Below are 72089 nucleotides of genomic sequence, written 5' to 3'. Positions count from 1 at the left end.
ACGTTTGCTGATGTTTGCTGGGGGGTGATGAACAATCTAACTGAAATAAATTGGAAAATTCAGTTTTGCATTGGAAATAGAAACTATTTTCAATAATATTCAATATATTTATAATGTATATAATAATATAATATATTATTAAATATATAGAGAAAAATATCCTTCAGTTGAAGGGAATAATTTTGAATTACTACAACAGTAGCTACATAACAGTAATATGTGCTCTTTTTTGCTGGTTTGATTTATTTGTTTATTTTCCCTACTTGACTGAGTTTGGATAGACTGAAAACCATCTGACCCACATCATTACCCCCCCAAAACTAGCTGGGGCACACTGACCAGTCAGTTCCCAGGTGACTTTTTGTTGTCATTTGAAGTTGTTGCTGTGTGTTTAAATGACCATGGCATAATTGTTAGGGTCATATGACAGATGTGGACGCAAAGTCAAAATTCCATGAAAATAGGACAGATGAATAATAACTGAAATACAAGGTAAGCGTCATTTATGGCAGCATTTTACCAGTGTTTTGTGGAGGAAATTAACACATACAGCTAAAAATTACAGGTTCCTAGCTTCATTTTGATGTATAGGTTGTGGGGGTTTGAAAAAAATCCAGCTGCCACAGCATTTGCGATTCGAGACTTGCTCTGACTGATAGGAACAGTCAGCTCTCAGGTGGATGCCTGCTGTGCGCTGACTCGGCAGGGGCCACAACAGAATACTGCGATCACTTTTTAATAATATGTAGTAGATGACTGTAGTCCTTTATGCAGTGCAGTGTCTCAAAGTTTGTGTGTGTGTGTGTGTGTGTGTGTGTGTGTGCGCGCGCCTGTGTGTGAGTTCCAGATATAGCTATCAGACTGTGTAACTGGTGCCTCTCTCCCTCTCTCTCTAACTAAGAGAGGCTGTGAGAGCTGGACATGATTTTTTTTTTTTTTTTTCACTGAATCTGAATACTAAGAAGCACCTTCAGTTAGAAGCAGTACCTGATTCATTGCATTATTTGTGCTCTCCTGAATTACAAATACAGATTCGAATACACCCCTATTTCCCATGCTCAGAATGTATATCAGTACATGCGCAACTCTTACTTTCAACCCCAAACATGGCCATCCCATTTTGTTTTTCCACCTTGATTCACTCCAGAGCCAGTGAGAATCTCTTTCTAATTTCTAATATCAATTCCAGATGTGCCCTCAAAGGCGCTTGACAAGATCCTTTATTCCGGGCATCACCAATTGGCGGACCATGGTCCGGGCATGGACCCAGTGACGGTTCTGTCTGGACCCGTGACATTTCTAATATTAATATTAATCATTCTTTGTTATTTTTTCTCTGATGGTTGTGGCTACAAACTGCATGCGCAGCTAATCTAGCTAATCCGACAGGAGCGTCATCAGTAGCCAATCAAAACGATTGTTTACCTTTCAGCACCAGAGAATGGCGGAAGAGAGGAGATGAGACAAGAAAATGGCTTGCTCCAGAATGAGAAAAGTAGAGAGTGAAAACCAAACTTTTAAAGATGAATGGACGGATCAATACATGTTCATTCTGCCTGCATCCACTTCTAAACCATTGTGTCTCATATGTTGTGAAACTGTGGCACTAATAAAAAAGTGGCAACGTTAAGCGTCACTATGAGACCAAACACGGATCGTTTGAGGAAACGTACTCGCAGAAGTCTGCGATGATATAGAAATGGACATACGCTGTTGATTTTATTGACATCAGGGTACACTATTTAGACCAGGGCCACTCAACTTAAGATGGCTCAGGGGCCACGCAGCAAAATTCAGCCGTGTCCAAAGGCCGCAAGCTAAACATGTCTGACTTATTTTGGACGTTTAAACAATAATTTTCTCACAGGCTCCACATAATTACTGAAACATACAGAAAACACCTACATTTCCATCCAAGACCAAACCTCACTGAATAAAAGATTGTCATGCAATGATTAATGATGAAATGATCAAGTTACAACAAAATGAGGCTTTATTCCCAAAATGTGGACAGAATGGGCAACTTGCTCAGAGGTTAATGCTGAAATTAGGCACATCACACTCCCTTGGAACATTATAAAATAAACAGGCTTCATTCACAACATGTTAGTGGTAGAAATGATTTGTCCACAGACTGAAACTCAGTAATTATATGACAGTGGTGGGCCACATAAAAATGACGCACGGGCCACATGCGGCCCTGGGCCACGGGTTGAGTAGGCATTTTAAGATTTGGACCTTTGCTGGGAGAAAATTTTAGTAACTGGACCTCTTTGAATTTTAATTGAAAACCCCTGCTTTATTCATTAGGCTACTGACTTTTTTTGCCTCACTTTTCATCACAATCTCCACCATGTTAAGTTATCCTTTATTTATCCCCATGGGGATAAATAAGCATTTAAGCATTCCCAAGTATAGGCAGTAGTGGCTAGTCACAGTGCTACACCTGCACAATGTCAAATCTCATATACAGCCACAAGAATTTCTGAACATGTTCCACAAATCATAGGTATAGGCTTTTTGAGTGTTGCTGAGGTTGTTGGTAATGTCCTATTTCTGTACTTTAAGGTCTTTTGAGGACATAATAGAGCCAGAGAGACACACTTCAACCACCCTATCTCAGCATCCCCGGGTTTCTCCAAACTGTCTCTCATCTGCTACAACTTTGCTTTACCCGATATCTGTTTGACCGCTTCGATCAAATCAAATCAAATCAAACTTTATTTATATAGCACTTTCCATACTTAAGAATGCAACACAAAGTGCTTTACAAAAATAAAATCCATTTAACAACAAAATGAGACACAAAAACAATTCAAACATTGAAGACCCCCCTCCCACCTCCCACATATATATATACACACCCACACACACGCACAAACACACACACCCACACAAACACACACACACACACACACACACAAACTCTTGGTATAGAGACATGGCAGGGCACCGAGGAACCTTGTGAGGAAGAGCCACCTTTGGGAGCCGTCCACACTGAAAGGCATATTTATATCTGTTCATTCACATTTGTTCATTCAGTTCCCAAAATAACCACATAAACAAAGTGGGTTATGCCAATATAAAAACAGGTCTTGGTACCCTTTTGTGTAAGTACAATTATTTGTGAAACTACTATCAGGTTGTTTCTTACTGTCAAAAGACTACAATGCAGAACACAGACCCAACCTGCCGGATCTACTTTTCAAATCAAATAAGACAACAGGAAAGTAGTCATTTAATCTCCTAAAAAAAACAGGTACTGGGACTTGGACTTTGATTTTATATCAGCATAATCTAATTTGTCTTTTGTTTATGTGCTAAAAGTGGTATTTTGGGAGCTGTTTTGCCACACTATGGAAGCGGAGAGACACAAATGCATGGCCAGTCCATTCAACATTTCTAAATATTTGCCCTGAGCAAAGATTCAGTAAATGCCTGGACATAGCTTTTCATTAACTTGCACCAGTAAAAACGTAGGAGGAATGACAGAGGCAGCCAGATGGATTGGCCTGTGCTTAGAGGTGGAATGAGGGCAGTATAATTTTGCACTTAAAGCGGAAGGGCTAAGATAATTCTGAGCAATGACAAATGAAGTGTACCATACTCACTGACAGTGAGCTGCGGTTGAATAAAGTTTAATTTAGTCTCCTTTTTGAACCTATTTTAAAAAGCCTATTTTATCCATTCTAAAAATTTCGGCCTATACTTACCTGTTGTATTACCCCAGGAAAACTGCAACATTGATCCATATCTATCTATCTATCTATCTATCTATCTATCTACTGTAGAGTCAGAACTTTGTGGATTACATCTGTTAATACCAACACAGACAGTGTGCACACATGTTGAAAAGCAGCACACAGCAGCATACAGCGTCTCTTGTTGTTTTGTTGTTAGATTCCATCGCTGAGTCAGTCGGTATCTGTGACGGCCAGGCATTAAAAGAATTCAACTCCACCCAGCCAGTACATCACTGTCGACACTGATGGTTATCATGTGTTTATCAAATTTACTAGGCTATTGCTTGAGGACACTGGGGCCTGACTTAGGGCCCTATCTTGCGCCAGACTCCCTAAACCCGTTATTTGCGGATTTAGGGTTGCGCAAGAGGCGTTCCCCCGTAAAAGTTGCTATCTTGCACACCTCCCGCTATCCGCAAAACACCTGCGCTACCCGCTATATTATGCATAGGCGTGTTTTGGGCGTTACGCCAGTTAAACCCATCAGTGTGCCAGGTGCCATTGCCTTTAAGGGCAGGATGCGCTATCCTAAATCCTAAATCCTAAACCCGCGATGGAGAGAGGGAGGTAGATTTTCCCAGGGGTTCTACTGAGGCTAAAGCAAGTTGGCTTTATACATATACATATTATATATTATATTATAGGCGAGTTAATTCGGGAGGTGGAGCCACATGTGTCCAAATGGACGTGTCACAAGGTTGTACTGATTGAGTAAAATCCCGAGTCACACCACACACACACAAGAGGCAGAGGTGGAACTATGTGTAAACTAATTTATTGACAAGGTAGATTGGGCAAATAAAATATTAAAAATAAAAATATAGCACAGCTGCTGGCTTATGATAAAACAATAAAACGTGCCGGCGTAAGTGTCCAATTAAAACAGTCTTTCCTCTAAACAGTCTATATGAGTAATATACTCAGTCCATTCCGGCGGCGTCCCGGTATCAGTCCGACCGTGTGCGTGGTGAGGCTCCGTCGGGGTGTGCATTGAAGCCGCCTGGGCGCGCTCTCCTAACAGCCCAAACTTTAGGGAAAGCGGATAGCGGGTGGTCAGGACCACCCGCTATCCGCTTTCCCTGAAGTGTGTGCGCAAGATAGCAATTTTAGGGATAGTGCATGAAACACGCCCACGGACACACCTTCAGGCGCAAATAACGGAGTCGGCATAAGGTATAGCGGGTAGCATGGGCGCAAGATACCGTTTAGGGATAGCGGAAGTTCCTAAATCCGCAATTTGCGGGTAGCGGGTAGTGGCAGCGGATAGCGGGTGGCACAAGATAGGGCCCATAGAGTCTCAAAGTCTTGGGTGATGGCAGACAAAGTAACTCTGAGTTTGTGTTTAATGTCCAGTCTGTTCCTCTGCTTTGTCTAAAGCTGGACCAGTGCTGAGAATCCACCTTCCAAAAGATAGGTAAAGCTGGTAGGCTGATTTTGATCACATGGGTGGTGAGGAATGGATAATAAGTCATCACAGCACCAGAGCTGGGGGAGGTTTTTCTCAGTGAATTTGCCTCAATGAAGACTGGGGTTTGTGTCTCTCTTTTGTCCTCAATCTAACAAAATCCATATTTGATGTAGTCCATGTCATATTTGTGTTTTGCCACAAATATTTTTTTTTTACATGGCTGTTATGAGGAATTCAGCAAGTTTGCTTGTGATTGTGTGACTCTGATCACCTCATTGAAATTGGGGATCACAGTAGACTAAGTGGGTGGTAGCAAGATGGGATTTGATGATTTATGCAAAATAGTGCCACTCTGAAAAAATGCATATTGGCCATTTGAGAGGTAGGTGAGAACGGAAAAAAGAGAGTGAGACATTCAAGAAAAAGATAAAGTAGTAAAAACACATCACTGATCTCAAACAGCTGCTGGATGTTTGGTTTCAACAGCAAGAACACACACACACACACACACACACACACACACACACACATGACAGTGTCACACAGGTATGCAAGTCCATATTCATGCACAGAAAAACACATATACACACATATGTGTACATGCAATGAGACACACAAACTCATACCCCCACACACACACCCACAGACACACAAACACACTGGTTCATCCCTGTAGACCTTCTCTCCTCCTCTTCAGTGGGGTTGACAGCCTTTAGATAAATCACTCGTCGGAGTTGCAAGCGAGTAAGCGAGTAAGCGAGCTGTTCTACCAATTATTTTAATGAGAACATAAGCTAGTCCAATTCATCTGAGCTCTGTTCAAAATACCCCCCCTCAGGGAAGACAAAATCCTGCTGTTTAAAGAGTTTTGTTGGCTCTTTTGTTTTGCTACGAGAAATCGGTCATGAAAAGAGAGCGCTTTGTTTACATGAAATGTCAGTTTTAGTGGGATGAGAACTGTTAGTGCTTTTCTTTTTCACAAAGATACATGCACATATTGATGCTGGTAGTGCTAAGATGCACAGAGGGCACAGCATGTTCACTTCCCAAGCTATTATGTAGATAAAACAAATAACAGATTTAAATGACACATATCGTCATGACTATATCATTCAGAGTTGTGTCGCTGTTGCCATGTGACAAACATGTAACTCCAGTTCTGGTGGTTTTCATGTTTTACCTTAAAAGAATAGTTCATCCATTCTGAGGGGAAAAAAAAGATGTTATTGCACTTTCTCCCAGCTGTTCTGTAGGACAGTAGTGGTGCTGTCTTCCTCTCATTGTTACTCAGGGCTGGATACTGGCTGGATGCTCCAAATGCTAACTGTTAGCCTCTGAGGAAGAAGACACAGTTTTCCTCAGTGTTTAGTGTTTATTGTGTACAGAAAAGACATTTAAAATGGAATTGTTAAAAAAGATAAAACTGCAATCAGTGCAAACTTCTTGCACAGCCACAGTTAGTCAGGTGCTGGAAGGCAGCAGGAACTTGCGACAAACTAAGACAAACAAATCCCCCGCACACTGACGCAGACTTTTACTTAATCACTTTATTTTGAGGGAACAACGCGTTTCGCCTCAGCGTCTTCAGGTTCACCTCAGGTCTGACCTGATCATTTCCAGGTGTGTTTTTTAAATGCTTGTTGGTCATCTGACCAATTTCACTCTTAAAGCCCGACTCAGGCAGAGAACACATCACATCACATCCCATGAAAAATACAAGGTATAATACAGTATACTGGAGCAACAAACAAGAAGCAACTTTATAATATGGTTACTATTTTTCTGCTTCTTGTTTGTTAAAAAAGATATTTGGTTGCATGGCTTAGACTAGAGAAGTCATAGCATGTCAGTGTGTATATTGCTGACAAACTGAGGATTTGTGTCGTAAAAATCTATGTGGAAGAAATACATAAATACAAGTATGTGTAAGTATACCGGTAAGTTTAATAAACATTGCATTCATAAAATAAAATAAAATCAGGATAAGAATATGTAGTAGATGGGCGCCCCGGTGGCTCACCGGTTAAGAGCGTGCACCATGTACCAGGGCTTAGTCCTGATCGCAGCAACCGGGGTTCGAATCCGACCTCAGGTCCTTTGCTGCATGTCATTCCCTCTCTCTCCCCTGCCCTTCTTGTCTTTCTCTACTGTGACTGTCAAATAAAGCAGACATGCCAAAAAAAATCTTTAAAAAAAAACTTTAGAGTTGCTTAAAAAAATAAGCAACTCTAAACAACTGTTTCACGTCACGTCACTGTGTGTATCACATTAGAGTATCATCTACAAAAACTCGCCAACACAGCGTTTGCTGTGTCAGCTTAGATAAATGGACGCTCTCTTTTTGGTTTTCCCTGTGGAGCACATATTCAGCGTCTTCTGCTGCAATCGAAGCAATTTGGCTTCTACTTTTTACATTATGACCTTTGAAAATGTGGCTCCGCCATGTAGAAGACAGGCTTTTCCAGCAGAAACTAGTTCAACACAGTTTTTTCTAGTAGGGACCACCTACAATCACCACTACCTGGTATTAACAAATAGTCATGTTAATATAAAATTAAACAAAGGTTTATCACAAAAAGCATACTGCACATATCTCAAATAGGAATTCAGAGTTCCTATATGCCGGTTGAACGGTGATGTGGAGGCTCTACAGCAGTTTGGGCAACTGCACATGTGCTGCTGAAACAATTCTGTCTGATCTATTGATCACTTGTTTTATTTCTGTAACGTCTTGATAGTCTGCCACAAAGTTCAATAGTTCATTAAAAATGCAGTATTTGAAAGCAGAGAGGCCTCAGCACAGTCAAAGGAGGGGATGTTGAGATTGTATAAAGTTTCTTAGTAATGTGTTGAGCTATAATGTGTAGGTAAAAGAGCTGTGATCGTTGCTTGTATCTATTTTTCAAGTGTCTGGAGAAGGAGAGTTGTATAAAGGTGATCACTCAGAATATTTTGTTTATTTGCAGTGAGTGCTCCCTCTAAGGGGACCAGTGGGAAATGCCCCCATTGCGTAACAGATCCAGCAGACCCCCTCACTGTGAGGGTCCAGCATTCAGGCCTGTAGAGTTCTCTTGGTGGACTCGCCCACCAGAATGGGGAAGGATGACTCACCAGATCACGTCATTTTTTTCCACGCCTCTGTAAACCAGTGCCACTCAACTCTCAAATGTGCATTTGTCTTTGCAATGAGGCTTCATGCTCTGCAGCCCGGCTATAACATCCATCTCCACGTACAGCATGTTTTGGAGGAAAGAAGCTCCATTGCAACAGTTATTGACTTGCTGATGATGCTGCACATAGGCCTATCTTTGAAAATGCCCTTGGTCAATAGAATTGTTATCAAGACAAAAGCCATGTTCATTTGAATGGGTAGTTGCTTATATGTAGTGTTCAGGTTATGTATTGTCATTTGCTTTATACATAGGGACACTGTTAAATTGTTACCAGTACTGAGCCTTTTTTTTTTTTTTCACCTATTCACCGATTCTTGTTTGCATGTGCTATCCCCACAGTTGCAGCAGCTTGTGTTTTTACCTTGTTAACTATAAATAGTCATATTAAAGATGGAGTTGAGGCCTGTATGTTTTGTCTTTACTTGTATTAATTCTGTGGTGCTGGGCAGTCTCGGCTGGGCTTGTTTACAACGTTGTAGGCTGTTAGAACTATCATAACTGCCAGTGTTGTCTAGCTATGCAAAGTCTGAAAGTGTGATTGTTGAATATAGTGTGTTATATTAATGTGAAACCATTTTTTAGCATTTCAGAATGATAAAGTGCAACATTTTCTTTTATAACTATAATCATATCCAACCTGAAGCTTATGTTGGTTTTGGCGTTCGAATATGATGTATTTTCATTTACACAATATATTGATATATATACTGTCTCTGTGGTAGTGTTTCTTTTAGAGACATCTGGATAGACAAAATCACATGCAAAGTGGAGCAAATGTTTCACCTTCAAAAGTGGTTTAACTCCATGATGTGGCTGCCAAAATGTGGACTGTTGCAGTTTGCAACAACACAGCAGCGATCAAATTCCAAATGAACAACAACCAAATCCATAAGGCACAAAAAGGTTTATTATACATTTGGACAGACCTCTCAACATGCAAGTACAAGAGTTAGGTACCTTTGACTGTGACCAGACAATCAACAATCACAACAACTGAGGACGTACCAATTCCAGCGGGTCATCAATCAGGAGACCTATCAGAAAGTGGACACACTGTGAAAGGCATGCAAAGTGCACAATGCACAATGCACCTTTGGTAAAAATGTGCAGCAAACCCCAGTGAATCTGTCTGACAAATTTCACAGATGTGACAACTGTGAAAGGAATACTGTAACAATCATAGAAAATCATTCAGTCAGGACAACACTGTCTCTCGTGATGCAGTGTTCAGCGACTTGAAACAGCATCAGAAAGGGGACACACTGGACAATAGAGAAATCACTGAGGAAATTCTCCTTGAAGGTTCATTGCAGTTCATTGTTTACCATCCACTGAGATGAGCAGATTGTCTGTGTTCACCAAGTGCCAACGTCAGCTGTGGCAGAGTGTGAAGATGAAGTCACTCTTTGTGCATCAATTAATGGCACTGAGGCTCAGAAAGGTTTGTCTGTAGAAAATATCCCAAGTTCCTTGACTGGTACATCCTAGAAATGGGACCTCTAAAGGATGTTTCATCAATCCTCCTCGAGTGACATATCAAAAACCTCCTAATTTTTGTAACATGTTGGGTGAGAGATAACGTGCCCCCCTCCTGCTCCCACAACCTTTCTCACTAATATTCCCCCAGGAATCTAGAGATTCGGTAATTGCCAACAATGTCAATTGCCTCAAAAAGTCTATACCTTGAACTTTCCTCACTCAGGAAAACTATTAGTGAATATTATTTAGAGAAAGGCGAAAACCTAACTGAGGGACATTGCCCTCAAAGTAGGCAGATTGTACCTCATATAATAATCTTTTAAGTTTCAAGTCTTGATTATGTTTTTGGAAGTGAATGCATGTAGCGTGAATGTAACCCTTTTATTGCTGCATGGCACTGCACTCTAGTTATTTCCTGTCTATTTCTGGATAAAGTTGTCTCCGACTGTGATATCTTTGAAATTTTCAAGTACTATTCCTTTTTTTGTAGTGCTGCTCAGCTGTAACTTCCACACGAACACACACACACACGCACCCACACGCACACACATAGAGCACATTCACAAGTTAACACATGGACATAAATACACGTGTACATGTGCAGAAACACACCTCAATCCAGTCTTCTGAGTGTCTTTGAGAGATGCAAAAGATCAAACCTGAGCAGAAGCAGGAGGCAGAAAAAAGCTGACTGTGAAATGTACAGTTCAGAAATGAAAGAATCCCTGAATATCTCTCTGCTTTCTAGCTCTCCCAGAAAAGTCTGATTCAACATCAGACAGAAACAGAGAGAGAAAGTGAGAGCAAGAGCAGAACCACAAAAGAAAGCATAGTTGAGATGATAGTGAAACATTCAGAAAAAACAAAAATAACCCCTCAAAAAAAAAAAAAAAAAAGCTCAGGGAGGAAGAGGTATGAAAGTAAGGAAATGAGAGAAAGATGAAATATCAAGGAACCAAGAGAAAACTAAGAGAGTCACAGGAGAAAAAGAGGGAAGCAGAATGCACCGTTTCCCATCCTGCCGCTCACAGCCACATAATTAAGAAGGCATCTGCAAGTGTTCTCAAGTTAATATCAAGACATTTTAATAGTGTATTACGTAATCTACGACTGCTGTGGAACCAGAGAAAAGTGAGAGAAGAGAAAGAGGAGAGCAACCCTTACCTTTCTTTCCCTCTTTCTCTCTTTTCTCTTTTAAGCTCCCTTCCTTTCTCTTATCCTCTCTTTCACTCTCCACTTCCTCTTTCCTTTTTCCTCGGCTTCATGGCGTCCTCACTTTCTTCCCCCCTCTTTTGCCCCCTCTCTCCCCTCATTGTAGTGGTCCATTAGGACTCTTATAGTGACAATGTGCAGATTCCAATGGCCTCGCAGGCTTCACGCTGAATTAACCAGTTAACCACACACACACACACACACACACACACACACACACACACACACACACAGATGTGATGCCAGCTAACGAGGGAAATACATCAGCTGCTAACAAGGAGCGGAGCATTGACAACACCTTGTAGTTTAATGATGTCTGCTAATCAGGGACGAATTCTGTGCACTAACACATACACACACACACGCACACACACACACACACTCTTACGCACACATTTATGCAAGGATGTGTGTGAGTGTGTGTTAGTGCACACAGAATCAGGTTCTGTGTGGTTATGAATTCTGTTTGATTTGTGATTGTCATTGAAGGAGGCACGTGGGTGTAACTTAAGAAGATTGGGAGTGACAGGAGGTGGTTTGGGAGAGAGAGAGGGAGGAAGGGAAAATGAAGAAAGAAAGAAATGAGGGAGCAAAAGGAGGAGAAAAGAGGGAGGGGGTGAACATACCTGTGTAAAAGAAAGACAGACCGACATAGAGATATGAGGGGTTTTTTCCTAAGCGCCATATATCTTTCTTGGAAGACTGCCTCTAAACTGTGATATGGATCCTGTCAGTGTTGGAATTTTTTAAGCCAAGGATTTAAAATTATAACCAGTGAGAGCTGTGCTTTTTTTTTTTTTCTTTTCTTTTCTTTTCCTCCAACATCTTTAGTGATAAGCTATCATATCTTTCTAGTTTTAGTGGTTCAACTATTGGCCATGATGAAACATCTATCTATCTATCTATCTATCTATCTATCTACGTATCTATCTATCTAGCTATCTATCTATAAGCATATCATTTGTAAGTGCTGTCAAAGGTAACACCTAACTTAAATTTTACAAACAAAACTTAACAAATGGATGCAATGTTGAACTTTGAGCCACTTTTGTAACCTCACATGATGTCACATGTGACATTGTGACTGAGCTACTGAATATGCATGAGAAACAAAATGAATGACGAGATGATATGTTTTCTGTCAACAAGCTTCCAGATGGATATCCGGACAGAAATGCAGTCATATGGACAAACTGCTACATCAAAATGTTGTTCTGTTCGAGCAAACCAAGTTTAAAATATCAGCTAAATGACAAGCGGTGGTGCTCGTCAAACGACACATGCTGAGTGCCAAATCTGTCAGCACAACAAAACTGAGCGATGCAGCTGCTAAATGGATTTCTATGGACTGTCAGCCTCACAGTGTTTTTGAAGACAACGTGCTGGAAAACAGACTGTGTCAGGGAGTCAAATCATATAAACCACCTTAAAGAGCAACAATTGTTTCCAAAATACATTATACAACAGTGAATGGGCATACAAGCAAATCATTTTATATATTTTAAATATGTGATTATGGAGACAAGCCATGCAAGTCAGCACTCTGTTCTCTTCCTTGGATTTCAAATAAGCTTGGCAGAGCTTCAAAACATGTTTCGGGTCATTGGATTCTCCTCCGCACAGCTTTAACCCAGAAGGGATGTCATGCGTCTGCGTAACAGAGTCCACAATATGTGAACCGTCCTCACAGCTGACTATTTCCAGCTCTGTGTTTGACTGTATGTTCTATGTGCTGTCACATTATCCTCTCATGCGGCTGTCTGCTCACATAAACGCCTCCAATTAAAAATCTAATTTAAAACTTTGCTTCATGTAGAAATCTGTAAAACTTTCAGACAGTTTGCATCAGTGAGATTTTGGTGGCCCATGTTAGACTTGCTGTGTTATTGAAGAGGTGGTTTGGACTGGGATAAAATCCACACGGCCCTCAGATAAAAATGACCAATTGCCAAACCTCGCTAAATGATATTAACATAATAACACTTTACTGTCATCCAGAAAGTGGCCAGATTTTGAACTTCTTCCCTGGCTTGCACAAAACTATAGTATAGTATAGTTTAGTATAGTATATATAGTATATAGTATATAAGACTATATAAGACCAGCTCCAGTAAGATAGCTCTTCAACACTGGAAAAAAAATTTTGCTGAGCCAATACTGATGAGCCCCAGAAACATTTTTGAACAAGTTTATATCATGACTGCTAACATTTTTAATGGATGATCAGGTGAAAACTTCAGTTTGCTTGTCAAATCCGATTCCATGCATCATTTTAGCTGTCGCAGCCCCCTTCCCATTCTTACCATAGACTATGTACATTGTACATTTGTATGTTGTAACTTTAACTATTTGAAATTATTTTGAATGGCATTTTTTTAAGTTTTGGGGAATTTCATTACATTTTTTTTGTCACATTTGTATGATAATTTTATGATAATTTAATGGGAATTGTCTAATTAAATTTTAAATATATATTTATAATAATTATACATAATTTTTCATGTATTTTTTTTTTTTGTTTTACTAATGGTTTGCTAATTTCCTAGTAATTTCTTTCACATTATTCTGGTAGCTCTTCTGTCATTTTTGGGGTTATTTTCTGATCAATTTCTTTAACTGTTTTCTAATTTCTTATAATTTCTTGGTAATTTGCTCATCACATTTTTCCCCATGTTTCTGAAAGAAAGTTTTTAAAGGGGAAGTACATAATCTATGAGTTTCATCAGCCTTTGTTAGTAGTTTCCAAAACTAACTACGGGCCAGAAGTCTCAGAAACTGGTGAGGTTGTTATTGTTGTTGGTGTAGATCAGGGATGTCAAACTCGTGCCATGGAGGGCCAAGAGGCTGCAGGTTTTCATTCCAACCAAAAACTCCACCAGGTGATTTCACTGATCACCCTACCTCCAAACAGAGAGGCGGGACTAATCAGTGAAATCACCTGGTGGAGTTGTTGGTTGGAATGAAAACCTGCAGCCTCTTGGCCCTCCATGGCACGAGTTTGACACCTGTGGTATAGATGAACAATCCCCTGATGTATTAAGGTTATTTTGTGCCACAGGGCAGTAAAAACCTCTCTTATTTCCTCATAAAGTAAGAACTCACATCACATATGTAGTGGAGAGTATTAATGTTAAAGGTTCAGGTTGTGGTTCGGAGTCAAAAAATTGTGAATGAATGATAAACCGTAATGTCTCTAGAACTGTCTTTGTACATTTGCTTCTCTTAGTGTTCACATTTCTTTGCATGACTTTCTAGGTGAATGTTTTTGTTTATGACGTGCGAGTGTGTGTGTTGTGTGTGTGAGTGTGTGTGTGTGTGTGTGTGTGTGTGTGTGTCTATGTGTTTGGGATATATCTCAGTATTGGAGCTGTGTGTTGTGTTTGAAGCTGCTATCTCTGCACTGCAGCTGGAAAGAACATGGATTGGACCATAGCTATAAATACTCTCTCAGTGACATGCGCACACATACACACATACAGACACACACACACACACACACACACACACACACACACACACACACACACACGCACACAAACACACATACACACCATAAATACACCTTGACGCCAAGCTCAAGCTCAGCCCGCTCTGCCAAACCTGATTAAACAGGAAATAAATCACTAACACACACACACACACACACACACACACACACACACACACACACAGATTCACACTTCAACACATGCACATATAGTCATGTGCATGAACATGTTCTCTCTCTCTCTCTCACACACACACACACACACACACACACACACACAGTACTAACAAGTGATAGCCTTTGCCATGACTTTGGATGTTTAGTAATTGAAACAATTTAAATACTGGCAGTTGAACTACATTTGAGATAAATTTAATTTACAGTTAACTAAATGTAAGTGCTAAATGAGGAGAGCGTTCTTCAGGAAACTTCAAGAGAATAAATTTCACCCAGGAATTGGGGAAGATTATCGTTGATGTAGCCCACAGGTTGAAGGTTCAGGAAAGCCAATCACATGTTGCACTGAAGGGACAATGTTTAACCTGAGCAATGTACAATGACAGTACAGTCCTAGATCACCAAAATTATAAGGAACCATTAGTAAGGAGGTCAAAGGTTAGAGGACACAGGACTCTGATGGCAATCAAGTGGCCCTTGAATGATCTTTTAATCAAGCACATTGACTGATGATTTATTTTGCAGTGATCCTGATCACAGAAAATGTCTCAGTGATCTAAAACATCAACAGTAAACATCATTGCCGTTTTGATATTCAGACAGGTAGAAATCCCAAAACCAATTCCTTCACCCACGATAGCCTTGATAAACCACAGTGGTGGTTCCAGCGGGAGGCTGAGTGTTGCATGAGGGTGCCAAGCGTGGCTGCTTTTCATGACTGTTTTAAGACGAAGTTAATGTAAGGAATTATCTTCTTTGGTGCATCTTCATAACTGCAAGTTAGTATATGAAATAACAATATTCATTCTTTCATTTGCCAAACCACTTATCCTCGTAAGGGTTGCGGGGGGTGCTGGAGCCTATCCCTGCACTCATTGGGCGGAGGGCAGGGGGACACTCTGGACAGGTTGCCAGTCCACATTCACCTGACCTGCATGTCTTTGGACTGTGGAAGGAAACCAGAGCTCCCAGCAAAAACCCATGCAGACACAGGGAGAAGATGCAAACTCCACTCAGAAAGGACCCAGGTTGGCCAACCAGGAATCAAACCCAGGACCCACTTGCTGTGAGATGACAGCACTAACCACTGTGCCACCATGCTGCCTGTAATAATAATAAGAAGAAGAGGATGAAGAAGAAGAAGAAGAAATTTTATATGCCACTTGATGGTAACTATGATTATTCTTAACCATGTTACTTCCAAGATTTACTATGGCACTTGATGGTCTCTCTTCATTAATGGTGATACTGTATTTTTTAAAAGGTGTTTTATGGTAACATTGTTATTGGTAGTAATACTACAGAAAAACTGTGGTTAAACGATAGGGTTTACTTTATGCCAAAAAATAATCGTTACCACAATTTTCACAGAAAACCATTGGTAATTAAAGCTAAACTAAGTGTAAATAGTGTTAATTAAGTGTAAATAGAATGCTGTTGCTCTGCACCTTGGCAGAAGCTGATGATGAGCCAAAATTTTGGAAGTGGAACATGGACCCTGCAGATCCAGTTGGGTAGCTGGGGCAGCTCATGTCATCCCTGAAAATTGATTGGTCACCCCAGCTGTCCTGCTGTGGGTGCTTTGGTTGACAGATCAGAATATAATGCAGAACAAAAGATTATACTTTAGGAAGTGGCACAACTCAACAACACACTCCCTCTTGCTGTTATTGTGTTATCATTATCACAATTGCACTCTCCAACTACCACGTAGGAAAGGTTGTCAGTGTAGGAAATTGCTTATGGTGAAGCAAAAAAAAAAAAAAAAAGGGGCATGTCGAGGGGGAAGAGGGTAAATTATGCTAATAACATCTAATAATTCTCAGAATATACTGAACATCACAGATGGGTGATACAGAGTAACAGTATCTGAGCATGGAATTTCCCTCAAGAGAAAAGTGTTGAGAAAAGATAAAAGTTAAGGAGCGAGGAAGAAAGGAAGTTATTTTTATTGAGCAAATTAGAGTGAGTTGAAGAAGATGTGTAACTTTTCAGTGGTCAATTAGAGCATCAAACATATAGCACTCTCCAAAAAAAAAAAAAAAAATCAGGCTGTGGTACTGGGTCTGAGGCCCCATAATTATCTTGAAAAAGAAAATCACACATCTTACAAAAATAACTCTTTCGAATCTTTCCTTTGACTACATTTCTCCAGTGTCTTGAGAAACGCAGGGTGACCAAAATGTTTATTTTTGTGATTGTGGGACCATTTTGATTTTCTTCTCTAGTGGTCACATATTCAAATCAGAGTGTAATAGTGTCAGGGAGGAAGAGGCAATAATTACAATTTGATTTGGTTTCTCCAACATAGTGGCATGACCGTTATCACTACAATTTAAAAGTTTGTGACAAACTTCATCACTCATACACCAACTTGTTTCAATTAGGTCTCTATTGTGTTATGGGGAGCATGTACCTTTAAATCAACACATTGTTTACTGGTGGGATTGTCTTAACCTCATTAGCCAGTGACTGACTGATTAGCACAAGGCTCCTGGGTGCAGAGAAACAACAATTACTGATCATTATCACCTTTTATTTAGATAATGAAGCATCCAGGGCTTTGTATTGGCAAACAAAAGGTCAGGAATTAGCAGGGAGAAGCGTGTGTGTGTTAGTGTTTGTGTATGTGTGTATGTCTGGGATTGTGTTGTGTGTGAATTCATTTGTTTGTGTGCGCATTGGAGTGGATATTTGCATCTGTGATTTCATGGGCAAACATACAGTATGGTATGCATGCATGTTTGTATGGGGGGTGTTTTTGGATGTTTGTGTGCGTGTGGACAAAAAAAAAAAAAAAAAACACAGTTGTCAGATGTGTTTCTGTGTGTTTCTGCATAGATGCACACCTTGCCATCTCTCCCTCTGGTCTCCCTGTTGCTTGAACGTATTGGAAAAAACAGCAATGATCTATACTGATTGTACACAAACAAAAACCCAAGGTGAGTTTATCTCCAGTCAGTTAAACATAAGAGAAATAATTAAACCCATCTGCATTAAGTAATCTTTATTTAAAGAAAAGGTAAAGCATAACCATTGATTAAACTTCTCCTTTGGCAGAACATGGCAACAGCGCATGCACAGCTGTGCACTGAAGGCATGAATGAACAATGTGGGATGAAAGCACTGTTCGACCATATTATATCTGGGTTGGTTGCTGCTACATATAGTTACTTTCATCAGCTAGCTATGTGTTACGAACGCAACAACAAACATTTTGCTCAAACATTTTGCTCAAATGGGCAAAAGGTCAACACATTTTAGACCAATCACAGACCCAATGGGTGTATCTTGCCCAGAACTCTGGGGTGATCCATAATAACAAACCCTTGTTAGGGGGGAAGGCCTTGAGACTGATGTTGCAATGTAATTTATGGCTTCTTGACATTCTACTGAACTCTTGCTTATGTCTATAGTCCCCTACAGACATTCTGTTAAATGTCTGCAGGAGGCTAGTCAAAGAAAGTGTTAACAGTAACTTTTACACTGGTAAGTTCCCAGATGGAAATTTGCAGCAGTGTTGTGTAGTATGTGAATGCAGAACTCTTTTTTAACAAGCAATGACAAAATCTTTCCTCATTCATGCAACTTCAGATGCCAGAGGCTGGCTAAGCTGTCAATTTACAACTAAGTGATGAAGGCAAGGGTTGGGATTGTCAAAGAAACTGGCTGAACAGAATATGAACGAACCGCTGACTAATTTGTGCTAATGAACTGTTTGCAATCAGTGCCAGTACAGCGGTGCACTGTGACTCACAAAGGAGTAACATGTAATAATTAGGCGAGGTATGATACCTCCAACTGTAATGCTTGGAACTGGAAAAACTGGAATGTTTCCACAAATTGTCAAATGATGCTAAATTAGGACTGAAGTGAAGTGGACATGCTGCTTGAATGCTGATGAGCTTGCAGGGCTTACTGAATCAGCGAAATAAACAATAGACCCTGAATGGAAGTGGAACCAACCACATCACCCCACCATTGATTGAAACCTTTGTAATGAAGGGAAAAAATTTAATCTACAAACTGATTTCATAATGACTATTACTAATGTGTGGAACTCATCAAGATCTACTGTACTTAGCAACCTTTCATAGACTAATGACAGAAGAACTCATAAACAAATGTGCAGTTTCAAAACACAACTAGTATTAATCAGCTATTTACCGTTTTCGTAGTCTTTTCTTTAAACAGTTAAAACAAGCCGAGGTCAGTTAATGCCAGCTTTAAATGGAATGGGAAGTGAATATGAATGAGAGTCATTACACTTTTAAAGTATCCCTTTAACAGAGTTATGATGACAAGGTCAGCACATGCTATGCTAACATAACAGACACCTCCAAGCTGCCTTGATTTTCCATTTAGCAAACTGCAACATTTAAAGCTGTTGAACTGAGTCAAATGCATGGCCTGAGAGCAGCATTTCAAGAGGTTATCAGGTCACCAAAGCTGACAGGGTGCATGATCTGGGTACCATGAATGTGCTCACCAAATTTAAAGGCAGTCTGCCCCGTGGATTTCAGTATGCTGAGATGGACTGAAGTGAATCAACATAGCAATGCTTAAAGGACCACACCAGAGATTTTGAGCGTTTGGCCCACTGACCACAACTTACCCACATTTTACATTGCAAATCAGGCAGGGGTACTGAAGATTTCACAAGATATAATCAAAATGCCTGCATTTTCAAATTTGAGATTTAGTTTCAAACACGCACCATATTATGTTCTGCTTCTGTGGATAACAAAGTCATCACCATTCAGTGTTTCCCCTAGGATTCTAGCTTTGGTGAGGGGGATGCACGTGTGCAAAGCATGCCCCCGAAAAATTTTGGGGGTACACAAACATTTTGGAGGGTGGGGACAATATTAATAAGTTGCTCAATATTCTTCAGATTTGTACTGATTGACTCATCTATATTAATAGAAAATTGAACAAACTAAGGAGTCGTATTTATCAATTATTATTATGACTCAGGCTGTCGTACCGTGCGTTTAAAAAACGCTGACATTTTCGCCTGTTTTTCAGACGGCTGGAGCCGACGTGACATAAATTATTTATTTCACTTATGGGGGTACAAGTGTGATTCTCTGTTCTCCTCCTCTCTCTGTCTGCGTGTGGATGGGTGCGCAGGTGTGTGACTGTTGTGTGATTTTTCCTACAAGCAACAGTGCTGTTGCTTGTAGGAAAACTAATGTGGACGACTTTATCACAGTGATGGAATACTGGTGTGAAGAAAGTTTGAAGTCTCTGCAAGTTCATTTTCATATTTCATATTCAAAGTGGATTGACTGGAAACAGTGGCTGGATGAAAGGTAAGAAGAATGATACTGGAGTTAAAATAGCAGAAACATGAGGTGTATACATTTTGTAGTACACACTTTAGTAGAATTATTTATTTAAGTAGTTATCATTATCTGTTTTTTTTTTTTTATTTGACTGCTGGTCAAACCCATGGAAGCCTAATTATTTTATAAGCAAAGCAGCATTAGGACAAACAAAACAGCAGAGAAAATATTAAGAGCAAGTAAAATAAATAAATAAAACAAAAGAGCAGTGCATATTTGTAAAAATGACTCTGGCAAACTGGCTTCAAATGCTCCCTCTAACAGTTTAAGAATAGAAACATGTCTCCAATGTCAGGTTTAGTGTTTCAGTAATGGGGCTTCACTTTTGTTTCAGCGTGCTATTGATTGGGCCTTTAGCGGCTGCTCGCTGCTGTTGTTGTGGTGAATCACAGTGTTTGAGTGCGATAAGGAAACAGCAGCAGCTGAATGCTAACAGGCCGACTGAAGATGGGGGTAATTACTGTTTGGCCTTCGCCTCGCAAAGATATCTGTTAGCATGACACGCATGATTGTTTTCTGCTTGTGTGTGTGTGTGTGTGTGTTTGAAGTTTGAGTTTCTGGGTGTAGACTGTGTATGTACCCCTGTATGTGTCCTCTTCTGGGACAGACCATCTTTGTGAATGTGCGTGTTTGCCTGTGAATACATGGTGCTTGTGTATGTATGCTCACGACCATGTATGCTCAGTTATGCCTGTGTTTGTGTTTGTGTGTGTGTGTGTGTTTGCGAAGGAGACCTCTTTTGAGAGTTTGCGTGCTCTACTGAATTCAAGTATACAGTTAGTTATTGAGGAAAACAACTCAAGCTTAGTGCACATGGTCGGTAAGAATATACACTGTATAATTGTGTGTGTGTGTGTGTGTGTGTGTGTGTGTGCATGTGTGCATCTTACCTTTCTCTCTCTCACACATCTCTCTTTCTCTGCCCCCAGCATACACACTCATTTCTCTTTCCATTAAGACACACACCAAGTTATGGTGCATGGAGCAGATCTCTGCTGTTGTGTGCCAACATTTAAATTAATCTCTGCATTCGGTGCTGTGCAGACATTCATCCAGTTGTCAGCATTCAATTGCTCTATCCTTGGAGAGAGAGGAGGAAATAAAATCAGAGTACACTTCATCTTGGTGTACTGAACCGCAATTTGAAATATACTTGTGATCAATGCACTCATTTGAACACACAAATTTTGCACTTTGTTTAATAAAGGTGCATTTTATTAACATAGTTCTGTTTAAGTTGGACCAGTAAGTTTTCACAGTATAAGGTCGCACTCACATTAGGTCCATTTGGCCCGTATCTAAAGCCAAAATTCCTCCCTCCCCAGTCCCCGGCTGGCCTGCACTCACATTACCTAAAGCCCAAACGCGCCCAAGCACGATTGCCCCTGGTATGTACGTCATCACATTGAAATACGATACAAGCATGGCCCGACGTCATCATAAATCGATGTAGTTCAGATACATTCATCATGTCTTCCTTTTAACTAAAAGACGTTTTTGTTCCTTTTAATCAAACATGGGATGTTTATTTACCTTGACAGTTTCGGAGCCGGGGTGGTGCTGCAGCTGGTGCCGGCGCACCAGGTCTGCCGGATCTCCGCGCACACAGACTGCTGTACTTTCATTATAAACCAACTTTTGTTTATACGCGGTTGCAGCAGCACAACGGACAATGGCACAGACAACATGGTTGATTATTGGTTGCGCAACGTGGCCATTCGCCGGTAATCGCGCTGCGCGCTTTAAACAATTTTGCAGAGGCAGGAGGAAAGTTGCATGATTTATGTCCGCGCGCTGTGTGCGTGACCGTGCATGTGCTCGTGTATGCGCCCGTACCGCGCTGAAGCACACCCCTTCCAACCATGCCAGAGCGGGAGAAGTGTGCTGTATTCAAGCACGGAAGCGAGTGATCACACCGGTCAAATAATCCGGATTTTAGGGACAAACGTGCTTCGGCGTGGAACAAACTTGCCAATGTGAGTCGGCCCTAACTGCTTCAGTAGTTAATGATGGTTCATCAGGCTAAACATGGAAAATTACTGGTATGGTCCTTAAAGGTCTATTCACACCAAGCCTGATGTGAATAAGCAATAAAAAATCATAAAATATTGTCAAAAGGATTTTTTTGCAACAGCTCCACAGCCGTCTTGAATGCCGGTTCTAGACATGTGACACAAAAGCTACTCTGATTGGTCAGTGAATTTTCTTTGGGTGTCTATCAGACAAACAACCAAAAAACAAAAAAGCACCCAACCTTGTCATTTATTGATGGATTGATTGATTTACCTAAATTGTCTTTGCTTATTTTTTTTCCTTACATTGAGGGGAGTCCCTTGTATAAACACAGGGCTTCTTGACCTCCCCTGATCCATTGTTTATTTTTTCATTATGTAGATTTTATGCAGGCATATGTATATAAATAAATAAATCATGGATCGTCACTCAGATATTTTGGACTTAAGAGTGAAAGAGTTCATAGACATGCATTTTTTTTGTTTCTTTTTTTTTCTCATGTTGTGGAGGAGTTTTTGTGCTGAAAAATCTCTATTTGAATAGACCTTTAGGCATCACCTGCCAGCAGGGCAATAATGTACATACTTTACACCAAGTTATGGTGCATGGAGCAGATCTCTGCTGTTGTGTGCCAGCATTTAAATTAAGCTCCACATTCGGTGCTGTGCAGACATTCATCCAGTTGTCAGCATTCAATTGCTCTATCCTTGGAGAGAGAGGAGGAAATAAAATCAAAGTACACTTTGTGTTAGTGTACTGTACTGCAATTTGAAATATACTTGTGATTAATGGATTCATTTGATTGCACTAATTTTGCTCTTAGTTGAATAAATTTGCCCTTTATTCCCATAGTTCTGTTGAAGTTGGACCAATTAAGTTTTCACAGTAGAGATGGATGTTTAAATTTTGTTTTTGTGAAAACAATATAATGCAAGATGCACCTGACTTTATTCCCTTTATTTACATAATTGTTGGATGCTTCAGTCATTTCCAAGGTGATGTTGATTCAGATTTCAAGTATGCCTTCTTCTTTAAGTCTTCATTCCAGACTTTCAAAATTTCTGGCTGAACCATTAATATAAGTTGAAGATAGTTACACTCATTTGTCAGGACAGGCATGTGGTGACGTTCTTCTCCATCCAAGGACCAACACCTTCAAATCCACAGCATGCTAAAGAGCCACATGGAACTGGAATAAGTTACCAGTTAGAGTGTAGATACCTGACCTGAACCTGTCGAGTCCCGATTGGCTGGGTTTGGACAAATATTTAGAAATTATGCTTGGATTCAGGTCGGGTTTGGTCATGTCGACGTTATTTCCTGTCTGTTCTGGGCAACTTCCTTTGTAGTGCTGGAGTTTATATGACGACACTGAAGGCAACATGCAGGCTATTTCAGGCAGAAAATGTGACCTAGCAGTGGAGAACAAGCAAAATCTGTGGCTCGGGTCAGGTTCAGACAAAAATACGCGGCCCCATCCGCACTCTATTACAAGTACTCAATAGGCCATGTTTAGTTTTAAACGTGTTAAAGAATCAACTGATGAAAATGGCTGTGAGATCACCTTGATCTTAAGTGACTAGTGGACATGCAATTAGAGCTTGAATTGTAATACAGTATACAGCATGCTTTAATGTATTTCTGAATAGTGGTAGGATTATTTTGTATTTTTTTTTTAATTTAATATATATTTGTATTTTTACATATCCGTGACTGTTGATGGTTGATGGTTTATGTTAGGACCCCAATGCAAACAAAACAAACAACATGAAAAAAAAAATATTAAAATTAGAAATTATTAAAAAAGCTTCATAATTAATTTTGAACCCAAAGTTATAATTTGTAGTCTATTGAAAACCTTAAACTTGTGATCTTTTGAAGACACACACACACACACACACACACACACACACACACACACACACACTGTCCCCATGCTGATCCATTGTTTTAATTTCCCACTATTGGTAGCAGTGCTGTAGTTAAGACAAACTCAGACCTTTGTGCTGTTGTTGTGTGTTCTTATTGGCTGTTGCTTCTATTGAAGACTCTCTCTCTCTCTCTCTCTCTCTCTCTCTCTCTCTCTCTCTCTCTCTCTATCTCTCTCTCTCTGACCTCACTTTCACTAGGCTATCTTACTCTCTCTCTTTCAAACACACAAACACACCTCCCCATGCTAATCCATTGTTTTAATTGCTCCTCCAGGGTAGCAGAGCTTTAACCTTAATGTCATGTTGTAACAAACTGCAAGCTTCATTCTGCTGCTTATTGTCATTATAATAATTGGTAGGAAAACTCCTCCTCACTCTCCTGAAACACTTTGCCTGGCTCTCTCAAAGCTGTGTAGAGGTACAAAAGAATAAAACTCTTTTCCCCCCAACATTACATACATACATCTTTGTCATTCAATATCTGTATAATCTAAAGGATCCAGACAGTCCAAATATTAACAGCATGTCAACAAAGGCCTTGAGTTATCTACTCTCATTTAAAAAGTGCAATATTCTGTTTGAATATTGTGATATCAATCTTGTAAGAGCATAAGTTATGTTTTTCATCTCATAATAACAAGGAAACTTAGACCCAAAGTTTCTGAGTGCAGGAACGTCAGAATGAGAGGAACGTGAATGAAATATCAGTGGTAAAGCAGAAATTGATTATTGGTCAAGTGTTGGGTTGCATAATTACCTGGGGGTGATCATTAGCTGCTCTGTGCTCCCCTGGGCTGCTAATCCACAATAATGTATTTCTATCTCTTAATTCACTTCTCTAGTGCAGCTGCAACAGCCTCCAAATAACAATTTTAGCACATAAACAGACACTAACAAAACAGAATATCCCATCATAAAAAGTTCCAATACCCATTTTGTTCTTGTAATAACAATTATTTGTGAAAGTACTATCAGGTTATTTCTTCCTGCCACAAAGTTAAAATGCAAAAGTTTTCTGCAGATGATACCTGCCGGATCTATTTTACAATTCAAATAGCAAAAAATAAGAGAAGAGCCATTAATTTTTTATTTATTTATTTGTTTTTATTTTCATTGGCATAATCTGTCTTGAGTGTGTTCAGTTATGTGCTTAAATTGTTATTTTGGCATTGGTTTTGCTGCACTATCTAAGTGAACTGAGCAATAGAAATTCAGTATTGATTAGCAGCCCAGGGGAGCACAGAGCAGGTAATTTCACCACCATATAATGCCCAGGTAAGTGTACAGCCCAACACCCAACCCAAGTTCAATTTTGCTTTAAAAAAAAATAATAAAGAAGCTATTCCTTCCCTATGTTAGTATCTGCAGGCATTTCTGCAGATGCTAAACCAATGTAGGAGCAACCCCCAACCCTCACCCACATTAGAATAATGAGCCCATCGCCCATGGCCATGCCTTATTTTGTTTGCAGAGCTCATAGTCTGTGTTTTAACTTATGATCTGTACGTATTGATCACTGTGTGTGCAACCTGACCGAGCTTGAGCAGCTGGCTACACAGTTGACGCTGTTTGTTAGGTGGAAAGCTATATGCAAGCTAATTAAAGGCTGGGTAATATGTTGGATAATAACACCCACATACTAGAACTTAATCAGTGATTTCAGAAACAAACAACACATGAGAGAGCTCCACTACACAAAGATTCTCAACTTTAGGAAAACACAGAAAAAGTGACACCTACGCAGACAAAGTTGTTGTTGGTGAAAAAGTGAAACTGTGGATGCTGTTTTGGCACAAAATGAATTCTGACTGAATGTGACCGCTTTTGCATTAGATCTTCTTTGCATAGGTTAATTGTGCTAATAGCTTTTAAAGTGTACTAACTACAATATTACTTAATGTTTTTCATATTCTCTCTCATGTTGCTGTTACGTTAACTGCCTAATTGTCAAAACCACTCGCCCCGATGTTTTGTAGCTGGCTGCTGTTATTCCATGACATATTGCCTTTTTTCACAGCAGTCATTTAGACATGAAACAGCAGTCAAACACAGGTGTAAGTAATGATACTAAGGTTCTGTTCCATTTAGGTCTATGGACCAGAAAGTTTAATGTGTATACAGCATGCATATACGACACTCCTATATACAAGAAGATTACACATAGATTTGAAACATAGCTAAGACAAGAACAGCCTACCTTTATTTCCCATTGTAATAAAATCAAAGCTTCTCCACATATGACTCACTCATTTATAATGAAGGAACATTTTTATATAACATGTAAGGCAACTCTGGTGATGTTTCTATTTTCTATTTTTCTTCAATTAAGCCCAGTGATTTGTTGCAGACCCTGGAGCTAGCAGTGTCGAAATACAGCTCCAATAAAGATGCTGAGGTGTATGTCAATCACCTTTGATTTGACAGCTGCTTCTCAGTCTAGAGCCAAGTATAACTGATGAAGGATGGCTTCTTTGAAATGGTCAACCAAGACCAAAAGTGTGTGTGTCATGTGCGTCACTTGTCAGTGTTGGCATCATGTTGTCATACCTGAAGACAAGACTAGTCTAACATTACATAATAGTATACATTATAATTTAAAATTAAGGATGAATTCCAATGGAGCAAAGGCATTTTTTATCGCCTTCCTACACAAGATTGCAGGATACATATGGCTGGGAATGATACCGATGCCATCTTTCCCATTCTTGGAAAACCACTGGATGAAGGCTGCATGTCTTGGCTGTATTCAAAGGATCCTTCCCAACTGAACAGCCACTGATGACACAGAGGCTGAGAAATGTCGCCTACCTCGGATGCAATTACTTGGTACATTGGAGAGGTAGCGCATGTCAGTGTGGTAAAAGTAGACAAGTGAAGGACTATGTACATCTGTTTGGTTCAGTTACGTTTTTTGTTTTTTGCTGGACCATGCTGAATTTAGGGCCCTGGATCAGGGCTAGCTCTCTACATGGCTCACCTGTGGTCCAAATGGAGTACAGAGGAGAGATGTCAGGTGATGAAGACAAGATAAAGAAGGGTTTTTAAGCCCCAGGATAACTGAGATGTGAGTTGTGCACAAAAGGGGAGCAACTCAATATGAGAAAAGCATTGGTAATGTTTTGTACACTGACTGTAAGTCTCCAGTGAGTTTATTGGGCCAAGGTGCAGAGCAGAGTTTGGTTATGTGTTTACTCTGAAAATCTCATCTCCTCTGAATCAATACTCCATTTACCACTGCCTCACAAGACTTGAGACAGGTAAAGAGTACTTTGCTTCTCTCTCCTGGCTCCCTTCCCTCCTCTCACTTCTTCCTTTATGTCCCATTCCCTTACATTGTACACTGTATGCATAAAAAGTGGTCACAACGTTGTGAAGTGCAATTTCTTTTATGTTGGAATTACTGTCTGTGGCAGCCCAGATGAAAGCCGACCCAGTGATCATCCATGTCCATGTGCAAGCACAATGGATCTCAAACTAGATACGTCTCCAAGACAAAGAAAACTGATGTTCTCATCTGCCAAACTCTTTAAAGGTTGTATCTCTCAATGCAAAATAGTTATGAAGAGATGTGATAACCCACTGACATACAATGACCAAACATACTTTTCAGAGACATTTTTCTCCTCTCTGCTCCAATCTCTTTCCAGCTCTTTCTTCCTGTCTCCTCTCCTCCCTTCTTGTTTCATTTCCTCTCCTCACGTTTTCTTTCCTGCTCTCCTCTTCCTTTTTTTCTCCGTCCCATCTTCCACCTGCTTTCTTTTATCTTTGCCACTCCGTCTGTATCCCCTCCTCCTCTCATTAATTCTTTCATCTTTTGTCATCTCCAATTTCTTGTGCCTTCCTCTTGACCCTTTGCTCCTCTCCTCTCCCTCCATTTTCTGTCTTTTTTGCTCTCCTCCCTGCTCCTTCCATCCTCTACTCTCCTAAAACCAATTTCCCCATGGGTCATGTGGGGTCTTTCAATGTTTTTTGTTTATGCGCGTCAAGCAGCAGTTGTATTAAACACTTAGCCCTTTTCCTCTCCTGAGCCGAGACAATTTATCCATCGCTCAGGGCAAGAGGAGCAAAATGGCTAAATCACATTGTGCCATTAATTTAATTAGCTTGTAATTGACATTTTAAATGCCTCACATTTAAATTAGCTGGCCTAGCATTGCAGTTGAAGTCACTGCCGCTGAGGAATTGATTAAATCTCAGCTAAGCAGTGGGGAAAAAAAAGAAGACGGGGACAGAAAGAGTGAGTAAGAGAGGCACACAGAAAGAGAGAGGAAGAAAGTGAAGAAGAGAGATCATGAGGAAGATGGACAAAGACAGAGAGTGAGGGAAAACAGTAGAGCTGCAGCTATCAAGTATTTTAATAATCGAGTATTTGACCAAAAATTCTATCGAGTAATCGGATAAAATGCGTTTTTGCCAAGATAAATGCAATTATGAATATACAAGAGAAAACAAGACATTTAACTTCATAATGAATGACCAATTTATTTATTTTTTCAAAACATTGAACATTTATCTATCAAAATGCACATTGTGCATAGCAGCATGTATTGCACTAAAGGACATAATACATAATACAGTAGGTTCGTGGCTGTGCATTTATAAACTAAATGCAAGTGTGTCCATTGTGTGTGCGCGCATGTGTGTGTGTGTGCGTGCGCGTGTGTGTGTGTGTGTCACGGACATGTCTTGGCATGGCTGTTTGGAGGCACAGCGCGAGTCGCAGACTCGCTCACTTATACATACAGCTATAACTAAACCAATAACTTTAAAATGAACAGCACAACATCACATTGGAAATTAATATAACAGCAGTGGCCGTAATCGGATGTCTGTAGCAATGCGACAAATCTATCTCCACGTGTGGCATGCCACGCGGTTTTTGGAATGAAATACCGTATTCATCTGAATATAAGACAATATTTTTTTCCATTGAAAATGCCCTGAAAAAACGCCTTCGTCTAATATTGGGGGTCTAAGCAAATACACATGTATTGTGCTTGCATAAACCGGTAGGTAGGCTCGCCTGATGCCGCGATTAACGGCGAATGGCCACATTGCGCAGTCAATAATCAACCATGTTTCATTGTCCGTTGTGCTGCTGCAGCTGCGTATGAACAAAAGTTAATTTATAATGAAAGGTATATATGGCAGTATGTGTGCGCCGCTCACCTGTCAGATCCGGCAGACCTGACTGGGTGGGCGCGGCACCGGTCGGCATCAGGCGAGCCGGCCGTGGTACCGGCTTTTTATATGACAAAATCTTATTTGAATAAAAAAGCCACCGGCCAGCTTGCTTGATGCCGGCCGGTGGCTTTTTTATTCAAACAAGATTTTGTCTATATAAAAAGCATGTTTACAAAAAAGGGTCTTGAAAAGTGCGGGTCAATACGGTAGTTCGTTTTAATATTTACCTGGTCTCCGACCCCGATCCCGGGTGTCTTCGGTGGAGGTGTTGGAGCATCGATGAAGTGCTATTGTGGTACATCAGGGCCATCTTACAGTGAACGCAGGTCACTGTATTCATCTTGGTGTTGAGATCAAAATGCTCCCATACTTTGGACATTTTCTGCCTTTTTCTTACACATTTCTCTTCGCTTTCCTCATCCCCATTTCGGTTCCCTTCTGACATTTTGCCGCTACTTCTCAAAACACACCCGCCGAAATTTCGACCAAAAGTCGACTAATCGGGGGGCAGCAGGAATAAAAAAAAAAAAAAAAAAAAAAAATTACTATTTTTAGATTAATTAACTGGACAGTAGCCTTCTCCGCCTAAATGAATTATAAATAAACATAAACAACAAGTATTGTAAGCACTGAATGATCATACTTGCCAACTCTCCCGATTCACGCGGGAGACTCCCGATTTTTAACCCTATCCCCCACAATGCTCCCGGTCAGTAATTTCTCCCGCTAATCTCCTGATTTTACAGTGAAGGAAACAAGTCAGATTGTGGGGGGTATTTGTCGCAGTATCTGGCCATAACTGCCAACACTCCCGTTTTCCCCAGGTTTCTCATCTCCTGCCGCCCTCCCGTTTTGTCTTTTCTCCCGGGAATCTCCTGTAATTTACAAGCCCCAATTTTGTTTGTTAATAATAATGAGAAACGCACAATAACAAAGGTTTTATTTTGAAAGCTGAGACTGAAAGCCGCCGCAGCTCCGTTAGTTTAACAGAAGCTGAAACACACAGCGAAATGTTTAACTGTAAATAAAAGTGCACATTTTCCAGCCTGTGTCATAAAATGCCGAGTTTACTGACTAATTATTAAAAACCTGGATGTGTTGTAAATCTTAACCGGCTCGGCAGGCACTAATATCCCCGCACATCTTTTGCTGCTCCCCACCACAAAAATCTCCCGGATTTTACTACTCAAATGTTTGCAGGTTTGTGAATGGCACACTGGAGTCAGTCGGCTCTGACAGCGTTGCATCACGTGCACCTACGCAATATCATAGCCTATGATTTCTGTTTATGTCAAGCTGCCGTCATCACGGGTGTGTGCGCCTGCAGTTATAAAACGATTAGAATAAAACTTTGAAATATGCCAATTCTGATATGTTTATACTCAAAACTGACGGAGCAACCTAACACAGACATGTTAGGTGATATGCCATGTTGGTTGTTGAGCTGTGATACACAAACTGTTGTTTGCAAAGTTTGCATTCGACTTTTTTTCCATCTATTTTGGTAAAATGCTGCCACACTGACGACGTCTTTGACATGGTTGGGCTAATCCAAAATTGTGAAAACAAGGGGGGTGTTCTGAAGACAGACTGTTACCTGTGAAACCGTTTGTTCTTAAAACACCCCCATTAGCACTTAGTGCTTTACTCCTGATAAAATTAACACAGCAAATAATCGACCAATCAGATTTTGGTCGACCAAGAACGTATCGACCAATAAATCGACCAGTCGACTAACAGACTACAGCCCTAGTTATTGACTCAGCTAACATGGGAAATGCAGACTACTCTCTAGACAAATGCTGGTAAACCCTTTCAAGTGTAAAGTAGGCCTTATACGTTACAACATTTTCATGTAAATGAATGTCGATTTTGTCACTCTCTGTTTCTGACTGATATAACTCACTGCTGATTTAACCTGAAGAGTACTTTACCCAAATGCATATTTTTTGTATCAAGTCCTCACCTTGTGTTGCCTTCATCCTCAGATGGAGAAACTTCTGCTCACAAGTAGTGTTACACAGTGTATCGATACTAGAGAAGTACTCAATACTCTGTTGTATCATGGTACATGTTCATGTTTTCATGTCCACGTTCTGTGACAAAATCTTTAGTTTATTTTTTGAACATGGCTATAAAGCTCAGCAGCAGAGCAGCTGCAACAGAATCATTTTGTTCATGTTAAACCATGTTCTATAGCTATATAGCTCAGCAGGTCTGGCAAAACATTTTATTTATTTTATTTTTTTTATGGTTAAACAGTTGCAGATAAACACTGAGAGATCAGTACACCTGACATTGTAAAATATATTTTGAAATTAATAATAAAAAAGCAAAACATTTAAAGTTCCATGTTCTGTCATCTATTATTCCATTACTTTTCCTACGTTTTAAATTTTCGCCGTGGTATCGTTTCAGTATCGGTATCGAGATATTTTAGGAAATCATAATTTTGGTATTGTGACAACACCACAAGCCTTCATGGTAAACTTGTGAGCATAAAAACGCCAGCCATCGCTGATCCAACAGAAAAAAATGGGTCTGTAACTATACTATTTTACATCAGCAAAACAGTATCAAACGTTTCATTTAAAAAGCTGACACTTAGCGTGCCCCGGTCGCTCACCATGTAGAGCACGCACCGTGTAATACCAAGGCTAAGCTGCAGCGGCCTGGGTTCAAATCTGGTCCAGACCCTGTGCTGCATGCCGTCCTCTCTCTCTGCCCTGCCTTTCCTGTCTCTCTCCCCTTTCACTGTCTAATAAAGCAGAACTGTCCCCAAAAGTGTAAAAGAATACAGAGACACATTTATTTGTCCACTGAGGGCAAATGACTCACTAACTAGACTTAATGACAATAGCTGGCCCTGTTTTGCAATTTCTGCGTTCTTCAGTAGTGACAGTTTAATATAATGCCAATGACAATAATGTTTATAGCGTGACACAGTCAGGAGAGACTATTTTTCTGGTGGACATTTTCTGTTTCACTTAGTTTAACAATTTGAAAAACATGATTTTGACAAAAGCATGTTCACTATGATGGATTACCTCATTCAAATGAATGGCAGTACAGAAGGTGGGTAAGTGATTGACATCTCAAACTGCACAAGACAGAATTTGTGTCTGTATGGCTGATAAAATATCAAATGTTGTGAACACACTCCAAGATCCACCAGGCACTGGTTAGTAAACATCTTTCCAGCCACTTCCCACTTCGATACTGTGAATCACAAAGGAGAAATGCTTCAAAAATTGTAAAAAGAGGACAAAAATGATAAAAGATCCCCCGCTCACATCGACACCTGCTCTGAATATGTTTAATATCCAAGCCCAAAGGGAGGAAGCCATTGATTTTCGCTATTGACTGAATTAATATGATTATCGTGGTTCGCCTCAACATCGCTGGTGAGGGAGATTGTGAGTTGTGAATTAATATGATTTGGCTCTTGCCAGGGTCTGTATGTGTGTGCATGACAGTGCAAGAGAGAGAGGCTCCTCCAATGTGTGTGTGCATGTGCTATGAAGAGCATAGAACTTTATGACTAGCCATGTCAGCACTTTTCATCTATTTTTAAAGGAGCCCTTCACGCACACACACTCACACACACGCACACACACACACACACACACACACACACACACACACACACACACACACACATACAAAGGCAGGTGTCAGGCTGGTGTCTGATCTCTCCTTCGTGGTCTTAGTATTCTTTCAGCTGCACTTTTTCAAAGGAAAGTCCGTCACTACTTCAAATGTTTGATCTGCCTGCTGTCATCAGTAGTCACTGGACACAGAGAGAGGCGGGGAACACGGGTAGGTGGGAAAGGGAAAAAGGGTCAGGTGGAGGTTCATCTTTATCTATATATCTGCAGATTTGCGATGGATGCATATTGTACGTTAATCTGTACTGACCTAAGACTGATCGTGTAAAGAAAACGTTGACTTGTGTGGTGAAACTGATACGATCTAAAAGCTGGATGCAAGGTGTTTTAATCCCTATAAAATACTTAATAAATTTACTTTTTCAGTTTTTTTGCAGGGACTGTCTCTTTAAGCACTCCATATAAGGATACACTGGTTATCTGTCTATCCCCAGAAATAAGATGAGTATTTCAGAAAGAAAAAAGGGAGGACCAGTAATCAAAAATAGATGATGGGATGAGAGAGGGCAGGGCAGAAATACCACTCTTTCTCTCTTTTTCAGAATTATCTATTTTATCTCTTTCGCTCTCCCTCACTCGTATTCTCTATAACTCATCATCTTTACCCCTTAGTCTCTCTCTTTCTCTCTCTTCCTTTTACCGCCCCCTCCTCCCCATTTCCCTCCATCTCCTTTTCTGTCTTCATTCCCCTCACCTCAGTGGAGATCTAAAAGGCCACTGACCCTCATCTCCAAATGCATTACAGACACTGGACACAAGGTGTGTTTGTGGGAGAAGGAGAGAATGAAGGTAGGGGAATGTGTGTGTGTGTGTACGCGTGTGTGTGTGAGAGAGAGAGAGAGAAGTAGCAATCCACCATAAGCTTATTTGCTGTGGGCAGAATGTGAATCGGCCATCTATAGAGGTAAAAACCTGTGTCTACCTTATACTGACATACAGTATGTTTTATTTTCTGTAACAGCAGGCACAGCCATAAAGAAAAATGAAATGAATTAGTTGATCAAATAATGAATAAATAAGACATCAAATTTAGTGGACATAATTGTAATGACTGGTGAATTGTTGGTGAGTTGGGTCATTAAATGCTTAACATTTTTAACCATAATGACAGAGACTGAGACTCAGCAGTATATCAGCAAGCTCCAATATGGTTGATGCCTTTTAGTAGGGGTGGGTAAAAATATCGATTCATCAATGCCTTGCAATATCTTTTTTCACAATTCAATATCGATTCACAAAAGCCTCTGAATCGATTCAACTCCTAACCAGTAGGGGGCGCGGTGAGCAACACCTCCGTGTGATTCGCGTTGTGCGGACGGAAGCCGCACTGTACACAACAACAACATGAAAGCAAGTAGCAGCAGCGTTAAGTCGGCGCCTGCGACTTTAAAATCTGACGTTGGGCTCACTTTGGATTTAAATGTAACCCCAGAACACAGGTAAGAGTCAAGTCGTGTGTAAACTGTGCTAGGCAGTATTAAAGTAGTGTAATAATACCACGAACCTGTGCAGCCACCTTAGCCGACACCATGCCGATGTTATGCAGCAACCTGTGGCTAAACCAAAACAGATGCAACTCGACACATCCTTTAAGTATTATTACACGAGAGGTTGTGCTTGATGCTAACGGGCGCATCACTGAAGTGACAATAATGACGGTCAAGCACACCCTCTCGTGTAATAATGCGATTATACAACTATTACCAACAAAATTAAATGTATAATCAAGATGTATTCATACTGTGAGCATTTCGCTCTCAGAATATCAATGTTTTTTGCCGGTATTCTCTCCGTTTCTGCGGAAAGATGAGATCTGACGTTAACTAGTCCTTGTCAGCCAGCCAACTGCTCTGCTAGCTCAGTGATGTTGTAACTGGAATATCCCCTGGAAAAAATATTTTTTTCATGGACTGATAGTTATACTTTAGCCGACTTCTCAGTCATTTTTAATCTAACAGGTGCCGTGACAGCGACTCACCAACACAGCTGATTTTTTTTTTTAATCTACAACTAACTTATATTAACAGTTATATTTAAATATAGGCTACTGCTTTCCAGTGCCGGCGCCATAAAAACATCTGTCTTTTAATAAACTCACTGGCAGATGTTTTATTTCAGCTGGGGGTGTGTCACTCCAAGTTAACGTCAACAGCAAAAATTATTTATGCATTTCGACTTATTACAGAATCAATAGCGAAGTGTTTAAATCAATATCGAATCGAATCGAAATCGAATCGAATTGTTACACAAAGAATTGAAATCGAATCGTGAGGTTCTTAACAATACCCAGCCCTACCTTTTAGTCATAGTTTTTGTTATAAAGCATCAAGAAAATGTTTCTGGTAAAGTAGTCTTAGATTGTGGACCTCAAATCTTTGCCTAAATATGGAATTCCAGATCCAGTGCATTTTCTCCAGGGCGACAGTCCATGGGATTATCATCTAATCATCCCTGTCACAGTCTGTGATTTAAACTTGTGTGTAAAACTGGGATGTTTTTATCAGCATGAGTCTCTCTTAAATGGGACTGGATCCACAGAATTCTGCTGCTGCTTTCTATCCCAAATTGTTATTTTATCAATAATAGTTAATACATAGCTTGTTGTTTGTTGAGTAGCTTTGTCTAATAAATTTACAACTGGAATCATTCTAGCTCACTGCTGAGCCATAAAAAATACCCTTTTGTTCAAGAATGACAACAGAAGCATTAAGAGGAGAATCATTACAGCTCCAGTCATGTGGAATGCTAACAACTTTGCCATTAAAAAAACATGTACTATTTGTTTCAGGTACATACAAATGTCCAAATGTCATGAAGTATTTTGAAGGAATAAGGGAAAACATCATTCGTTTCTTCCACAGACTGAATTTTTGATCTGAAAGTCTTGGAAATGCTAACACAGAGACAAATGACTTCTGAGGCTTCAGCCAGGAGTTTGGCCAGGAGCACTCTGCCAAAGTAGAATACTTTACAACAAACGGTTGTACAGTTTTATTCAACAATACAGGCGCTGCCCAGACGAATCCAAGTTACGTGTGACAGATTCAGCACAAAGTTCAATCAAAAGACCAGAGCCCAGCTGACACATATCTTTGAGATATGGACTATAAATAACTTCAGCAGACAAGCATACAGAAACATATCATGGCAAGCCTAGTGATTATTAAGGAAGCAGGAGCAATAACAGGAAGAAGCTCGAGTGTTGGAGAGAGAATGCATCACGGCCATTCAGCAGCAGCATAGAGGATGTAGATATAGATCAACATAGATAGAACAAGAGGTGTGGCCCAGGTCAAGATGAATGAGAGGCGATATGTCCTCAACAAGTTAGCTGCTAGACCTCTGTTACTTAATATGCATTAAGTAAGCAGAAATCTTACATGTATTGTTATTATGACAAGGAAATCCATCACTTTCATACAGAAAAATTTTGAACCAAAGCTTTACTTAGACAGCTGTCAAAACACCACAGGCCTACACCATGAAAGCACACCCAGAAGATGTACAAAAGCATTTTTAAAAAAAAAAAAAAAAAGATCAACAGAATAACAGTCTGAATTAAATACCACAGTGTTGCTTAGTTGAGACATTATTTCAAATATGTTGATCAGTCAAGTAAGCCTCAGGTACTTTAACTGGTAGTGGAAAATAATACATCCTATCCAATTAAGTTTGGGCACTGAGGCATCTTTATTTTTTCTGAAACACTAATAGAAGTATTCTGTGAGTCGACCTTGCCTCGTCATGGTCTCAGATGTGTTGTCTGGTCTACAGCAGGCAGACTGTAGGATGTGCTGACGGCTTCAGGCCCAGACACACTAGACTGGCATCACAGAACTAGCAGAGACTTAAGGCCGATTTTTGTGCTGCATCACGTTGCCCCACTGGCTCCACCACAAATTCAACACGTTCAGTCGGCTGCTGACAGGAGTCTGACCAGTGCCAACCGCAACAACTAGGGCCAGAGACGCTCACCAGTGTCCAAACATTGGCTGACGACCGACCATCGGCCTGGTGTCTCATGGCCTAAAAGTGCACCATTTTGTTTCAAGTATTGAATGTGACTAGTGTTTGTTTGAATCAGCTGGCAATGTGGTGGCCATGTCTTATGAGTCCCCGCTGAACAAGTGGCTTGAGCTCTTTAAAGTGTTGGTCTGTATACCTTTGTGCAATCTTGAAAGATTTATCCAAGTCATTGTTTGGACATAAGAAATACTTAAATTTTTATCAGTCCATTTCAGAACCAGTGCACTGTCAGATGACAGATAGATCTGCAGTGGCCCACCCAAACATGCCATTTGTGCCACTGAGATGGCAGTAATTATGATCGCAGACAGAGTAAATACAGAGTATACAATAATCACCCAACTATCACTGAAGACAAGTTGTTAAAAAGAAAAGAAAAAAGCAAACACGTGGTGTCAGCAGCATCCTGGCTGAACTCACACTGCACTTTTACTCCAGCACAGAGAAATCTTACATGGAAGAATCAAGTTTTTTTTCCAAGCTGTTGAAATTTCCAAGTAATGGTTTGATTAGTCAAGAAACACTTTCAAGTCAAGTTTCAGTTATGGGTGCGGATTCAAGTCACAGTTATGGGTGCGGATTCAAGTCACATGATTTGGACTTGATTTGTATTCAAGTCACAAAACTGATGACTTTAGACCTGTCAAAGTAATGATAACAAAAGACTGACTAACACTAATGACTTGTGCTTTAACTTGGACTTGAGCTTTTTGACTCAGAAAGACGTGATACCTGACATTTCTGAAAGCCCCAAATAAAAATAATTAAATTAACCTATTCCTGCAGCCCTCTTATTGGTATAAGGAAGGCTGAGGAAGTTATCTTTGAACTCTCGTAGCAAACATGACATCATGACAGACAGCTGAATGACAGTTGAAACAGCTGTCTCTCTCATAGTTGCCCATGTACCAGAATTTATTTGGAAAATAATAAACACACACTGTAAAATGCATTCTCAACCGGTGTAAATACTAAAACTGACGATTTTTAAAAGGTTTTCTTGAACCATCTGAAGAAAATTCACTTTATTTCTTTTTATTTGAAATATTGGTGGTAATTTATTTGGTATTTTTTTGTTATTTTGTGGCATTTTTCTTGTAATTTAATTTTGAATAAATAACTAATGATTTTAGATACAGTTTTCTGATTTTTTTTGGCAAATTTTCTAATTTTTTTTGTTTGTTTTTTTAAGTCGTTAAGTTTTTAACTAGTTTTTTGCTTCGATTTTCAGGTCGTTTCTTACTAATTTACTCATTGCCTTTTACTCATTCGATGTTTTTGAAAGAAATCAGGTGAATTTGGTTAAATCTGAAAATTAAGAAGAAAATACATCAAATAGGATACAACTTAAGCCTTTGGCTGACATAATGATAATGCTGCTCCAGGCTGTATTTTGTTGTAAATTATGTCTTTGAAGAAAAAAAAAAACTGTTAGTGAAAGAGACTTTATTCCAAGTATTTAGAGAAGGCCTGTCATAACAAATGGAAACATAATGGTTCTTGTATGAATTCAAACAATCAGCAACTGTCCATCTTCACGAGCTGCCTGTGAAAGTGACAGTTTACTAGGGGAGGAGCAGTGAAACACAAGTGCTTGGCAATAGACCAGTCACCGCTGATGGTATTCATGGGTTGATGTTTATAGTTCATTTAGAGAAAATACTCCACAATGGGTATTTGTACGTGGCAATAAGGTGTTTTCTATGTCTACCCGTCTCTCACTGTAGTGCATCTCTACAGTTCTGATAACCATCCCTCCTATACCTCTCCTTCATCAATAAAAAATACCCTTCTCTAGACTGTATCTATAAATATATATGGGTGTGTGTGTGTGTGTGTGTGTGTGTGTGTGTGTGTGTGTGTTTAAGTATGTGTTAGGGAGCATTTGTCCCTATCTGCAAGTATATTTAAATAGAGCTCTGCATGTGTGGATGTGGTAATCTATTTGCAGTGGATGTATGAGTGTGCATGTGTATGTGCGTGTGTACACTTGCCTGAGCATGTGCTGATTGCAGCCCAATGGAAAAACAATTGGAAATGGCTCTCTAGCTGTTGGATCCGTGTAATCAGTGGTTACAAAGTGAGCTGCATTCAGAATAACAATGTTTTTGCTACACACAGCTAGTTACCATATAGATAAGATAGACATGATGCCTCCATTGTGGTATTTGGCTTTTACATTAGCACACAATCAGCCCCCCGTCTCTGCTCGACAACAGCCTTTTCAGAAGAATGGTTCTCGGATATTGAATGGCAACTGCACGTTAAAGACTGAATATGTAATCTGAAGGTGATCGAGAACTGAAAGCTGTTGTCACAGAACGTTGTGTGTCCATTTTAAGCAGAAACTTCACATCATAAAAAATGTTTTATGTTGTTTTAAAGCTGCACTGCACAAGATTTTGATATAAGAATATATCCATATTTCTAGCCCAAGTCACAAATATGGACTTCTGATGTCAATGTACCAACACATTATGCAATAATGCCACATTTTGCCTCCCAAAATGTGATGACTTTTTTGTTCATTTTCTAAAAACAGCTGCATTTTTAATAAACTGCCACATTTTGTAATAAAAACCCTGACTGCAAAAGGCAATACACTTTCCAGCACTGTGTAATGATAACATCCCGGGTTTATCTATGGCCAAGGTTTTTATTACAAATGTGGTATGTTACTACAAAATTTGGGTGTGTGTACAAAATGAAGTGAAAATATATTACATTTTGGAATATTGGTACAAAATGCAGCGTTATTTCATAATGTCTTGTTACAATCCATAATCTGAACCCCACAGATATGGATATTGCTTTGGAAGCGTTCTTCATGCACTCCAATGGAAGAAGCACAATTAAGACCACATAAAAAGCACTAATTCCTTATGCAGAAATCATGCCATGTGATTAAAAGTTGCTTCTCCTGCTTGTCACATACGATCTGTCATGACAACGTGTCACATCCAACAGCCATTAAACCAACCAACCACCTCCAAATTGCAACATACATGAAAACAAACCTGAAATGATAAGCAAATGAACTAGATACCATCTGTGGAAGCTCGCAAGAGACTTTCAACCACCCTCAAGAAAACAGCAACATCACAAAACATACCTGGTAGATTCATTCCAGCTGAAATTTTCATCTAAACATCCCTCTCTAGTTGGTCTTTAAAATACCAACATGAACAGTCATACAAGAGTAGATCCCTGTCCTCTTCAGTGATCACTGTTTCCCCATCTGTTGTTTTGACTTTGCAGTGTTTCTTGGCAGGAGAAAGTCAGGACCTGCAGTGGGAATTCCCACAAACTCTGCATCTTGTCATTAAAATAGAACAGGCACGTCCATCAAACGCCAGGTCGAAGTAAGCGTCAAGTATTTGATGGACATGAGTAGCACGAACAGATGTGAAAGTGCAAAAGATAGAATTTACATCTTGATGCCCTGACATTGTGTTCATGTCGTCTGAACACAAACAGACGAATGATAAGATGGATGTGTTTTTACATTAAAACATGCCTAGCATAGTATTAAGATAATAAAAATATCAGTAATAATCCATCAAAAGTTTTTGAGATTCTGCTATGAAACTCGGTTATTGCCGTGTTACTGAGACAGAGGAGAGGAGTGTTACTGAGCTGATTCGAGAGGAGAAAAAAAAAAAAAGCATTCATTCAATTGCATTTTGTATTTCAGGCTAGCTGATGTAGCTGATGACATATTTTGTTTGCCATGTATTAACTGCCTGCTTATCTTCTGCTATGTGTTCATGCATGCAGTGATTTTGGATTCAAATGTGAAAGCCCAGGTGTGTGTTCATATATGCACAAGATGCAATCAACAGAATGCAGTCTATTCACAGCCCTGTGAGTGTAAAATATGCACACATCATCCTGTTCAGTTTAACTGCGTTGTCTCATGGTACACTGGAGCACATTTCCTGTACAGCTGCAACCATATATGCCACACTGGCTGAACGCACATCTTGAAACAGTGTTTGGTGGGTTTTGATGTACTCTCACGAACTCATACAAATATATTTCACCTAGCTGGTAGAAACAGCAGTGCCAGAAGACATCTTTCATGCTGTTGTGGTCACAGTTTACAGATTTAATCTCAGCAACCCTGATCAACTTGCCGGCCAATCTGAGCCACTCTGATAAGAGTTTTCTGACCTGACATCTACACAATCCCTAACAAAGCCTGCTGTGTGTGGGGAACCACAAACTGCCTTCAGTCACCAAATTTGATAGGAAGGAAGGCAGGTCATGGGTCAAACAACAAGTGCCTAACTTTTCGCACACATGGAACACCACAAAACTAACACTGCTTTCCAGTGGATTGTGTGACATATGGGTGGATGATATGGGAAAAATAAACATCAACATGTGTAGTGTTTTTGCTTTGGCTTCCCTCGTCTGCGGCCATTAGTTTGAGGGTTGTTTTTAACCCTAGCAAAGCCGATGGATTATGGGAGCCTAAAGGGCCACCAGGCTGACAGCTGAAGGGGGTAAATGTGACGAGAAGGGTCTAGGGATAAACAGAGAAAACCCAGACATATAATGGGAATACTTAACATTATATTTGTTAAATGCTTACATAATGCTAAACTAGTACCTAAGCATTAATTACTTTTGTACTGATAAACATCGAACTCTCAATCTTGATAATACACTGATAACTATGTCTACTAATAAGAAATAAATTATAATCCTAAATCTGTAGATTAAATAACGCTTCACTAATAAGCACCTAAGAATTAATGTATTTATGTAACTAAACATACCATTAATAATATGCTGAAGCCAAGTTGAGTAATCCTTACTCAACAAGTAACAGAGCAATAATTCATCATGGTAGTTAATGAAAAAGTCATTAGTAATATGCAAAGAAATCTCCACTACTACTGTATTCTGTGCACCCATGGGTAAAATGGCAACACAGTTTAGTTATACATGGGGCCAGTTAATAATAGCCTATAATTTGCAAGGACATAATCATACTAATTATGTAAGCATTACTTACTTTGGCAGCTGGAATGTTACAGTGTCGCCTTTTTGAATTATAAAATTCAAGTTGACTATGATTGATTTGTAGTGCTAAAAGTCTTCCGGTGTGTCTTTAATGTGGCCCACTCATGTAGTTTCAGACACTTTCAGCCTCATGACTTGACCAAAGTTTCTTATCCAATAAAAGTCGTTACAGCTTGCAATCAACAGTAGTTTGCTAACTAGATTCAACCTCACAACCTTAGGAATACACGGAATGTACCATAGTTCATCCACCAGGAAGCCTACGTGGTCTGTTGTCCATCTGTGTTATTTTCCTATTACCAGGAGCTACAGGGAGCCACAGCATGGAGAACAGAGGGTCAACATGGTGGCAAACCGTGTGAGTGTGTATGTGTATGTGCGCCTGTGCATGTCCATGTGTGTGCATGTGAGAGGAAAACTGTGAGAAAGGATGTATGAGTGTGTGTGTGTGAACATGTGTATGCCTGTCTGTGTATATATATCTATATATCTGTCTATACACACACACACACACACGTATATGTGTGTGCGTGTGTGTGCTTGTGCGTGTGCTTGTGGGTATGTGTGCAACTTACCACCAAGTGACAGGCCAATGAAAACAGTGCCGAGAGATTGCTGCCCTCCTACAAAAACATCACCACAGCAGTACAGGTCAAAAGTCATTCCATGTGCGTGTGTGTGTATGTGTGTGTGGTGACTGTTTGTGTATGCCTTTGTACAACTGAGTAATCATCTGTGTAGTGGCATGTATGCATATGTGAAGGATTAAGCATAATATTAGCATATTTGTGTACCGTCTGTGTGTTGCGATTCACACAGAGGGACCAGGGGTCGTGTTTGCACCCAGCGGGGTGATACTGAATGTTAGTGTGTGTGAGTGTGTGTGTGTGTGTGTGTGTGTATAAGTATGGGCCACTGAATGCACACTAGGGGACCAAGAGGTGATAAGTCAGGGTCCTACCTAGCATTATAATGATATCTGAGGCTCTGCTTCTTTTTTCCTGCCGGAAAAGTTTCCATCCTTCTACAGCTACAACCTTAACTGTACTATACACGACGCTACCAGCATACTCATGCACCTGTAGTCCCACTTTTTACTTTTTACCCACTCTTGTTGAACTACTGCTGCACTCTGGCTCTAAGCCCAAGAGGAATTGTTGAAAAATCAGCTGTTCAAAGTTGTAAGAAAGACAAAACTTGGGAAGCGGAGTTACAGATGCAGACAAGTCATGATAGTTTAACGGACTGCCCAAAGACAAAAATGATAACACAGAAATTAAGCATGCCTTGTTTAACCGGGCCATGCCTGATGCATGAAGGGACTCCTGTCTGCTAGGACCTACACAGCCATAATACCTAGACCAACACCTAAACAGCGATAGCTCCAGGTAGGCTACTAGGTAATGGTGTGGTCAGATGTAAATCCAGGTAACATCACATGCAGACTCACGTTTGAGTTGCAGCAGCAGCATTAGCAGCAGTACTATCAGCACATTCATTAGAAATTATTCAGCCAAATACACAAAGTGTTTCTATTGGTTGTATGTGATAATTTGCATTATGCATGTGGTCGGTGTGAAGTTTGTCTGCCACTGCAACCAGTGTTTCGTTGGCAACAAATTTCTGTATGGGATTAGTGTTATTAGAACCCCCCAGCTTATTTTTCTGCTTTGCTTTCCTATTTTCACTCGCCTCCTTTTTTTTGCCTCACTTGCCCTCTCCTCCTCTACTATCCTCTCACGTCCACTGCACTTCACTCCTCTCCTGTCTCCTTTCTCCTCTCCTCACCTGCTTTTGTCATCTCCTTTCTCTTCTTTCTCCCTCAACACTCCCGACCTCTCCTCCTCCTCTTCCTCCGCACAAAACGAGGAATAATCTCCATGGCATTTTAGTGAACCGATGCTTTCAGATGACCTAGTCGTGGCACCGTGTTCCTCCTGAGGCGAGGAGGTAAATTACAGCAACCTTCACATCAAGCAAAGAGAATCAGAGAGAAAATTGTCTCTCTTTCGAGGTGGAAAAAAACTGTATCTCTATTTAGTCCTGCAATAACACTGGAAGGAAGCCCCGAGGGAAGATTCAGCTCCTCTATTCCACCTAAACATAGTTTTATCAAGGGGGCCTTTTTGATATCCCATTGTACCTCTCTGTTCCTCCTCTCTCTCTCCAGGGCTTCTATCACTTTCCTAATTCTATTTATTGCTCCCTTTTGGCCCAAGCTCAATGGAAATCTCTCCCTCTCTCTCTATCCCACTTCTCTCCTTATCTGCCTGTCTCTCTGTTTCCATAAGTCTTTCTTTCTTTTTCTTGGTCTATCAAACATATCAAATACCTATTTTTTTGTCTGTCCAGAACTTTTTGTCCCTCAACCTGAGATTATTTATCTGTAACACTGCCTTTGCTTTTCTCTTCTAAATAACATCTCTTTTTTCATGCAATTATTTGTGGACTTGGTAATGAATCTGGTCTTATCATAGATCAGACTCCTTCTCCTTCTACAAATAGGTTGGCACCACCAAAAACAACTACAGCTGGATTTGAAAATACAGCTTTTGCCACACTGGTGGTGAATATAAAGGAGCAATAGGTGAGACTTTGTGAGAGTTTCAATGTCTAATAGCCCCAGTGACCATAATACATCTGCAGGGAGATGATCAGTACCGATGACTCAAGCATTACTTCATGCACTGAATGGGCTTTCAGAAGTCACTCTCTGCCCTTTACTTTGTTTTTGAAGAAAATACTTCCCATCTATTGAAGTTACATTTCTCTCCCCCCACCCTACCACTCCCACCCCCGTGCGCGCACACACACACACACACACACACACACACACACACACACACACACACACACACACACACACACACACACACTCATACAGTGTTTCTGTCACTTCAGAGGACATTACACTGACTTACATTCATTTCCTGGTGACTTATCCTAACCTTAACCCTAACCACTACTTGCCTAATCCTAACCCTCACCCTAACATTAATCCCTTAACCCTAACCTAGCATCAACCCCTGTCACTTACCCTAACACCTACTCCTCACCTTAAACCCTGACCCTAACAACTACCAATATCCCAAAGGAGACCCTAACCCTCCTTAAACCCCAGTAGTGAACATAGCAGAATAAACCTACAATAATGGATTCCCAACATAGAGACTCCATAAGGCTGGACCAAGTCTGACAGCTCTTGCCACCCAGTCCCGGGCATCATGGGTTGCCAGTGGTTTCGTTAACTTGGAGTCGTTGCCGAGGTGGGTTGTTCTTCAGGGTTGTGGCAGATAAGTCACGTACATGGACCAGCACCTTATCTCTTAAAAGCTCACCTCGCAAGCTGCCAGTACCACCGAAATTGGAAATGGGGCAGGTGTGAGATATTGAAAGTATCAATCCTGACACTTAACCTAACATAACCCTACAGTTAGTTTACCTTTAAATCAAGTCTTCACCATAAAATTAATGATTTTCACTAAGGGGACTTCCTTTTTGTCCCCCTAAGGGAGGCGAGATCCCACTACATCACTGTGTAAACAGATTTAAATCCTCACAACATTAGTATTGCCTAGTACACACACATCAAAACGCACATAAAACTCTTCATCTCGTCATGCCATAAATACCTGAATGGGCTGTTATAGTTAATTTTCCCCCTGTGTAGAAGCCATTAATTGTACTAGACAATTATCCTCCAGCCAATGACAGAGCATTTAGGTAGCACACATACACACAGACATACATAACACGCACACAAAACCACATGTGCATGAAATGCAGAGAGACTATGCACTAAACTATACACAGAGACATACTAACAACACATGCACACACACACACACCCAGGGCAGGCTGATCTGACTGGAGAGGAGGTGATTTCGCCATATTCTCATTCTCCGTCTCCATGATTATGGCCATCGGTAGAAATGGCAAGTAATGGCAGCAGTGTGCTGTGAAATGAATCCTATTATATGTGTGTGTGCATGTATGTGTGTGTTTGTGTGAGGGAGTGAGAGACAGAAAAAAAAGAGTGATCTTGCACTGATCCAAAAGAAACGGGGTATAAGAGATGAGCAAGGCTACTGAGAGACAAACAGAGGAGATAAAGGGAGATGATGAACCTAGAGAAGGAGAGAACAGTATGAGCGTGTGTGTGTGTGTGTACGAGAGAGAGAGAGAAAGAGGGAGAGAGAAAGAGAGGGACCAACATCACCGTGATTGCCAGCAATCATCCTCTACAGTGTGATCAGGTCGTCCAGATGTCAAGCTACAACATCACAGCCAGGAACCCCACCCCCCCACCCCCCACCCTCCCAAACACACACACACAGAGAGAGAGAGAGAGAGAGAGTGAGAGAGAGAGAGAGAGAGAGAGAGAGGGAGAGAGAGAGAGAGAGCTAGTCATTAGTGTCAGCCAGGGGGTGTGACAGCCATGGTGACTATGTCATTGAGTCAGTGGACACACACTTCCCTCAAAGTCTCACTGATGCTGCCTCATTTATTACTATTACTTACATATGACAGTGTTGAATAGAAATGTGTTTGCTCTCTGAACTGCATTGATTTCTTTTCCCTTCAGCTCTGATTTCCACTAAAAAAATTCCCCCTTAAGTAGCTTCAAAGTTAGAAGAAACATATATTTCCATATTATACAACTATGTCACATCCATATTGTGTCCGCTGGTTGCAGCACTTCATTGAAGCTACGTCACACTTAAACTGAGTGATTTTTTTTTGTTTTATGGCGTTATTACATGAAATAAAAAATATCTCTTGTGCGTCATTTTAGACATATTTCTTTGTAATTCAGCTGGACATATTTGATATCCTTAGAAACATTGGGCTAACATCTGTTTTTGTTTTCTGAGTTTGTTTTTTGCTTTTTTTGTAAACTGTATAACATGCAGCTGATTTCAAGTGGTTAGCATTAGCAAGTATAATGGGTAAAACCTCACTTTGACACATAACTTACTAAACACTGTTTCCACTACTTTCATATTGCAATATTTCATTGGTAAGTGTCTCTCTCAAATGACTGAATTGAAATATTTTTTTTTTTTTTATTTGCATTGTCCTGCCCACTAAGTTTAGTGAGAAAAAGGACATTTTCCCAGTTCCCACCCGTTTGTGTGTGTGTGTGTGTGTGTGTGTGTGTGTGTGTGTGTGTGTGTGTGTGTGTGTGTGTGTGCGCACGCACGTGTGTGCACATGTGTGCATGCATATATGTTTCTATCCAACCCAATGATCTGATTGGCTGACCTTCAGTAGTTTCACTGTCTGCCACCATCTGTAGGCCCTCAAGCTGTTTGACACACATTGACACACATGCACGCACACACACACACACACGCTCACACACACTTAGTCACCTTGGTGTGAAGGGTCCATGTGTGTCCTTGTGTTTCTGAGGACAGTACCACTAAGGACACTCTCCCTCGCTTTCTCACACACACACACACACACACACACACACACACACACACACTTGAATGCTACAAAGTACAAGCACACACATGCACAGATGCTCTCAAATACACACATACATTCACATACCTGCACAGAACACACATGGTCTTGCAGACATACACCAATTCAAACACTATTTCTCTCTTTCTCTCTCGCGTTTTCTGATTCTCTCTCTCTCTCTCTCTCTCTCTCTCTCTCTCTCTCTCTCTCTCTCTCTCTCTCTCTCTCTCTCTCTCTCTCTCTCTCTCTCACACACACACACACACACACGTAGTCACACAAAAAATCTTTGCTGTTTAGATGTGACTGCAAGTGAGGCCAGTCAGTTAGATTGAAGGCTGTAACATTAAAATATAAACATGCACACACACACACACACACACACACACACACACACACACGTGCGCACATACAGATCAAGGTCACAGCATGAGGTCAGGGGTTATGAAATATTGATATTATTAATAAATATGATTATTATTTTAAAGCCTTCAGTCCAGTGTGACAGTCAGGACCAAGGTTCAAATAACAGTGTGTGTATTTGTGTATGTGTGTGTGTGTGTGTGTGTGTGTATATGTGTGTGTGTGTGAAGGTGGGTTGTGTGGGTGTCAGTGGTGAGGGACGGCAAGATGAATTATTGCCTTTGTTTGGCCCATAATAACCCCCCTCCCCTTTTTACCCTAGGCATTATACCCATGTGTGGGTGCGTGTGTGTGTATGTGTGCATGTGTGTCTGCCTTTAGTTAGCAAAAGTGGGAGAAAAAGAGTAGAGGAAACCAAATGGAAACAAAATCCAAGATGATTAAAGACAGAGAGAGAGAGTGAGAGACACAAACTTTTCGGTATATCCTTGAACTTGGGAAGTTTCAACCACTTCATCAGCCCCAGTGCTCTACTGCAGTAATAAGAGCAGAAACCTTGAACACCAACATCTACCTACACACACATACACACACGCACACACACACACACACACAAAAGCATGGATACACATACAAGAATAGGCAGGCGGACACAGACACACCATTACCTAGACTGCTCGAGGCTCATAGAAGATGTAAAGAGCAATAAGTCATCTCTTGTCATTTTTATAGACGTCCTGAGAGAGTTAATGATCCACACACACTCTCTCTCAACTATATCAATGTGTGTATGTGTGTGTGCATGCATGTATGCATGCTAACAGCCCAACACCAAACTAAGAGAGTGAGAGTAAGTGGATTATGAATGGAGTAAAAAGTACAGACTTTTTAGAAGGACATATACAAAGTGAACATGGAGTGAATGCAGTTTTATTGACAGTCTATTGAATTTTTTTTTTTATTTATTTATTTATTTTTTTTCATTTTTATATGCCAAGCTACAGTTTGTACTAATGAGTCCTAGTACCAGCACCGCCTACCAACCACCTGTGTGTAAGAGAATTTGTTTGCACTGCTAGCACAATTCAGGTAACCTTGAGTTGAGCTAACTTTGGTTTGAGGCCATTTTTACAAATGAATAGAAATTAATAATGATCATGATGACCAGTCGGGCAAGAATAGGGGCAATGTACTGCAGCAAAATTGAATCTTGGTAGAGAGTTGGGTTGTATAGTTCCCTGGGTGTTACATGAATCCACATGGTGGTGAAATCTCCTTATTAGCTGCTCTGTGCTCCTCTGGGCTGCTAATTCACAATTCTGTATTTCTATCTCTCAATTCACTTGCACAGAGAAGCAAAGCAGCTCCTAAAATAACACTTTTAGCACCTAAATGAACAAAGTGATTATGCCAATATAAAAAAAAAAAACAAAAAAAAAAACAAGAAATCTTTGTACATTTTTTTCCCTTTTTCGTGTAATTTCAATTATTTGTATCTGGTCATTTCTTCCTGGTGTAAGGAAGATTCCTGCACATACTATCTGCTGGATCTACTTTCCAGTTCAAATAGGAAAACAACCAGAAACATGCTGATCAGTTTCCTCAAGAAAACTGGTACTGGGAGCTGTTTTTTTTTTTTTTTTTTTGGGACAATGGGTTAAAAAAAAAGAAAAAGGAATAAATACAGAGAAATAAATAAATAAGAGACATCATAAATCACTGCACCTATGATGTGGTCAGATAGTGTAATTACAAGCACTAGCATGCCAACATGTACTAGCTAGAGAAACAAAGACCAAAACATTGCCTAAACCTGATATTATTATTATTAGTAAAAGTAGTAGTAGTCATAGTAGGAGTAGGAGTAGTAGTGTTGTTATAAACATAATAATAATTATGGAATAGTTAGTTGATGTAGCAGTAACTTCAGAGCATTTAGCACCCGACAAACAAAGATCCTGAGCTTGAGAGATGAATTGTCAATAAAAATGCAGACAAATTACATCCTACATACTTCCTAACATATATCATTATTTGAATAGAAAGCAGTGGAATAAAGCATGTTCTTCCCACACAGCCTGTCCTCTGCTGCTAAATTGCAGAGATTACTGAACAGTATCAGCTCCTTGCTGAGAAAATAAACAATATGCATGATGTGCAGTGGAAGGGTGTTCCAACAACAAAAAAAAAAAGACAAAAAAGTTGATTTGATCAACTTTTAGTAGATAGTAATCTACCTGTTTGTCTGCCTATATCTCGTGTTCCTCATGTTCATCCAGTTATAGCTTTGTTCTCTCCACCACGATACATTGGGCTAGTTTGCGGCAGCCATGTTTGGAGCGTGTAATTGCCTCTCCACATCCGACAGAGTCATTACCAAGTCCTCTAAAACCGCTTGGCCTTGATTTGAGGAGCCTGGCTTGTTACACAGCAGTCTGTCACAGTTTTCTTCTACCTACTTTATTTCTCACTTTGTGCTTCTTTCTGTGTCTATCTCTGAGTGAGGGAAATGTGCGTTTTTTTGATGTCAAATTGTAAATTGGTGTTACTGTGTGTACCTTCTTTTCTCTCTTCTTTCTCTCCTTATCTAAGGCAGTGCCACTTATTCTTACATGTTTACTTTCTTGTAAAATTGCTGTTTTTGTGGGATGAATCCACCATGGCTTGATTGGAACAGGCCAGCTTATTATAGTGTTAGCTGCTGTGTTTCAACTCATTTTGCACAGTCAGTCTGTCAGTCTCTCGCTCGCTCTCTGCCTTTCTGTGTCTCTGTCTATCTATCAGTGTCATATGCTCTCATATGCCTTACATTGTCATTGCCCTTTGCCAGTATCTGAGATGAACATGACAATTATCACTTTATGTAAGGGGGAAAAACGTTGATCATACAGACAGCCTGCAGTCAGCCCCTCTGTTCAAATCATCAGTTATGGGCTTGCTAAATTGTTCAAGACAGTGATAAACTGTGATGTGAGTCTATAAATTCAAATTTGAACTGACTGAGAAACTGGTGATTTCAAATTTTCTTTTCATTGTTTGTCATTCTATACAACATATTATTAGATGTCTTTGTTTGTTTTGTTTTGTTTTTTTGTTTGATGATTTTGTCTCTAAGCTTCAATTCAAAAAGTCGCAGACTGCAGACTCAGCTACAAGGTAAGCTTTGATAAATGTATCCTGTCACTGCATTGCTAATTTACAAGGCACTTGCACGATTGATCTGAAACTTGGTTACATTTATCTGCACAATATGCAGTTCCAGAGAAGCTTTGAATGAAGTTGAAACAGTAAGGGGGTGAAGAGGAGGGCAGAGGAGGAGAGTGTCATCAGGCTGCTACAGAAACTTCAAAAGCTCAACCCAGCAGATAACAGACAGGCTCTAAACTGTAGGCCAGTGAAAGAGACCGACATTGACCACTCTCGTATTGCAACGGCTCATTTTGCTGTAAAAGGCAAGAGAGTGAAAGAAACAAAGATCATTCCCATTAAACAATAAGCCAGCAGAAATAACAATAACTGGCTGCAACAAACAAAGTGACCTGTAAAGCTGTTAAACTGTAAACAGAATGTTTGATGAATTGAAAGGAAAAAAAAAATGTATCACTCTCTTTGATGTAAATTCATCAGATTTTCAAATCACATTTGTTTCATCATCAGTCACTGGTTGTCTGCGGGTAACCTCATGCCACATAGAAAGAGCTTTGGACTACTCTCCCAATAATAGTGAATGAGTAATGCATTCATTGTTTGGTCTTCTTTGGTCTAGAAATACACTAAAAATGTACAGGCTAAGTGGGCAACCTTGCCTTAACCCCCAGAAAATAACTCATGTTGGTTTCTAGCAGTGGTTGTTCTGACCCTTAGCACCATCATTTCTCTAGTACATTGGCTTTATTATATGCTTGTAGAACTTGAAGTACCTCTGATGTATTTCCTTTTGAGTGGAAAGAAAATTGGCTCCAGAGTTACCCTTTGTACTTTATTTTTTTGTATTTATGTTTTCGTGGGTAGGAGGATGTGGAGACGCCAAGGTTATACATGAGGCAATTTGGAAATCTTAAACTATCAACCCAACTTTGTGACAGGTCAGAAATAAAGAGATCAGAATCCACTTTGGAAGCTACCTGTCTTTATGCCTGTATTATTCTGAAAAATGTAGGAGTTTGCTTGGCTGAAGAAAAACACCTGTCCGTCTGTTGAGATCATTATAGCCAACATCCAGGTAAACAAAAAAAGAAAACTTCTATGCAGGAATTAGATTCGCAAAAAAGTTACTGATGACAACGTACAGGGAACAGGGCAGCATTTAAGACGTGTACTTGCCTCATCATTACTCTCACAAAAGTAGATTCTCATGAACCTTGGATGTTAGTTGCCTTGAGAACACTCAGCTGAGCAGCAAGCCTGTGTGAAATTCTTTTATTTTCTGTCTCGTTTCCACGCTCTTCCTCAGATCCAGTCTCATCAGAGTGAATCGCCTTCAAGATTGAAGTTTTGAAACAAGAACAGAGTGTTAGATTAACTTTGTCTGATATAAAATTCTCTCTAAAGTGATGGCTGCGATGAGCATCGCCTCTCTCCTGCCGCGTTTGAGGGAGTCTGAGTCATTTTGTCTGGTGTTCTCTGTGTCGTTTGTGGAGACAAAATGCTCCTTGGCTCGCTAACAGGCCCTCTGATGTTTTGATCGCTGTACTGCAGTGACTGCTCTACATACACTGACGCTAAGTGAGCATACACTTAGTGTTTCCACTGTGTGTGTGTGTGTGTGTGTGTGTGTGAGAGAGAGACTGCTGTACATACACTGATAAAAAGTAAGCATACACAGTGCATCTGCTGTGTGTGTGTTGGTATGTGTGTGAGCGTGTGTTGTGTGTTGTCTTGCCTTCTCTGACATATATATGCAGAGGGCAACTTTATACTTGCTTTCTTCAGATTAAGTTGTAGTTAATAGTAGGAGTGTGTGTGTGTGTGTGTGTGTGTGTGTGTGTGTGTGTGTGTGCGCGTGTGCACTTGGAGAAATTCATACAGGCACACATTTACACACACACACCAGTAGACAGCCAACCAGAGGAGAGTTAGAGATTTCTGCTGAGGTCTCTACTTGTTTGGAGGCTTTTAGCTCCAATCAGACATATACTGACAACTGAGAGGGAGGGAGAGAGAGAGAGAGGGAGTTTTGTTTTTCATCCATTTTAGCTCTAGAACATCTCTCATCTTTCAGATCATTTTCTCTCTTTGACTAATGTATTCATTCTTCCACTTAAAAGTAAATCATTGCCAGAATCATTTTGTGATACAGGCTGCCAATTGCCTCCACCATGGTTTCATTTCTTTGAAATTATATCAAGGTATCAAAATCAATTTGACAGCGATGTATGATAGAAAATGCTGCATTTAGCCTCTTTAAATGCAGAGGATGTTGGTTGTGCTCACAAACACTGGGCTAGCTGTGCTGCGTCTCCCTCTCTCCTCCTGTTTCTTTTGTTTTTCTGTCTTTTTTTTTTTTAAGATTATTTTTTGGCATTTCTGCTTTATTATGCCAGTCACCGTAGAGAGAGACTGAAAAGGCAGGGGAGAGAGAGTGGATGGCATGCAGGCAAATGGCCTGAGGTTGGATTCAGACTCAGGATGCTGCGATCAGGACTCAGACTTAACAAGTGGTACACGCTTTTACCAGGTGTCCTACTGGGGCTTCCCCTTCTGTCTGTTTTCTTCCTCATTTTCTGTAATTGTCTCTCTCACATCCTCTCTGCCTCTACCCTTATCTCTATTCTCACTTTCTCAGACCCGCTCCAAAGTCAGTATCTTTCTTTTTTCCTCATTCTATTTCTTCCTCTTTTTCCCCTTGGCTCAATCTCACCATCTCTGTGCACCCACCCCGACACCCCAAACCAGCAGGGTGGCCAACACACTGTGGTAAGCTTGGAGATCATAAGTGAGCACACTTAAATTAACATTTGAGCACACATTTACAGCACACAAAGGTTTCGCTTTCAGTTCAGTTCTTGGACACTGAATAAGACTGGCTGCATGAGCTCTGTGATACCAAGCTTTATCAAACTCTGCCCAAAGCCAAGTTGAGATAGCTTGAATTTGAAGCAGCTTAAAAGTCATTACTACTATCAGCTGGAAAGAGTATGCATATTTATATAAAAACAAAATCATATTAGCATCAAAGTACATTGCACACTTAATTGCAAGAATGTAAAAGATTTTTTTATGTAAAAGAATGCCTTCCTTTCATGGATATGTGCCAAAAAGTAAGATTAACAGAGGCTCTGCTCCAGGATGTTGGTGTGGGTAGCATGTTGTTCGCCTAGCCCCATTAGTGCCGTGCCAGGGACAATGGAAAATGCCACTGCCCGAATTCTCACTGTCTGGACTTCAGTGACTGGATTTAAAATAGTTGAAGCACCAGTGGCTTTTTTTTTTTTTTTTTTACGACATTTTATATTGTAACATTTTGCAACTCGTGCGGGGGTACTAAAGATTTCACAATGTATATTCAAAATCCCTTGATTTTCAAATCTGAATTTACAGTTGAAACATCCACCATAAAATATTCTGCTTCTGTGGCTAATAAAGTCTTCACTGTTTGGCAACCATGGAATGATAGACAATACAGCTGCATAAAGCAAATGTTTCATAGGGACTATTTTCCGGTGGAGAGACAAAAAACGCAACAGTGCTGCTGCTTTCAGGAAAACTAATGTGGATGACTTTATTACGGTGATGGAGTACTGGTGTGAAGAAAGTTTGAAGTCTCTGAAAGTTCATTTTCATATCGTAGCGAATGAATGGAATTGTAGGAAAAATGATAGAGTTCTAAAGTACAACTGCTAGCTTGGGGAAAAGATGAAGAGAAACATTAAGTACATACTTTTGTAGATATTTGGCTAGAAAAAGGAGACTGTTAACAATTAAATACACACTATATGGGCAAAGTATTGAACCACCTACACATTACACCTACAGGAGCTTTAATGGTATCCCGTTCTAAATTCATAGGCATTAATATGGAGTTGGTCCCCCTTTGCAGCAGAACAGCTTCCACTCTTCTGGGAGGCTTTCTACAAGATTTTGGAGTGTGTCTGTGGGAGAGTCTGGCTCACAATCTCCGTTCTAGTTCATCCCAAAGGTGTCGAACGGGGTTGAGGTCAGGACTCTGTGCAGGCCAGTCAAGCTCTTCCACACCAAACTCAGCCAGCCACGGCTTTATGGAGTTGCTTTGTGCACTGGGGCTCAGTCATGCTGGAATAGAAAAGGGCCTTCCCCAAACTGTTCCCACAAAGCTGGAAGCAGAGAATTGTCCAAATTGTCTTGTTGAGCTGAAGCATTAAGATTTCCCTTCACTGGAACTAAGGGGCCGAGGCTCAGAAAAACAAGCCCATAGCGTTATCCCTCCTCCACCAAACTTTACAGTCGGCACAGTGCAGTCGGGCAGGAAATGTTCTCCTGACATTCACCAAACCCAGACTCGTCCATCAGACCGCCAGATAGAGAAGCGTGATTGGTCACTCCACAGAACATGTTTTCACCGCTCCGAGTCCAGTGGCTGCATGCTTTACACCGCTCCATCCAACGCTTTCCGTTGTGCTTGGTGATGTAAGGCTTGCATGCGGCATTGGTGACTTTTACGCACTATGCACCCCAGCGCTCAGTAGAGCTGTGTTGAAAAGATCGATCCTCCGATTTTGAATCGATCTTCATCTAAATTCCCATGGATCGATCTGTGCGCCGAAAGATCGATCTTTTAATATATATATAAATGCTGTTTTTGTGTGGAATATGAACGTATGTCTAGGGAAAATTACATGGAGGGAAACAAATCTGGGTGGCACAACCGCTCCAGTGGTTTCACCTGCACCACCAAGAAAAAACATTACAACACCTGCACCGGCACCGCACGAGTCCAAAACGCAGAGAAACTCTCCAGGCTACCGCAGCGCACTGACATAGATAGCGTACAAAGTGAAGAGTTCCCACTCTGTGCTATTTTTACTGGCTAACAGCAGCACACTGGCTTAGCTTGTCTATTCACAGAAGAGGTATCACTTTGGCTTATTTTTCAAACCATGTTATCACATGCATACTACAGCTCATTCATTGGTAGCTGAATTGTTAGCTCTGTTTGATAAGTAATTTACATTTTTAAAACAAATAATAATTTAACATATTGTTAAATTATTTGACTCACGCTTACTGGTAACCATCTACTCCTGCAAGATAATTTATTATGTTCTACAACTCATAAACATACACTAACACAACATACCAAGTCTGGGCAACAAAAGGTGGTCCTAGCCTTTTTTACCAGTCTTACAGCCATTTTAATTATCAATACCTGTATTAATCTGTTGTCAAATGACACAATATAATAATAGTATTAATGTCTTGCATAACTAGACAGGCATGTAACTCAGTAACAGCTCAAAATGCTTTTTAATAAAACTAACCAAATCAATATCGGATCGAATCGGATCGGCAATATCAGATCGAATCGAATCGAATCGAATCGGATCGAATCGTGATAATCGATTCTGAATCTTGTGAATCGGAATCGAATCGATTCTTGAAATCTGAAACGATACCCAGCACTAGCGCTCAGTGACCCCTGAGCCACTCAGTGGCTGAGTCGCTGTGGTTCCTAAACACTTCCACTTTGCAGTAATACCACTTACAGCTGATGCTGGAATAACCAGGAGGCAAGAAATTTCATGAACTGACTTGTTACAACAGTTGCATCCTATTACGTTACGATTACAGCACCACGCTGGAATTCAGTGAGCCCTTTAGAATGAGCCATTCTTTCACAAATGTTTGCAAAGGCAGACTGCATGACTTGGTGCTTGATTTGATACACCTGTGGCAATAGGACTGAATGAAACACCTGAATTCAGTTTTCAAGAGGTGTGCCCCAGTACTTTTGTCCATATAGTGTAACTGATTGTATCAATGCCTCTGCTGCACAAAACCTTGATATGCTGCTGTCATGACTGTGAGACTAACCCATGACCAACCTCCTAGCTAGGCTTCATGACCTTACATGGACGCATTTGCCAACTATCTGTTTGTGTTAAGCCCTACCCACTGCCCTGCCCCCCTGAGGCTGATTAGCCTGAAAACCAAATCACGTCTTTGCTGATGCATGACTAAAACCTGTCCAGTACTATTGAACAGACGGATGGATGGGGGAGATGAAGATGGAAGTAATGGAGTTACAAGGTTTACAGTTGATGGGGCCTCCTGTAGGGGGAGATAGTTGAAATAGTTTCTTATTTCACTAGATGAGTAAAGAGCATGGAATAAAAAACAGAAATGCAAATTCTACCTCAGATATATTAAAAATCCTTCACTGTTTTTGTGTGTGTGTATGTTTGTGTCTGAGATTAAGGATGTATGACGGGGTGCTTGTATGCATTGGTATGACAAGTGTGTGTGTGTGTGTGTGTGTGTGTTAAATGTATGAGCAAAAGAGCAAATGTGTGTGTGCATACAGTTTGTGACAGAAAGCAAAAGAGTGCATGTGCAGCAGGTATACAGCTTTGAAGAGAGGAGCCTGACAGAAAGGGGGGAGAATCAGTCTCTGGAAAAAATGGGGAGAGGCACACACACACACACATACACACACATGTGATGCACAGCAAGACGGGGTTGAATAGGGCAATGAACAATCAGGCTGGGAGCAGGGAAGGATCATATTTAATCATCTGTCTGCTGAGCCGCCTGCTGACTCTCCTCACATTAATAAAACTGACTGCTAACTCTGAGTACCCACAGTATTCTTTGCTTTGAAAGGCCAATTGACAAGCATTTAGAGCACTGCTGTAAGGCTCTGCTGTATCCAGCCTTTGTACACTTTACTTTTTTGTATTTTATTATATGAGCAATGTGAATGGAATTGTTTTATGAACTGCTTAGGCTGTTTCAAAGTCTTCATTAAATACCACCGGCAATTGAGTTATCTGCCATCATTCTTCTTAAACGACCCCCAGTGATTCAAGTGTATTATCTGTTATCTATGTATATCCTTCACATCTCTGCTAATCTTTTCCCATAATCAAGCAGCTGTATTTTAGAACTCTGATATCATGTTTCCTGCCTTTTATCCAGCAATTAGTTTCCCTTCACTCCACTACAATATGAAATGAACTTTCAGAGATTGAAACTTTCTTCCCAGCAGTATTCCATCACTAAAGTATCATCAATAAAGTCGTCCACATTAGTTTTCCTAAAAGCAGCAGCACTGTTTGGTTTTGATGACTTGAAACTTGGCAGTGTGAAACAGTCTGTCCACCAGAAAATAGTCCCCAGGGAAACATTTGCTTTACACAGCCAAATGTCAGTTCTGTGGTTTATGAATGGTGACCACCTTGTTAGCAGAAGCAGAACAGGGTGTTTCAACCAAAAATTCATATTTGAAAATTGAGGGATTTTGATTAATGATGTTGATGTTGTGGAATCTTTACTAAGCCTGCATGATTTGCAAGATTGTTTGTTGCGATGTAAAATGCAGTTGAAGTGTATCAAATGGGCCCAGCTTTTTTTTTTTTTAGTTGCCTCTAGCTATTATTGCTACCACTGCCATTACTGTCATTGTTCCTACTGATGCTATTATTTGTGCAGATACTGCTTATATTGCTACATTGCTACTGATATTGCTATTACAAGTTCCTCATATAGTAATAATAGCAGATTTGCTTTTGTTGCCTATAATGGAGTACAAATGAAATTTTATCTTTGAAAAGAAGTTGGCTCATTCAGATAGTATGAGCTTTGAAAAGGAATGACGCTCTCCCATGAATGATTTCCAGTGAATTTCCACAGAGACACAGAGAGAGAGAGGGGGAGAGGAAAAGAGAGGGATAAAGGTGGGACAAGGTGAACAAAAAGTAAAGGACAAAAGAGAGGGAGGGGAGATAAAGAAACAGAGTGACGGTAGAAGGATAGAAATTCAGAGAAGGAGACAGGGGGAAGTCATGTTAGAGACTTACTTTTGTATTCCAAAGTGTTTTCATCAGACAGAGAATAAAAGGCTGGAGGTACAGTCTGAATGTGACTCCATTATGCCCTGCAAGAACAATTCTCCCTGTTCCTCTACTTTTCCCTCTTCTTTGGGGCTTTGAGATACATGTAGACACAGTCACCTTGAATTAATAGAGTTAGATAGGTTTTATAACTCCTAATCAAGTTGAAAAAAGAGCTTGAAAGGAAAAGGAAACTGAGTATATGATCAGGCCACTGTAATACAGAACTTTGTTGGATATGTCTGCTTTCACAGGTCTTCTGCAGACTATAATGCTTGCTCAGGCATATTTTCAAGATGAAAAGTAGTCAGAATAATAGAGATATCACACAATTCCTCGACTTTATACAGCTCCAGATATTATTATTATTTTGGTACCCTTAACAGAAGTCCCCCTTCATGCATTTATCCTGTATCTGTCCTCCATTACAAGTGTTTACAGTGCCCATTGTCATAGACGGATTAACACAAACCCAGACCCTGGGCACGAACGCCGAGGGCCCTGTATAACTACTTTCACACATTCAACTCAACCCACAATAATATGTTATTATATTATATATTATTATTGTTATTAATTATCTTATTGTTGTAGGAATGACAGAAAGCTAGCAGACAAGCTAGTTAAGAGGAGCGTGGTTTACTTCTTGAAAGTCAGTGCCCAGTATGTTGACAATGCATTTTGCGTACCTGTGTCATGGCTTCTCCATGTTGTCAAACGCATGTCTAACGTTAACGACGTAAATTGTCTATCCAGGGGTCCATTTCCCAAAGCAGGTTTAGTGAAAACTTTGAGTCTGTTAACCCTGAAATGAGGGAAACACTGCAGTAACAGACACCTCGAGTTTCTCTCTGTGTCCGCCCTCTTTCAGCCACACAGTATTTAACTTCCTCATTCATTCAGTCAGCAGGCGAGTTTTGGCGTGGCATATTAGTTCTGCCATCTGTTAATTAAAAAAAAAAAAAAAAAACAGTCAGTAGGCCTTTATTAGAAGTCCATTAGTAGTTAGGTGGCGACTTTTTTTTTTCATGAACATGGCATGTCCTTTCGACAACGATCCTGTGGATGAAGGTGCAGTGTTACTGCGCACAGAATTAAATATCCGTCGGGAGATGGTTTTAAGACCGCGCATAGATGATGATATGGATGAGAAGTCGTGTGTGAAAAACAGCATTATGTTGGGGATAAAACAACTGCACATTCAAACAGCCGCTTAATATTTACAATGTAAAACATGATCAAAATGGGGTACCCCCATGAGCTTATGCCGAGGTCTTACCTGTTTGAACAATGTTTTTATATTTCATCTTAAGCCGCTGCCAAATGCGCTTCTCCCCCGTGGGATTGCCACTAAATGAAATAAATTAATAGGTTACCATCAAGCAGTTTTCCCCTGTAATATTATTGTGATTGCAACGGACTACATTTAAACTTACGCAATGACCTGAGCAGCAATGTTCTCCCACGCCATCTCCCTCTCCTTTGCCGCTGCAGTGGTGTTGCACTTAAAAAAAAAAAAAAAACGGGATATATTGCCTGGTTAGTGACCATCGGATGTCCACTACATTTTGCGGTGGATTGTGGGATACATCCAGTGGACTATATAGTGAATATAAATAATCACTAAACATTCGGACACCCCTACAAAATGGCGTAACCACTATATAGTGCACTATATAGTGGTTAGAGAGTGATTTCGGACACAGCCCTGGTCAAATGACGTGACCCACCACGTGATTGACGTGCGACCTTGGCTTGACTGAGAAACATTTTTACTAAAACATTTTTTTGTACAAAAAAGACGTAAATTATGAGGGATTGGTGTTTAGTGGGGGCCCACATTTATTTTCATGATTTAATAAAATTATTTAATAAAATTTAAAAAATAAAAAATACAATCTTGGCCAAAAACGGCCAAGGACCCTGATTGGCTGCCAGGACCCTGGGGCACGTGCCCAATGTGCCCGTGCAGGGATCCGTCATAGCCCATTGTACCTGGGGCATAACCATACATTCTCAGGGGGTTGTGTCCACCCCCCCCAGTACTGAGAAAAGACCAATCTGTCCTCGCAAATTATGTTAAAATATGTTTCTATCTTTGGAACGGAACGTTGTAGACACATGGGGTAAAGTCTGCTGAGATCAACGCCCCTGAAAAGCCCCCGACCCTCACAGTCACAAACACTTAATACTGAACACAAACTAAAATGTCTCTTAAAATGTCCCTAAAGGGCAAAACCTCTTCAAATGGAGATCTGCGACTCATTGAAAGTCAACTTGAGGTTCCAGAACATGAAAAAGTTTGAAAACCTGTGATGTAGAACATACATTTGAGGTTTTTACTCTACTACTACTCCATGCATTGTAGTGTGTGTGCTTACTGTGCTTACTGTGTCATTTTCTTGTCATGACACAGGGAGTTTATAGAATTACAATGTTTCTTGGGGTAATAAACCTGTGAATTCTGTCTAATTCCACTTTGATTTTTCTGTTTTGGTATTATCTGCATGCTCTGAAGGTCCCTCTTGTTTTCTCTTAGTCAAACTTGTTTTCCCCTAGCATCTGCCCCGCTTTAGCCACATCAGCCCTGTCACTTGTTTCATCTTCCCGTGGCCAGTCCTCTTGTTTCCCTTTAAAACTTGTTTCTCCTCTGTTCCTTTTTTCCTAATTAGGTTCTTGTGCTTTGTGCCCTGTGTGAGTGCCCCACCACTTCCTGTCATCTAGTATTGTTCACTCACCAGTTTGCTCCTGTTTTCAGTGCCAGCCAACACTTGCTCTCTGTTTGCTTGCTAATCCGTCTGTGGCCTGCCTCTGTCTACTCAGCCTACTGCCTGTAGCCTGCCTGCAGCCAAGCTCCAAGTTCAGTCTTTTTAACCTCAGCTTTGCCTCCTGGTTTGCATTTGGGTCCACTTGACTTCTCCTGTGTGACAGTCGGTACCATAGACGGAGCACATGTTCAGCTGATCCCACCAGCCGAATATGAGCATGTGTTGCCAGTGCAAAACAGACATTTATGTAGTGCCAGTTACATGGTAATTAGGGAATTTGTGGCTGTGGTTCATTTTCATACCAGTTCTTAGTAGACAAGGCACTAAATTGGCAACAACACAACGCGGAACAAAATTCAGCATCTCTTAGTAAATCTGTCCCCTAAGCCGTCTGCTCTGAAGAACAGCGCACTGTTCCTGTTTTGGGTTATGCAACAGTCCAGCAGATTTTCCTCCAAATGCAACCCAGTGGCATAAAATACATTATTTCCCATTTGGTCAGGCCAAATGGTGCTGAGCACAGTATGAGACAACCATGATAACCCTCCTGCCTGACTATAGAAATGAGGCTTCTGTAAAATGCAGTGCAGAGGCCAGCAGAGTTGTACAATCTTCTCTGCAGTGGTGTTGTTTGTAGTAATTATACTGATGGCTGATGTTTGATTGATTCTAAAATGCTACAGTTTTGCTGCATTTACCTCATATCAGAGGGAAGCTAAGGGTCAGAAATATTCTCATCAGTAAGACTAGCAAGTGTTCACCTCAGTTTTGAAAGAAAACGAAGTGAACAGATAAAGTAAGCCAACAATAAAATACTGTGTCTATATCAAAAAGTAACACTATTCAGCTGTTACTTTAACAAAATAGAGCTGGTTAAAAAGCATGCATGATGAAAATTGCATTTAATAATTAATTAATTTAACAAAGTTTCAGAACCATTTCTCCAGGATACAACAAAAAGTAGGAGGGCTTCAGCAAACATGCAGTAACAAGTGACACACAATGGCTATTTTGTGGCCCTATTGCTTTGCGTTCCTTTTGATTAGCTTTCAGTTTTTAATTAATTTGGTAATGCAAATGCCACCCTGGAAAAAAATAACTATACCCTTGAATTGATGGTCAGCACTTTTCCCTTTAAAGCCATTCTGTTCTCTCATATCTAATGCAATAAGAGCATGGAGTCAAAACATAAGTGTGTTTGCTGTTCAATTACTATTACTCATTTATCATGCTCACTGCAGTTTTGAATGGCTGGGGGCAGCGTAAAAATAAAGTTCAAGTCAAAGTCATGTGCAAAGTACTTCACACAAACAGGTTTATCATAATTTGCTTAACTAAATTAAACAAATAAATTGGAAAATAGATTTAGACAAATCCAAAAGCACTAAAGTGTTGAGACACGCAACAGTGTGTCCATCTACAGCCAAGTGTCCTAGAACAAGATATCAAACCCACACAGTTTAAGTGTTAAATGCCTATGTGACTGTTATGAAGACAGAAAAAGATCAACCTAACTTTTAAGGAACATTACTCTAGTGTATTTAAGTCTGAATTTTATTGACATGGATATGTCTTTGAAAACTATTTCTGTCCGTACGTTAAATGAAACAGACTTGATGGGATCGGCTCATTCTCCATGTAAAGATACAACTATCAAACAGATCAAGCAGGACCCTGGGAAAGTGGTGAGGATGAATTTAGAATTGAGTTCTTGAAATGTTTTCAGGATACACTGGTCCCTCTTCTTCCCTCATTATACAACACCTGTCAGTCAGTGGCCAGCGGCTTTGTGCTCTGCTGTTATTTCAGTGATACTAAAACCAGGCAGAGATCTCAGATGTGCAACTTTTGATCCTATCAGCTGAAGTGTTTGCCAAGGTCCTGGAAAAAGGGCTGGAAAAGCCTTTCCCCTCTTTGAATTCAGATCAAGTGTCGTCATTCCAAGATGCCTCTCAGCAGACAATATGAGAAGCTTGTATCATGACATGATTAGGGCTGCAACATGACAATCAGTAGATGCTGAAAAAAAAAACGTGACGGGATGAAATGGGCCCTGCCTACGTTTTTTCGCTCTCTAAATTCGGGTTTTTGTTCAGTATATGCCACGGATAAGGGCATTTTATTTTAATCTGACAGCATAAGTTAAAAACTAATACCATATACTCATTACACAATTAAATGTTGTAGGACTGGCCCATTCAATTGGCGGCCCATGGGCCACATCCGGCCCAGAAGCAACTTCCAAAAGACCCAATGAAGCTGAATTAAATAGGCTATTTTAAAATTTTAATTGTAATAATATTTCTTGAAAATATTTAATAGCAATGTTATTGTCTGAAATAGTTACAGCATCATGAGAATGGCCTTAAATCAGCATGAGAAAAACACCCTCTAAGTCAATATGTCCTTTCTCTGCTCCTCACCAGCTATGTTTGCCTGACCCTGACCAATGAGTGGGCTGACAGGTCCCACATGGCTTTTGCTGATGCATGCAAAAACCAAACCAAACAAAAACAAAAATAAAAAATTAAAATAAAAACAAAAATCAACTGTTCCACTGACTCAAACCACAGCAAACAGGCTACAATGGTCCTGAATTCCTGAATTTAAAGCCAGCCTGTATACAGATTGCATTTTATTATCATTATGAAAGCCTATTCTGTCTCACACTGGTTGGGATTCATTAAGGAGCTTGGCCAGTTCTTGGCCAGCCCACCAACCAATAACAGGTCACCAGTCACTAGAATATTTGAATGAAATGAACGGGACCTTCTGGAACTCCAGACCTCTGGTTATACTTTGTTGATATAACTCTGTAATAAAACGGAAATAAAAATGATTAATATTTAAAATGCAGGTTAAGAGTGTAATAGCAAAATGAGGCACTCTTTTGGATACAAATTTTGCATTTCACTCTGTAAACTGACCACTGATGTAAAAGTCAGCTTCACTGGAATAATAGTGTAGTGTGTAAAGCAATAGAGATTTTTCTCAGCAGCCATTTTGACATGAAATAGCAGGTAAACACAGATGTTACTAACAACATTAATTAAGATTCTGCTCCATTTCGATATAAAAAAAAGCCAAGTTCCTGCTCTTGTTCATGCTGGCTACCCTGCTATTTCATGTCAAAATGGCTGCTGTAAAAGAGTTTACTTAGCTAACTTGTTAATTTTAACTTAAGTCTTATTTATTTATTTATTTAGTTTTCTTTTTATTTAGCCTAGTCATAGACAAAAATGACCTTTTTAAACTGGAATAACTCTAATTCACTTTTTGGGTCATGGATCGAAACAGTCCTAGATTTATATTAATCTAGATTTAAATTACCTGGGCCAAAGTTTAATGTGCATTATAAACTAAAATGAAAATTAAAGCTCCAAGGCAGCAGCTTTAACCTCAGTTAACTGCTGTTTGTCAGAGGAGAAACCATCCCATCCGTCCTGTTTCTCCTTCAGCTCCACACAGTTCTGTACTTTTTTTTTTTAGAACCATTCATCCTAGTCTCCATTTTACAACAATTAGACAGCAGCTCTTCACTAAGTGTTTAACATGTGCTTTTGTGCACATGGAACTGCTAGATTATCACTTTAAATTCAATCAAGAACTCCATGACCCAGAATTAACGAATCAGAGGCTAAATTGTGTTTTGGAAAGTAATTTTTTAGGCCATGATTAACTATTCCAGATTAGAGCCTCATCCTGTCTTAATATAATCCCCATATGGGAAATTACCCCAGTATATTTTATCTTAATCTTTCTAATTGTAATATTACTTTATATATATATATATATATATATATATATATATATATATATATATATATATATATATATATATATTATTGCTTGGCTGATTTTGAGTGCATTGTTTGCATTTTGTCAGCAATGAGTTTCCATGTGTTGGATGAATAAATTTAGGCTTGGGTCTACTCGGCTCTCATGCTGTTTTTTTTTTTTCTTGTTTTTTTTTTTTTCCCCAAACAAACTGCTGCCCCAAATTTTAAATGCATCACTTCCTGTACAGCAGAGGATGGATAAAGGCTGAGTCATTGTTGTGTTCTTCATTCAGTAAAGAGGAGCAAGACAAAAGTGTATTCCTTCTAATTGTCTCATCATGTTATTACAAAACATCATGAAGCCAAAATGCACTGAGGACAGAATTAACTTACTGCTATAACTTTCCAAGCAGAAATTAGGCTTTTGTCTCCGTCGCTTCACAGGGATATATAAACTCTTCAACAATAATCCCTACATTTCTAATGTCTCTTGTCTCTTCCCCTCCTTATGTCTCCTTCTCTTCGCCTCCTCTCCTTCTGTCCTTGCCCCCCTTCCCTTCTCTCTCTCTCTCTCTCTCTCTCTCTCTTTTTTTTTTAACTGTGTTTTGTGGTGATTTTAAAGGCTGGTCAGCAGAAAGCTAGACTGTGCACCCCAGTCTAACTTCATTATGTGCAATTAGGCTGCTTGTCCTTCAGTGGAGTGCAGTCAGGTACCCAGGTGAAATCTGTAACCGTGCAGGTGCTTTGAATTTGGAATCAGCATCCAATTCTTTCTGTGTATTGCTTCTGTATTGAGCCTCTTTAATTGTTTCTGTGGATTATCTTGCATTATTTCTGCATCGTATTATGCTGCCAACTATTGCACTCAATTAATCAATTCTGTTTAAGTCAGTTCACTTCATTTCACTTGCAGCTATTTATTAACTGCATATTGGGAGTGTTCAACATGAATTTTGTCTCTCCAGTTTTTTATGTTTTAAATGTATTTGTAATTGATCTCCTGTATCATTTTATGGTGCTGCAAGCTAAAACTAGTGACTGTACTGTATTTTAATGCATCAAAAATCCATTTACAGTCTTACTAATGAATGTTGTCTTTTTATAGATAATATATAACTTAAAGGCAACCAAAATCACTCCAACCAAGAAGGTGTAAATGGGTGAAAAACATTTTCAAAAGTAACTCCTACTTAAAAAAGTATTTATATTATGTACGGCAGATAAAAACCTGATGTCTCCTTGGCGAAAAACCTTTTTTAACCTGTAGTTTCACCTTCATCTGTATTTCTGTTTGCATGACTTAACTTTTTAGTGGGTAAAATTCGTAAGGAGGGGTCATCCTGTAGCTTTCAGCTGCACTCCCTACATTTATTGGAAAAAGCGGATGATGCTTATTCTTTGCACACACAAGCATATGAAATTCAGAGTCTCAGGTCCACGTTTGAATATCACATCAGTTTCACTTGTGAAGAATTTTAACACACTTGTCAAGAAGTGCTTTGCAGTATACAAAGTACCCAAATACAGATAAAAATAATAAAACAAGGGATAAAAACAACAAGAAAAAAATGTGCAAATAATGTTTGGCTTCTGAGAAAAGCCTGTAGCAGTAAAAATCACTCAGGGCTAAAGAAAATGATGCAGCTGTTGCCTTTCATTTATTCAAATATAACCAGGGGGTCGGGAGGTGAAGTAGTGTTTTAACTAAATTTATTCCTTAAATGAAGAGCATACTTTCTCTCATTTCTGTTGGTGAGACAGTTGCCAGTGGCAGTTCTGGCTTGTTTGGTGCTGTAGGCAAGATTCATTAGCCTGAAAACCTTCTATCTTGCAAAATAACATACAAACATTTTCATTTTCATTTTTAAACCACAGATTGAAAAATGAGTAAGCATAATTAAAGCCAATATAACAGCATAATATACAGAAAGCAGTGAGATCTCCAAGTTACACCAAAACTTCATGGGCTTTTTTTGTGCTGGTGCAGATCAGGTGCAGTGACCTAGTGTGAGCTATGTGCTAATTTCACTGGTAAAAGTTTGTGAATTTTTTGGCTCACCAAGACATCGCCTGCCCTGGATCAGGCAAAGAGCGCAGCAGAGGGGAGCATCAATGCAAATCTTTGGTGTCCAGAATCTGCTTGGCCCTCAGTGTCTTCAAACCAGCTCTTAACACAGGCACGGCCACAATGGACTGTTTTTTAGTTTTAAATTGCAGAAATTCCAAAATTTAACATGGGTTTGTGGATTAATCCAATGTGGATATTAAATCTTGTGAAACCAGAGCCAGGCTCTTGCAAACAAACAAACTTCTTTGCTTTCATGTACACCAAATTGTCTGGCTAAATATTGGTAGGCTAAGTGTAAAGTATCACTAAGCCTCATTCCATATCCTGAGTAGTGCCTGAAACAGGGCGTTTTTGTTTGCAGTAGAGAAAGGCGTATAGCTGTGACAAATAACCCTCAAGCTACACTGGAAGTGAAACACACGCAAGTGGAGGAAAGCAGCAACTGCTGCTGAGCCTCCCCAGTGGACCTCCTCCACTGTAACCTGCTGCTTCTCCAGCTCTGACCTTATTCTTTTTAAAGCAACGTGCTGCAACACAAGCGTTGTGTAGCAAAAAGAGAGGCCTACAAGCTCGTTTCTATTAAGATAATCATTGTTTGCTTGTTGATTGAAGCAATGCATCTGGTACAGCATCCCTCTCAAAACACTGACAGAGCGAAACTGTCCCACGTTACTCTAAGGTTCTATGCTGTTCTATGTTTATGTTCCCTTTGCTATAAATATATACCATCATAGAATAAAGACTACAAGAATACTTGATTGAAACTGGACATGTTTTCAAATAAAAATCCAGCCAGAGAGAAGTTTATCGTGGACTGTATTGTCCACTATTTTGTTCTGACATCATAAATGAGGATTTTGACAAACTATTCAGACTTCCCCATAATTTGGAGCTGGAATTCCAACTTAACAGGTTCCTTTGCACTTTTCCATGTAGGATGTCAGAATTATCCCAGTTCCAAGTTGAACAGAAAGTTCCATTATAAACAGCTCAGAACTGTAAGCACTGCCTAATGAGTCGCCTATATGACTTCATGTCAACCCTCTGTCTTAACAACGTGTCTCTTCTTGGCCTTTATTTTTTCTTCTAAATTGCACACCTAAAGCTTTTTCCTCCACAGGAGAATTTTCTTGTCTCACTTTCTGTGATGCTTTTTGTCCCCCCAGTCAACTGAGCACTCCTGTCAGCACAAATGCAAGAAGAGAGTACTGTCTAAAAATTACCATAATAAACAAAACAGAGCTCTGACATGGTATGGGCATTCAGGAAGGTAACTACTCTGCTCTGAATATAATAAGCTTCTTTTTTTTTTTTTTTCCCCTGCCCCTAGCCACCTTCTGCTCTAGGCGAATGTCTGTGGTGCTGATGCCACTGACTGTTGCTTTCCCCTTTACATCACCTAGAGGCCTACAGCCAAGGGCTAGACAGAGCCCTCAAACAAGATTTAAAAATGCAGTTTTGTCCCAAAATGTATTACCATCTGAAAACAGTGACACCTAGTCCTTGCCTGTTTGTATAATATTTAAAACAACTGAATAGTTTTAAACCTTTCCTGATAATAAATCACATCAAGTCACCTATAAAAAGAGAAACTGCCTCTCACACTGCATTCAGTGATGTGGGAAAAGAGAGCATAAGGCCTTCATCCTGATTTAATGATAGGTTTTACTGCAAAACAAGAAATTCACCATTTGGTCCTAAAAGTTGCTGGCATGTCACCTTCCACTGATGCCTGCAATCTGTAGAGAAGCCCCAGAAAAAGTGGATAATAAATATTAGCAGGGGCAATTTTACCACCACAAATAACACACGAGTATGCAGCCGATATTTTCAGAGTGCAGATCTGACTGAGCCTCCACCTCCAGCTAGGCGCTGGCCTCTGAAAGCATGGGACTGATTCTGTGCTTGTCCAGTGGAACAGCTACACATTTCCAGTTCCCAGGCCTTTGATTTTGGCAGATGAAGGAATGGCCAAATGCAAACACAGCAACCCAAAGCAAACACTAGACCAACCCAACACACCAGCCGTCATTTTTCCAGTAGTGATCCTTGCTGATTGTGCCCAGCAGCTGCACAGTCAGCTGATGGAGCAAATGCAAACTGAAGTGCAGCTCAGCTATGAAGCAGCTGTATAATGAATAAAAACACGGTCCACCTGATGCTGTTTTCACCATCCTCTGGGTTTAGTTATATATTTATTTATTTCACCTTGTCTTTCATTTTTGACACTCATCAGAGCCATGACAGTGGAAGAGTCCCCGCCCACCTGCACGTTTCAACATTCAAATTCAACATCAGGTTCAGGTTGATTTATCCGCCTCTGCAGAGAGCCCGACCCTCTAAAACCCACAGGAGTAATTAAATAATCAGAGCCTGAACCAGCGAGATCGGGTCGAGTCTGTAATAACTCACAGATATGAAACACATCATATATAGCTGACCGCGCATTAAAATGAGGCTGAGCAAAGACTCCTCATGTTCCCTTTGCTTGTTGCCTGTTGAATACCATTTTATTTAATTTCTTGTTTTGTTTTGAGGACGAGCAAAGTAAGAATTGATTTGTACAGTGTTACTCTGTTTTACTGAGCACGACAGTAAAACTCACTCACTAAACTCAAAAATCCCCTAAGCAATTCGTCTATTAGTCTCATACATACATACATACTTTACATACACACACACACACACACACACACACACACACACACACACATACACACACACATATACAGTACAGGCCAAAAGTTTGGACACACCTTCTCATTTAATGCGTTTTCTTTATTTTCATGACTATTTACATTGTAGATTCTAACTGAAGGAATCAAAACTATGAATGAACACATGTGGAGTTAGGTACTTAACAAAAAAAGATGAAATAACTGAAAACATGTTTTATATTCTAGTTTCTTCAAAATAGCCACCCTTTGCTCTGATTACTGCTTTGCACACTCTTGGCATTCTCTCAATGAGCTTCAAGAGGTAGTCACCTGAAATGGTTTTCACTTCACAGGTGTGCCTTATCAGGGTTAATTAGTGGAATTTCTTGCTTTATCAATGGGGTTGGGACCATCAGTTGTGTTGTGCAGAAGTCAGGTTACTACACAGTCGACAGCCCTATTGGACAACTGTTAAAATTCATATTATGGCAAGAACCAATCAGCTAACTAAAGAAAAACGAGGGGCCATCATTACTTTAAGAAATGAAGGTCAGTCAGTCCAGAAAATTGCAAAAACTTTAAATGTGTCCCCAAGTGGAGTCGCAAAAACCATCAAGCGCTACAACGAAACTGGCACACATGAGGACCGACCCAGGAAAAGAAGACCAAGAGTCACCTCTGCTTCTGAGGACAAGTTCATCCGAGTCACCAGCCTCAGAAATCGCAAGTTAACAGCAGCTCAGATCAGAGAGCAGATAAATGCCACACAGAGTTCTAGCAGCAGACCCATCTCTAGAACAACTGTTAAGAAGAGACTGCGCGAATCAGGCCTTCATGGTCAAATAGCTGCTAGGAAACCACTGCTAAGGAGAGGCAACAAGCAGAAGAGATTTGTTTGGGCCAAGAAACACAAGGAATGGACATTAGACCAGTGGAAATCTGTGCTTTGGTCTGATGAGTCCAAATTTGAGATCTTTGGTTCCAACCGTCGTGTCTTTGTGAGACGCAGAAAAGGTGAACGGATGGATTCCACATGCCTGGTTCCCACTGTGAAGCATGGAGGAGGAGGTGTGATGGTGTGGGGGTGTTTTGCTGGTGACACTGTAGGGGATTTATTCAAAATTGAAGGCACACTAAACCAGCATGGCTACCACAGCATCCTGCAGTGACATGCCATCCCATCCGGTTTGCGTTTAGTTGGACGATCATTTATTTTTCAACTGGACAATGACCCCAAACACACCTCCAGGCTGTGTAAGGGCTATTTGACCAAGAAGGAGAGTGATGGAGTGCTGTGGCAGATGATCTGGCCTCCACAGTCACCGGACCTGAACCCAATCGAGATGGTTTGGGGTGAGCTGGACCGCAGAGTGAAGGCAAAGGGGCCAACAAGTGCTAAACACCTCTGGGAACTCCTTCAAGACTGTTGGAAAACCATTTCAGGTGACTACCTCTTGAAGCTCATCGAGAGAATGCCAAGAGTGTGCAAAGCAGTAATCAGAGCAAAGGGTGGCTATTTTGAAGAAACTAGAATATAAAACATGTTTTCAGTTATTTCACCTTTTTTTGTTAAGTACATAACTCCACATGTGTTCATTCATAATTTTGATGCCTTCAGTTAGAATCTACAATGTAAATAGTCATGAAAATAAAGAAAATGCATTGAATGAGAAGGTGTGTCCAAACTTTTGGCACACACACACACACACACACACACATATATATATATATATATATATATATATATATATATATATATATATGCTGCCAATAGGCGCGTGTCACTATAGTGAAAACTAACCCAACATGAAGGCCGTGGTGAAAACAACACATCCTTTTTAAGCTCGCACAATTACAGATGCACTGCGACAATCTCAGAAATCGTCCATTCTGCTCTACAGCTGTTGAGATTTCCCATATGTCTTCATTTTCCATCTAACTCCTCTGAAACCAGGCAAAAGTGAATGAGACTGGAGCTGATGGATTGTAGCCCGGGTCATGCATGACTTAGCATCTCGTTAGTTTCCTCCTGCTAGCAGAAATGGTGGAGCAACGGCAGGACTTACACCGGTAAC

Source organism: Myripristis murdjan, chromosome 5 (assembly GCF_902150065.1).
Source record: "Myripristis murdjan chromosome 5, fMyrMur1.1, whole genome shotgun sequence".
Classification (NCBI taxonomy): domain Eukaryota; kingdom Metazoa; phylum Chordata; class Actinopteri; order Holocentriformes; family Holocentridae; genus Myripristis; species Myripristis murdjan.
The sequence above is the reverse complement of the archived record's forward strand: the minus strand, read 5'-3'. Positions refer to the sequence as shown.